General features: G+C 38.8%; 1 protein-coding gene and 2 non-coding genes across 3 annotated transcripts; all 3 read left to right on the top strand.

Annotated features, from left to right (window-relative positions):
- The first annotated feature begins 9,221 nt into the window (after positions 1-9,221).
- On the top strand, positions 9,222-12,254 carry LOC107625598 (NADPH-dependent aldo-keto reductase, chloroplastic). The gene is made up of 7 exons (XM_016328280.3): positions 9,222-9,553; positions 9,656-9,706; positions 9,955-10,031; positions 10,127-10,214; positions 10,539-10,814; positions 10,998-11,243; positions 11,976-12,254. Exons 1-7 carry the CDS (start codon positions 9,431-9,433, stop codon positions 12,060-12,062), a joined length of 948 nt encoding a protein of 315 aa, XP_016183766.1. The 5' UTR covers positions 9,222-9,430; the 3' UTR covers positions 12,063-12,254.
- Positions 12,255-38,090: 25,836 nt separating this feature from the next.
- On the top strand, positions 38,091-38,198 carry LOC148575061 (small nucleolar RNA R71). The gene has a single exon (XR_015906316.1). It is a non-coding gene; the product is annotated as a small nucleolar RNA R71 (small nucleolar RNA).
- A 19,038-nt stretch (positions 38,199-57,236) lies between these two features.
- Positions 57,237-57,344, top strand: LOC148575060 (small nucleolar RNA R71). Its single transcript, XR_015906146.1, has one exon. It is a non-coding gene; the product is annotated as a small nucleolar RNA R71 (small nucleolar RNA).
- The last annotated feature ends 14,745 nt before the right edge of the window (positions 57,345-72,089 follow it).

Genomic DNA, 72,089 nt, shown 5'->3' with positions numbered 1-72,089 from the left:
GACGGGTCCTCGGGCAGTTCTTCTCGACTCGTCGTTCTCACGGCGCGCCTCCTCGTCGCCCCTGTTTGACGCACGCCGCCTTTCGTGTCGGGCGTAGATGATGGGGTCCCGACTCCTTCTTCTGGGGCGTGCCCGCCCCCCAGTGCTCTCCGACTCGTATTCGGGGCTGGGCGTGTGCCTCGGGCGGCTTCTTGAACGGGAACGGGTAGGGCTCCGCTCTGGGGAGCGTTGGTCGCGCTCTCTTTCTGCTAGCCTGCGCTCTAAGTCCTGCATTCTGTGGCGTAGTTCTTGCATTATTCTGGCGTGGTTGTCGCCAGTCCCCCCGAAGGGGCGTCTCTCGTGCGCCTGGGTTGCGTCCCTCGGGGGGGATCTCGGATGTTGTCGGTTTCCCGTCCTGGCGGCATCGCCTCCGGGTACGGCCTCGCGACTTGCCTCCGTTTCGACTAGCACGAAGTCCATGGACGAGTCCCCACAGACGGCGCCAATGTTCGGTATGTCGGTTGATGAACGATTTGGGTTGTGATCCGGGATGATGGTAGGGGCTCGTCAAGTCGTGGACTGCCGGTCAGCGGTGCGCGAGGTCCCGAGCACTTCGCGTGAGAGGGAGGTGCCACCTGCAAAGACACTCCGACGCTCTTGTCAGTAAGGTGTGCAGGTGGAAAGGGTGATAGAGTATGTGACGTACCTCGGGGGGAGAGCTAGTCTCCCCCTTATATACATGTCAGTAGTGGGCCCCTCAAGTGGACAGGCCCATACCCTCAAGGACGCTGTCCCACAGCTGTGTGCAAGCCGTACGGGACGCGTGTCTGGGTCGGGTGGAGGGCGTGTTGCTGGGCCGGAGGGAACTCGGGTCGGGTTGACCCGTGTGAATTTGGGCCAGGTCGTAACACACTTAATAATATTCAATCTAATAAAAAAGATATAATATTATTAAAATAATATAACGTTATGGTGGAGGCAGGAGGAGGACGATAATAAAAGGAAAAAAAAATTGTATGGAGATGAGAGAAGGAAAATCGAGACATATTGATACTAAAATAAATAGATAAAAGGAAAAGATAATGGAAGAAATATTTTTCTATTGTAATATAATTAGAGAACGCAAATGCCAATGACAATTTTTGTGTCTGGTTAGTATTATACTGTTATATAATAGAAAAGTATTTGTATAAACATATAGAATCAAGAACAGGAAAATTAGGACTTACATTAATCTTTAATTTGATAGATTAGAAAATAATCGTGTTACGTTATCAAGATAAAATCTGCCAATATTTACCAATAATTATTGGGCTGGTTTACAAAGTCCACTTATTCAAAAAATTACATCCTAAATTAACTCAGATTAATCTCAAAACTACTTGTTTACTCTTCTTATCCTAATTTACCCCCTTTCTCTTGGTATTACCGTTGAGACACACCCCCACTTCCCCAACTCCACTTTCAGCGCCGCAAAAGACGTTGGATTGCAGTCGTCGCCTGTCGCCTTTGTCAACGGAGTCAACGCCGCCGGGAAACAATATGCCGCCACTAACAAGAACGGTCCCACAGCCGCCCAAGTGACCCCGGCGCCGCTGCATGTTGATGTCGGATGCGCTTTGAAGATGCATCCACACGTAACACCTTCAACGCGACGCCGTTTCGTAGCTCCGCCTCGAGACACGCTGTAGCGGGACTGTTCCAGCCTCATGGAGACAATAGCATTCCCAAAACTCTTTGCCCGCCGCATTGCCAACCCAGCGTCGCTCCCTGTCTCGAGTTCGAGCCCGCCTCACAGTGTCTTCCCTTTGACACTGATGCAACAAAAGGTAAGTGGGTCTTCATGGTTTTCACTAATTGCTGGTGCTAGAGGTCATTTGTGAACAATAAATTGGAGTTGAGATTGAGTCAATAATGGTGCTGTGTCTATTGCATGTTTCATTTAGAAAAATAGAAATTGTGAAGTAACTGTTTTTGTTGTTGATATGGTTCCCAAGTTAACATGATTTAATATGCTGTGATAAACTATATGAAAAAGGAAAAGACACAATATATTAGAAGATTGATTTGTCTTTTTCCAAATATAAAGTAGCATTTTAATACAAACTCCTGTTACTGTCAATTTTACTCAAATGTCAGTAGTGTAGGCTAATTTTTCTAAGTCTAAATAATTTGTAATGAAAATTAGATATATAATTATCATAGTGATGTCACGATTATATGGAAAAAATGCTGTTGTCCTGATCACTAATATGGTTTTTGTTGGACGGATTTTGACTGTCATGTGAAATTTGGAACATATTTGTGGTCCCCCTGTTATATAATAGTGTTGCTATTGTCAACTTTTTTGTTGCTTTTCTCCCATGTTTTGGTTTTATTATTCTCATGTATAATTTAGTGATATATTTAATTTAGTATACAACAGTTTATTTTGTGAAGCATGTGCCTATTAAATTATTCAACAGTAAGTATATCACCTCCTTATGACAGTTTCTTTTAATATGGTATATTTTTTTCTTCTATATCTAGCCATATATGTACTATATTTGATGCATTAGATTGCCACTGTGAGCCTAATCACCTTACTTTAGGGTAATTATCTACCTTGGATGTGTCTTCTGATTACTTCTTAAAATTACAACTTAGCTTGAATTGTATCTAGATATAATACATACACATTTGAAGTTTGGAAAAAATGCATAAGTTAGTGTGTCTTGTGCCTAGTTTTATTATGACACACACAACAGTAGTAACTAGTATTAAATCTTTTTGCTTTTTCGAGTAGCTTGACGGAATAATCAATTCGGTTTATAAATTCCTATTTTTTGTTTTGCTTTGTAAAAATAAGAAAGAATTATAAAAGTAACCTTGCGGTTAATAAATCCTTTGTGCATCAAGTAATAATTCACTTAATAATTAGTTAAAAAAAATTATCTTTAAAAACATATTTGCTTGTTCTTCAATTAATGCTTGTGAGTTGTGATTTCATCGTCAACACATTTGCTGTTTTTTTTTTTTTTTACTTTGCATACCTTATTGTGTGTCGTGCTGAAGTTTCCTATGACACACAGAACAGCAAATTCACTTAAAAATTGATGTATGTCTTGAGCATAATTAGGCTTGTTGAAATGTGGATAAAAGTTTTTTTCCATGCTCAGATTCGATACGTTGCCATTTAAATAATTGCTGTTCTCATTTTTTGTTCAAAAAAATGCCTTAAGATTTATATAAATTTTTTGTAAATAGTTGGTTGCTTCATGGTTCACCGAGCGACAGGTGCAATGTTGCATATTGATGCTATAGTTGTGTGTACTGTGATCACATGCACCTTTTGTGAAATGTGTCTTGGAGTTTTTTTTTTTTTTTGGCGTACTCAGCTCGAATATGTTACTATACATCTAGGTGTTACACAGTTGGTCTTACAAATTCGATTATCCTAATCTGGATTTGTGTGGGTGTTTTTAGTGTTTTTTGCTATTCGTTCCACTTAAAGAGGTACTTATATGTTGGCTTTATTTCTTTCTTTTTTTTTAATTCTAGCTTAGTTGGCTTTGGAGAACACAATAGAAGGTCCTACTTAGGATCATCCTATGTCACAAAAATACATCCATGGGAGATGCCTTGCATGCCCTTGACAGCCGTGCTCGACCTCCTATGCGTCGCAACCAACCAAGGAACAAACGTATGGAGGTTAGGACACCATTCACAGCACCTGATACAAAGAGTATTCTACGACGAGCTGAAGGAAAGCCGAAGAAAAGGACAACCAGAAGGAGATAAACATTGGAAGAAAAAGGCTCCATGTTACATCCGTGTTTACCTTGAGCGGGAATATCCTCACATCCTATGCTATATTTTGTTGGGATTAGATATTTTACTTGTCTTACACAATGTGACTAGTTCTTATGGATTCCTATTCTGTTTACGGGTAGTTACACTTTGAACATTGATGTACTTAGTTGGTTAATTCAACGATAATGTATGTCTTGTAGATAAGAATTCTGTCTTTTGCACATTGGTTTCGGATAATTTTGTGCACAGGCTAAACAACTTCGGCGTTTTGAAGTATTTTTATTGTTAGTGAATAAACCTGTCGAGGTTCCTAGATGTTGTCTCTGGATGTCTCTGCTTTTTTTAGCCATGTATTGTTAGTCATGTATTCTTCGCAGTTGACTAAAAACAGAACTATGGTATGGTGGAAGTGTCTATCTTAGTGGTGTATTGTTGGCAGGTGTCTTTTCTCATATGTGTCTTTTGGGAGAAGTGTCTTTTACCTATGACTCGTTTGATCCGTTGTTTAACTTATGATGTGTCTTTCGAGGAAAGTGACTTACTGTTGTGAGTTCTTCGGATGTGTCTACATATGGATGTGTCTTCTGCAAGAAGTGTCTTCTGGGAGAGGTGTCTTCTACTGCGACTTTTTGGAGGTGTCTATAGATGGATGTGTCTTCTACTAAGTGTCTTTTAGCAGTGACTTTTTTGGAGGTGTCTATAGATGGATGTGTCTTCTACTGGAAGTGTCTTCTGCTGTGACTTTCTGGAGGTGTCCGTAGATGGATGTGTCTTGTACTGGAGGTATCTTTTAGCAGTGATTTTTTAGGAAGTGTCTATATATGGATGTGTCTTCTTCTAGAGGTGTCTTACACGAATGTGTCTCTCGTGTTTTCATGTAATCCCGGAATGTATCTTCCAGGGCTCGCGTCAAATTCCGTCATGTCTTCTTTGGAGTTGCCTAATATGGATGTGTCTTATGTGTTATGTTAGTATTTTATATTATCTTAGATGGAACGATTCAACGAATACTTTATTTGATTCAGTATGAGTTCTACAAAATGCAAAACAAAATGAAATGCAGCTTAAATCAAATAAATTTATTGGCATTTGACCTCCACACCAATAGGACATAACAGTTACGACTATTTTGTGAATCAAATTCAAACTTAACAAACTTGTAACGGTATGAGAATATTAGTGGATACATAAACTCAATAAGTAATGATATATCCTCGGCTTAACAATGTTTATTACATAAAAAACTTGAATACTATGTCAAAGATAAGTGGAAAAAGTTACTAATAAAGAAAGGAATATCTCGGTCTAATTCTATAATCAAAATTCTCCTAAGAATACTGAAATGAGTTTAACAAAGATAAGAAACTGTCATGTTCGTGTACTTCATTCGCTCTCCCAGCAGAACCCCTCACTATATCTGGATTCATTGCTGCATTAAATTCCTAACAATAACAAACATGCATAAATATAAAGTGAATAACAATTTCAACTTTATCCAACTAGTCATGTTAACAAGTGGTTCAAATCTTACGAAATGATAAACACATACCGGCGGTGGATTCTTCTTCTTTCTTTGCATGGATTTCTTGATGGAATTGTCGAGCTCAGACCCAAGCTTCTTCATTCTTGGCCGACCCTTCGTTGAAACCTTTGAAGGACCTCGAATATCAGATGCACCAAGAGCGAAATCCCGCTGTGTCACCATGCTATTTTTGAATTTCGTCTACAGATTCTTTCTCCTGGAATTGATAACCGAGCACATATCAACAAAGAAGATAAACATCGACCATTCGACACTCATAAAAACACTTCCAATAACCACTTATCTTTTGACAATACCTATATTAAACAACCAAAACTAAGCTAATACAAAACATCAATATCCATGATCATAAGCATAAAAAAAATAGAAAAAAAAATTACTCAAAGCTGCAACCATCATCTCAACATGGTGAACAAAAGCATAATAAAACACATCACAAGTAGTAAAAGTAGCATCATTTTATGATTGTTCTAGCATTATTGAACGAAAGAATATCCACACCAATTCTAATTAAACAAACGAAATCACAACCCTTACAACAAAGTGTATCACTACTAATATCTCAACAATAAACACATAAAAAACAAGTTGCAGATAGGCATAGACACATGCGTTACTAACACATAAATTACCTTGTCCACATGTGGTGTATCATCTTCACTCAGAGATGGAACATTAAGGTCGGTGAAATTAGAATGATCACGCACATCATATGCAGTGTCATACGATGCTTCATCGCAAATTGATGGATCCATGGACGAAATGTAATACAATCGCCGTCAAGCAGGGAATTGCGGTGACCGAAAATGGGCTCTCGAGGAAGGGTCTGTGTCACAAATCGAACGACGATTTTAGATTCAAGTTGACGTAAACGACTTGAGGACGGAGAGATTACCGGGGATGGTTGAGGATCAGAGGGTTCCGCGACACCTTCATGCACTGACGTCGTGGTTCTCTTCCACGGGGCTGTTGGTGCACCCAAGTGGGATCCGGAGGAGAGGCGGTCCCCGTCGAATGGTTACGGCGGCGTCCCGGTGACTAGAAATGTTCCACAATGGAAGGAGACATGGTCGGCAATGAGAACTAGGATTAGAATCTCGTGATCGGGTTGGTGTCGCGGGCTACTCTTTCAAAGTTCTATTCACTTCATGCACGGATACAAGTTCCACACTCTTTCTTAATGTTATTCATGGACTCCACTTTAATTCCTAATTAAGCCATTTGAAATTATTTTAAATTTTTTTAATTTGTGTTGGTAATAGTTGGCAGACTCTTCTCTTGGCAACGTATACTTTTCCATTAAAAAAAGGATAATTTTGGCGGAAAGGTTTTTTCTTAATCATTACAATTAGAAAACGTGATTTAGCAATTCTTTGTTATCCAATTAATATTATTTTGTTTGAAAATTAACTTTTTTTTAACTAGAAAAAAGCTAATATATATATATATATATATATATGGTGAATGCTATCATACCTTCTCTAAAGTAACATGTAAGTTACTCTCTCTGATGTGTTATATTTTAATTGGGTATTTATTTTAACTTGAGTTACCTTCTCCACTCTTTCGTCGTCGTTGCGCCTCCCAAGCATCACCGTCTCATTGGTGTTTCATTTTCTTTTCTCAAATCATTCTTCTAGAAAAGGTACTCCAACTCTCTCTAATTGTGTTTACTCCTCTTCACTCCTTCGTTGTCGTCATTACGCCTCCCAAACATCACTGTTTTATTGGATGTCTTATTTTCTCTTCCCAAATCAGTCTCCAAGAAAAAGTACTCAAACTCTCTCTAATTACGTTTACTCCTCCCCATTGTACTCCTTCATCCTCGTCGTTACGCCTCCCAAGCATCACCCGTGTCTTGTTTTCTCTTCCCAAATCATTCTTCCAGAAAAGGTACTCCAATTCTCTCTAATTGCGTTTACTCATCCCCACTCCTTTGTTGTCATTGTTGTGCTTCCTAAATATCACCGTCTTATTCAGTATTCCATTTTCATCTTCTGTCAAGCCGTCACTATCTTCCAAGATTTTATTAACTCTCATAAGATTAAAGTAACTCAGGTTAAAATAAACACCCAATTAAAATATGACACATCAAAGAGGATAACTTACATATTATTTTAGAAAAGGTAGGATAGCATTCATATATATATTAACTGTTTAAATTGTTATTGTATATAGAAAAAAAAAATAAAAAAAAAATAAAATACTGACTAATTATTGGAAAAAAAATGGTTTCCAATCTATAGGGTGAGATTATTACTTCACTATTGGTCTAGTGCCACACCATATTTAGTACGCTATATTTAATGGCTTTTTTTGTATGGTTGTTCTAAAATGTCCTTACATATTTTTTTCATGAATATGTTCCTAATAAACTAATCTAATATTACTTTAATATTATTCAAACTCATTATTTTTAGCATGTTTAGATGGTCATTCTTTAGATATATCATGTATTATGGTGCTTTATTTTTTAATTTATTTTAGAGGATAAAATGTGATTTCTCACCCTTGAATAGTTTTTCTCTTGTATTTTTTCTTAGTCCTATTTATGAAATAAATGGTGAGAGATCACACTTTACCCTCTAAAATGAAGTTCAAAATTTAAAAGATTCAAATCGATTTATACTTACCTTTTATGCATAAGCACAGTTGCATATAATTATTCATGATCTGTACAAAACGGAAAGTAAGCCAACAAGACGAACAAGAAGATGCACAATCACATTAATAAATGTTATTTCATTACTCAATTTCTCAAATTAAAAACAAAATTAAGTACGTAAAGAATATAATTTAAACATTAAGAAGACTCAACATGTGAATAGTTATGTTAAATTAATTTGTATGGAATAAAAATGATAAAATTTATAATAAAAAATTATAAAAATTTAAATAAATAGAAACAAAATAAAAGAAATAAAAGAGATAGAATATATTAACGAATAATAATGTTTTACAATTTTTATAAAAAAAATTAAACAGTAAAAATAATGCATTATAGGAGAAGAAAAAATATTACCGTCTTATCAAATGGAAGAGCAATTAGTTTAAAAATGAGATTTTTTTAAGATATATGACTTTTTACAATAAATAAGTTATAAAATATAAAAATAAATAAAATAAAAAAAGAATGAAATTGTATTTTTTATAATAAATTAAAAAATATTCACAATTATATAATTGATGGTGGACATATAATTATTAGACAATAAATTACAAAAAAAATATTAATAGAAATATTAAATTTGATACTAAAATAAAAATATAAATAATAAACAAAAATTTAAAATTTAAAATTAAAATATTTAACATAAAAAAAAACCTTTAGTAAAAAAAAGACTCAAACACTTAATGTTATAATAAATTAAATCAAATAATATATGTTTAAATTAGTTAAATTAAATAATTAATATAATAAATTAATTATAGTTGTTTGGCTCAATAAAAATAAATTAAATAAATAAAAATATCTTATGCATCTATCATACAAAAATTATAACACTTCTAAAAAGTATTAATAAAAAAACATAAGCCAAAAAATTAATATAAATTAAAATAAAATTAATTTATTTATTTTAATCAAATTAAATAATTAATGTACTTGATTAATTATAGTTAATATAAAAAATAAAATATTAAATAATTTAATATTTATTTTAATCAAATTAATTAATTAATATATTTAAAAAAATAAAATAAAATAAGCTAACAAAATGACGTAATCTCTCGATCCTTATCTAAAAGTCTTGAATTGGAGTCTCACTCATAACTCTAAGATAAATAAATAAATAAATAAAAGATATCTTCAAAAATGTATCATGCATTGACTATCATTAATTCATTATCAAATATGTCATGGGAAGAGTCATACTAGTTATTACTTATTACTACTAAAATTTAAAACGGCCACATTACTATTTAAGACTCTAATCTCTAGTCTCTATCCTTTATCCAATCACTATTTGACGTGTGCGCTAACATCATCTTCTCACTTTTCTAACTCCTAAGGTTCCAAGTTCCTTCTGTATAAACTATAAACAGACTAATAACTAAACACCAAAGCGATTACGCAAGTGATCGTTGAAGAGAATTAATTAATTAATTAAAGAAATTATGGCGGAGGAAATTAGATTCTTCGAGCTGAACACAGGTGCCAAGATACCTTCTGTTGGATTAGGAACTTTTCAGGCTGAAAATCCTGGAGCCTTGGCCAAAGCAGTTACCACCGCTATCAAGGTACACTCACATTTATTTTTCTATTTTTATAAGTAGAAGAGCTAACCCTAGAGGTGGATGATTATTAATTTATGATTATAATTTTTGTGTTTGACATGTCAGGTTGGATACAGACATATCGATTGTGCTTCATCTTACGGCAATCAAGCAGAGGTAATAATCATTAGTTTACTGAATGATTATGAATTTATGATCTTACCTCTTACTTGCATATGTTCTGTTATTTATAGATTTTTGACTTATTCTTAATTTTTGGTTTACATGAAAATTTGCTTATGTTAGCTGGCGAATTTGTTTATCTTTGATAAAGTGAAGTGCTCCATGTGTTTGTTAATGTTTGCTAGTAAACTTTTTGCTTTGAAGATAAAAATAAAATAAAATTGGAATCTTGGTCTCTGTAGATTGGTTCTGCTCTCAAGAAGCTTTTTGATGAAGGTGTTGTAAAGCGTGAAGAAGTATGGATCACCTCAAAACTATGGTATGTATTCTTCTGAGAATGCTGTGATATTTCTCAATGTTAGAGACATTTGGTTACTTAGTAATGTTCACTTGGTTTCTTGACTATAAACCCAGGTGCACAGATCATGATCCTGAAGATGTACCAAAAGCATTAGATAAAACGTTACAAGAGTTGCAACTTGACTATGTAGATCTCTATCTGGTATGTGTTATCTTTTATAGACTTGGAAGATTAGGCACTACTTATTGTTTTTTCAAAAGAAATTGTTTTAGTTATGCTGCTTGGTACATGAGAAATTCTTGGAACATTATGGAGCATACATATATGCCTAAGATGTTCTATGCTACACAACCAAAAAGGTTTCGACTAGAACCCTTTTATAGAAATCATAGTGGTTATTGAATACTTAGTACCATTCTTACAAGAAAATATTACAAAATAGTAGCTTACAGAAGCTCTTACAAGAAAATATTAATTTGCTTAATCGATTTCGTTTTGTTAATTGAATTGATTGGTTATGCATAGATTCACTGGCCAGTCAAAATGAAAAAGGGATCAGTTGGAATCAAGCCTGAATATCTTACGATACCAAACATCCCCAATACATGGAGAGCGATGGAGGCGATGTACGACTCTGGCAAGGCTAGAGCTATCGGGGTGAGTAATTTCTCTTCAAAGAAGCTTCAAGATCTGTTGGATATAGCGCGTGTTCCTCCTGCAGTTAATCAAGTGGAGTTGCATCCGCAATGGCAGCAGCCAAAGTTGCATGAATTCTGTAAATCCAAAGGAATTCACCTATCTGTAAGCAAAACATCCAGTGACCTATTTCAAAATCTAGATGATTCAATAAATGAATTATTGTTTTTTTTTTTTTTATTTGGGAAACATAAAGAAGTTATCCAGAGCTAGTTGAAGATAAATTTGATGCAGCTTCTAATGGGTGTACATATGAACCATTCTGAATTTCTGAATTTCCTTCTCCAGGGATATTCTCCACTAGGTTCTCAATTTAACGGTCACAAGAATAACCTCCTTAAGAATCCTGTGCTTAATGTGGTTGCGGATAAGTTAGGGAAGACACCGGCACAAGTGGCCCTCAGGTGGGGTCTGCAAGCAGGGCATAGTGTACTGCCAAAGAGTGCTAACGACGAGAGGATCAAGAGCAACTTTGATGTCTTTGACTGGTCTATCCCTGACGATCTAATGGCCAAGTTTTCTGAAATTAAGCAGGCAAGTGATAAATTTAATCTACTTTTTTCATAGCTACTTTGGGTTTGGTTCGTTCAACTAGTCCAAGAGTCTTCCATAATTCTTTGGCCACTAACCCTGCAATTTGTTATCATCTAGAGGAAGGTTAACACATTATGTAATAAGATTACTGTTATTTCATATTACCAACCAGAAATGTTGCCATCTTCTAAATTATGGGTAAAGTTATAATGACTTGTTTGGAAGACTACCAATTAGGTTCTACATGGTTAATGTAGATTACCTCTTAGAAGGTAATATGGATTACGTAAAGGTAATGCTACGGTGAAGAGTGAAGTTTTAGTGAATAATGAAGGTTGCTTATGCACATGTTTCTTTATAAATTTAGTAAAAATCTTCCTTCTTTATCTAATTCTAATTTTCACCAAAGAAATTTCCTTACAGTAATATTCAACAAAAGAAAACGGTAATGTATTGACCACTTCAAAGTTTTCTTGGTGAATCTTTTCTTACACTTCTTATCCTATAATATTTAGGCAATTTATTCTTCCTGCTACTCTCAAAAAAAATCTAATAGTTTTTGAGTTTCTCCTGGCACTTATTTTTCTTCTAGCATTTTTGTTGACGCCATAATTCATTTTTTATGCCTGGCACAACAATAAGTATGTTTGTCAGAATGTAAATAATAATAATAAAATAAATAAAGATAAAACGAAGCTTCTTTTAAATAACACTGGTATTTAACTCATGCAGGAGAGGGTTATTGATGGTACTGGATTATTTGTGCATGAAACTTATGGTGCATATAAGACTCCTGCAGAACTCTGGGATGGAGAATAGAGGGGTTTGCAGCATCAAGATGGCAATGGTGATAGTACAAAAGTTATTGTGGAAAATTATTTTCTTCGCCATGTGATATTCTATGCCACACTGTATTATATGTTGGTCTATGCTTGAACATAGGTGTTGTCATTGCCATGGTTTCTCAAGGAAAATAATTTTTAATAAAATAAATGATTGTTGTATTTTAAATTCTGTTAAACTTATTCAAAGAACTAAAATGTATGAATGAGAGAAGAGGTGATTTGAGGAACTCTAATATCCTTATTAGCCAGGAGTTAGAAATTAGATTTAGTTAAAGTTAGTTCATGGGTTAGTAACTCTTAGAAGGCATACAGCCATACATCTTAATTTCTTTTTATCTTTAAATATAGTTGTGAACATAATTCTTTAAAAAAGTCGTTGATATAACGTTTTTTTTTTCTTGAGAAAAGATGAAAGATTGAAGTGGCGTATTGTACCCTCCCCACAACAAATTCAGTAGTAATTGTTTTGTGGCAGTTACTAGAAGTTAGTATCAAACTACCGTTAGCGTTTTCCAAATATTTCACCACAAAAATCATTCTAAGTGCTCAGTAGAACTGCAAACTATTACAAACCATATGATCGGAGCAGGGACGGATCCACTAATGTGGGTGTGGGGATAAGCATCTTTATTACAATTTGAAATTTTATTGAGTAGTATATAATAATAATATTTATTTGCTCCTACTAAATTATTAAATTTAATTTCACAATAATTTTTTATTCAATTTTTGACACTTGATAACCAATTTGAGAATTTTATATTAGATGTTTATTATAATAATCAATTTTCAAATTTAAATAAGATTAGTGTTCTTTCTTAGAAATCAACTTGAAAGAATATTATCTATCCATTTGTGTTTCTTCTTTTAAAATTAGCTTTAGTTTTTTTCATAATAACTATACTAATTGAATTGAATGAACTTTTTCAACTATGAATATCATCAAGAGCTAATTGTATAAAGTTGAGTGTAATGATATATAAAAAAAAAGACATTTTAATTATATTGTCAAGGTTTTAGAATATGAAATATAAAAAATTAAATTTTAAATTACATGTTATTATTTAAATTACTATTTTAGTATTTTAATTTGTAATTAGATATTTTAAAACCTAATCATATTTTACAATAACAAAATATAATTATAACAACAATTATGCTACGTATACATAAAATAATCACTTATACAGAATAAATTTTAAAATATAAATTTTGAAATATAAAATATATATTAAAATAAGTTAAATAATATATGTATTTATACACAAATTTATAGTAGATTATTTGATAACTAATTTTTTATGTAAACGTAATATTTTTATTATAAAAATTATTATAATGTTATATATATTTCGCTCCGACTATCAAAATTTTCTGGATGAATCGGAGTATACATACACAATTGATAATTCTAAGATGGCAAATGTGTTCCTTTGAGAAAGCAAAGGCAATTCTAGTAGTGACTACACTAAACGAAATAAATAAATAGAGCAGGCAGTAGAAGAAAGAGCAAGCAGAATAATCAATTCAATTTAGGATTAGAATAATCAAGGCACTTTAGGCTACAAATTAACAATGACTAGCAACTCAAAATTAAGGCTAGTCACACCAATCCAGATATCTTAAACTGAAATACATGAAAACTACTTTACAAATTAATATAAATACTACTTCAAGATTACAATATTGTGAGAACAAGAAACTAAGATATCTTTATAATCAGATCCAACAAATTGACCAAAAGAATTGTTCCAATGGAAAAAGGCAACATACCTTATTTTAAAGTTTCATAACTCCTCTAGAAATTATTTCACGAAGAAGCTTTTCTGCTTTATCATTTTCATTCCTTTCAAGAAGAGCTCTTATAATTATCTATAAGTTATTATGTCAGGGGAGCAACCTTCTTATCCATTTCTAAAAGCAAGATCATGACTCCATCAAACAAGCCGTTTTTACAAAGCCCACTTATCATAGCAAAATATGTTTTGACATCCAATTGGTAGCTGTTGACGAAAAGATGCTGGAAAAGCTGTTGTGCTGTTTTAAGTTTCCCACCTTTGCACAATCCTTAGATAAGTACGGTACATGTGACTAAATCAGGACGAATCCCTTTGTCAACGAACTTTTTGAAAAAATTCTATGGTCTCTTCAAGATGTTTACTCTTGTGCAACCCATCTAACAAGATCTTGTAACTATTTAAATTAAGGCATTGACCACGGACATACATTGATTCAGAAGATCTTGCACATCAGACCCAGATTTGCATAATCCATCAATAAGAGAGTTAAATGTTAGTATTAGGAACTAAATTTCTTTCTAGCATCTCATTAAAAAAGGCCATGGCTTTATCCACTATTCTCTTCTTACAATATCCATCAATCATGATATTATAACTCTCAAGCCCATTTTCACCTTATCATCAAACAAAGTAGTTGTTTTACTCACTTTCTTGACAAGAAAATCCCCATCTATTAAAGTATTGTAAGTAACAATATCAGGTTTAAGACCTCTTTGCAACATCAAATGAAACACTGTGTGGGCTTATGTGGCATTTCCATCCTTACAAAGTGCATGTTATAAGTATGAAGGTTAGGCTTGATGTTGGTTTGCACCGTTTGATTCAACAGTTTAGTGGTTTCTTCTAGTTGATTCACACAGCATAAACCATGAATTAGAGAGCTGTAACTAATAACATCAGGAGAAATCTCTCGTGCAATCATCTTAAAGAAATATTTTCCTATCTCGTTGAAAAGACCCTCTTTACATAACCCATCAATAACTGTACTATACATTACCACATTAAGCTTGATTGGTTGCCTCTTTAGCTCTTGCATCAACTTAATCGTAACTATTGTATGTCCAATCTTACAAAGACCATTGATTAATTTCTCATTCATAACCTTATCAAGCTGATATCCTTATGCTTTGAGCTCATCATGAAATTTCAAAACTAACTTAACCTTTTTAATAGGAGTAACGAAACCGACAAACTGGACAAAAAAACCGAAAATCGAAATAACCAAAAAATTAAATTTTGCAGTTTTTTATTCGGTTCGATTTGGTTTTTAGTTTTAGTTAAAAAAACATGAATCAAAGGTATATAAATAAAACATTTAAATTTTCCTAACCCTAATGAGCCTACCCAAAGCCCATTCATTCACTTTCACCTCCTCAGCCCCGCAAATTTCAATACCTTGCCCTACCTTAAACTCTCAACTAGGGGTTTTAAAAATCTCCAAGAAGATCTAGGGGTGTTCATGGATCGGATTCGATCCGCATATCTGCGGTATTCATCTGAATCCGATTTGAAAATTGCGGATATGGATCCAATCCCCAAAGCTATCGAATCAGATCGGATCCGATCCGCACACTAATAGGATCGGATTGCGGATTTTGTGTAAGAATCCACATATCCACGTATCCGCAAAAATAAAGAAATAAATAAGTAAATATTCTTTTTATGTTTTATTTCAACTAATAATTATCATATACGTTGTATTATTTTAATTTATTATTTAAGTAAAGTATGTTTAATATTATTTTAAGAGTAAACATATTTAAAAGAATAGAAAAATGAATTTTATTGATATTTTTTTAATAAAAATAACCTTTTAAAAATATTTTGTGTTTTGCGGATATATCCGATATTCAATCCGATCCGATTCGCAAATGTACGGATCGAATCAGATCTAAGCTTAAAAAATGCGGATATTGGATCCGATCTGATGATTTTAGTGCGGATCGGATCGAAATTTTGGCTAGATTCGATCCGCGTTCACCCTACACAGGAAGCGGGGATCTTTGTGGAAACCATCCCTAATGAAACCCAATAGCGAGAAATTTTATCCGAATATGGGGATAAAATTCTTCCGAAACAAATGCGAAAACTCGAGCAGAAATTGTTGTCCTATCCCCACATTTTTTGTAGTTTTCAAATATGTTAAATTACTTAAACATATTTAGTAATTTATTTATTTTTTTCTTTAATTTTTTAGTCATTTCACCTCCCATATATATATATATATATATTGAAAAGTTAAGACCCTAACCTCTCTTCGCACACCCTAGTGCCGCTACCCAGTCACCCTCCCGCCTCACCCCTCCTCGTGACCCTTCTACGTTCTCTCCGTCCTCTCTGCACCCAGCCAGCCACCTCCGAACACCTCCCTCGCCACTGTCCGTTTTACCTTGCCGTCCTACTCACTGCACCATCACCACACCGCGCCGTTCCCCCTCTGCTGCATTGCTGCGACTTTATCTTCTCCCCTTTTTCTTCGACAACGTCGCTGCTCCGTTGAGTCCGTTCAGCTCCTGTGCCGCCGCCGTCCTGCATTGCTATTCCGCGTCTTTGCTATTCTCTTTGCCGGCGTCTCTCACCTCTTCGGCCATTTCTCCCTTATCCCTGGTAAGATTTACTACTCTCTCCTTTTCTGCTTGGATTTTAGCATTTTACTTCATTAATTTGATTTCATACTAATTAATCATTAGTTTCTGATAATGTAATTTTTCATATTTTAAATTCTATTTTTTTCCATGAATTTATTTTTATTTTGATTTTTTTATATTGGTGGCTGTTATTTTTTGTTAATGAATGCAGTTCTGAACTTCTGATTTTTTGATGTTGGTGGTTGTTATTTTTATTAGGTATGATTGTATGATTTCTTATTAAAACAACGTTTAGGAAATGCTGTGATCGATTGTTTTATAACTTTTTTTATGAAAATTACTTGAAAGAATTAAAGTAAAAAAAAAAACTTGAAGAAGCAAGTTACTTTAAAATGAGTTGACTTGTCTATTTGGTTAGTTTGAGTATTAAAAAATAAATTTAACATAATTATTTTATTTAATAGATTACAGTAAAATTATTTCAGTTGTCAATATAATACTTTAAGGTCCTCATCATCAATTGAATGATTAAACTTGTTGAGCTTGAAATTTAAGTATATTATTATCGAATTATGAGAAGTAAATTGGAAAAGAACTACATTTAAAAGATTTTATTTTATAGACTATGATTTGTTATTTTGTAGTTTTGGACTTATAAATTGTAATCTTGAATAATATATGTATGTGTGTTGTAATAATATTTTGTGTTTTTTTTTTTAATTTTTTAATTTTTTCACTGTACTTTCCATATAAATGTTCGATATAAGAAGATGGAGAACAGAGCCCAAGAAACGCAGAGAATGGGGATGGGGACAATTACCCTCCGGGCGGGGATCGTGGCGGGGACGGGGACAAAATATGGTGGCAGGGATGGGAGTAGTCCATTGACATCCCTACTCTCAACCCCTTGTCTTCAACTCTCCTCTGCCATCCTCCAGATTGCAGCAGCTGCGAAGGAGCCTTTCTCGGTTTCTCCCCCTTGTCCCCTCCTTCTCCCTCTCCCTTCCTTTTAGCCGCCTTTCTCGGTTTCTCCTTCTTGTCCCCTCCTTCTCCCTCTCCCCTTCCTCGTAGCCGCTCTCTCTCCGTCGTCTCCCACGCAGTGAAACAGCAGCAGCATGCACTAGCAGCAAATGACTCGTTGTGTTGTCGTCCACGTATCAATAGCCCCATGTCGCCTCCATGCCGCTCAGCACAGCGCACTCCAGCTGCCGTGTCGTCTGTCACGCAGGTTTATTCTTGGTTTTCTTTTTTATTTTTCATTCTCTATCTGCCATTTTTTCCTTTTCCATTTTTGTTATAATTTTTTTGTGATTATTAATTGTTCTTGATTTTAATTTTTTCTTGGTTCACTGCTATTATTAAGTTTAATTTTTCTCCAGTTCTTTTAGCCTCGTCGCCTCCGTCGCAGCATCTCCCTCGTCTCACCATCCTGCATCTCCGTCGTCCTCTCTAATGGAGCCTAAGCCTCAGGTTTGTTTTTTTGTTCTGATTCTATTTTTTTTTAAATTCTGATTTAGTCTTTTTATTGATTCTAATTTGTAATGACACTTGGTTGGCTTGTTCTTGATTCTATGGCTGAGTTGTTAATTCTGATTTTATTTTTTTAACTCTGAACTTTTTGTTCTGCTTTGATTTAGGGTAATTCTGGTTTAGGGTTGATTTTGAACTTTTTATTTATTCAATGTTAATGCCGGAAAGGAGAAGGTGAAAGAGGAAGAATTTGTGGAATTAGTTTGGTTGTATTTCTGATTTAGTTTGGTTATACTGAGTCGGTCTCTTGCTTTTCTTTTTGCTTATTGATATTTTTGAGTCAGGTTGATTATTGTTCGATCTGCTTATGCTATTTTTGCAAAATTGTCAATGATTTTAATTTGTTGTGCTTCTGTTAATGATTCCTGAGGCAGTCGATTACTTGCTAGTGACTTTGTCAAATAGTATGAATGGTTTTTGTTTGAATTAATTAAATAAATCGAATAAACAGAACCAAAATAAATCCATTTCAATTGGTTTGATTTGGTTTGAATGGTCTTGGTAAAAAAACTGAACTAAACTGAACCGCAGTTTTAATAATCAATTGGATCGGATCGGATGACTTTTTTTTCTAAATAACCGAACCAAATTGCACCATACCACGAACACCCCTACCCAATAATACACCATTCTTTCATGAAGTGATGTTAAAGTTATGACATCCAATTCATATCCCATCTTGACAATCTTCCCCAACACAGAAAAAGCATAATCCATATGACTAATATAGCAAAAGCAATTTATCAACATGCCCAAAGTAATCAAGCTAGGAGCTATTTCCCTAAATTCTAACTGTGAAAATAGTGAAATAGCAATGTGATAGTGTTTCTCTCTAATAAGAGATTTAAGAAGCTTACCAATTTCAACATGAGAAGGAGGATGGTGCCGATTGGCGATTGATGAGGCGATTGAAGGAGAAAATAACATAATCAGCATTATGTATATGAGAATAATAAGGGTGAGAATGAGAGAAAAAAGGGAAAAGTGAAAGAAGCAAGTGTTAGCATGAAAGGTTCGCAACAAAGAATATCTCATAATTGCAGAACTCAACATCTTAAAATTAGTCGTCTATGAAGTATGAAGAATGAAAAAGTTTCTTAAATCACTTATTAGGGAAAAATACTAAAACTGCTGTTTTGCTTTTTTCACAATTAGAGTTCAGGAGAATTGCTCCTACCTTGACTTCTCTAAGCATGTTGATCTAATGTTTTTGCCAAATGGGTCATATTGGTTATGCTTTTTCTGTAATGAACAAGATTGTTAAGATGAGATATGAATTGAATGTCATAACTTTAACAAACACTCATGAAAGAACGGTGTATTATTGGCAAGGTTAGGTTTGTTTTGGAATTTCATGATGTGGTTAGAGCACAAGGGTAACATCTGTATACGGTTACGTCTTTATAAGATAGGGCAAACAAGAGCTGCGATTGAACTGCTGGAAAATGAATCCAGTGATAACTCTTCTGAAAATGAATTTGTTTTGTTTGCTAAGAAATTCAGAAAAATGGTGAAGTTGAAGGAACGAAACAAAGGAGGCAGCTCAAGGAAGTCAAAGAGGGATCTCAGTAAAGTAATTTGTTACAACTGTAAAAAAGCTGGGCACTTCAAGTCTGATTGTCCAAAACTGAAGAAGGAGGACAAGCCGAAAAAAGAAAAGAAGAAAGGTCTCATGGCATCTTGGGAGGACTTGGAGAATGACTCTAATGAAGATGATGAAACAGAAACCAAGTCTCAAACGTGTCTCATGGCTGACATAGTTGATGAGGTAATATTTCCTGAACCCTCAACTGAAGACTTTCATCTTAAGATTGATCATCTTTCTAAAAAGATTAAATGTTTCTTAAACGAAAACCAAGATCTTGAGTCTCAAATAGAAATACTAAAAGCTAAAAATGGTTTTCTTAAAGATAAATTAAGGGAAGCCAAAACTGCTGTAGATCTTGTTGAGGAAAATAAGCGGTTGAAAGCTGAACTTAAAAGCTGTGAATATCACCATTCTGTGACTGAAAATCTAAATTATTTTGAGAAAAATGAGTGGCTGCATAAAGAGATAAAAAGACTTAAAGAGGACCTAGCCAGCTTTGCTCAAAGTTCTAAAAATTTAAATCAACTCTTGGCTAGCCAAAAATCTCTTTATGATAAAGCTGGTTTGGGTTTTCACAAATCTAAAACATTCATTGAAAAACCTTCCTTTACCAACATGGCATCCTCTTCAGATGACATAAGGTTTTAAAACCTAACTAGCTTTAAAAAAATAGCAACTCATAAATTTTGTAGATTATGCAATCGGAATGGACATTTTCCTATTCAGTACTTCATAAGTGAAAGGATGATTGGAAATAAAGTTTTCAAAATTATTTGTGATTATAATGGCTTGGGACAAAGGAGATGGTTTAACATCAAAGGATCCAAAAAGATTTGGATACCTAAGGTCACTTAAGCTTATTTTGTAGGTTTGCCTAGCATCCAAAAGAAAGGACAACATGTGGTATATGGATAGTGGGTGCTCTAGGCATATGACCGGAAAGTCAACATTCTTCATCAAGCTTGATGAGTATGATGGAGGCTTTGTTACTTTCGGTGACAACAAAAAAGGTAAAATAGTGGCCATAGGTAAAGTTGGTAAGAACTTCTCTTCCTTTATTAGTGATGTTTTGCTTGTTGATGGATTGAAACATAATTTACTAAGCATTAGCTAACTGTGTGATCTTGGATATTGGGTTATTTTTAGACAATTGGATTGCTTGGTTGTATGTGAAAAATCTAGTGACATTTTGTTTGAGGCTAAAAGGTGCAAAAATATATATGGATTAACTCTAGAGGACTTAAAGGATAAAAAAGTAACCTGTTTTACACCACTTGAATCTGAAAAATGGCTTTTGCATAAGAAATTGGGTCATGCAAGCATGTACCAAATTTCTGAGCTTGTTAAGAAAAATTTGGTTAGAGGAATTTCTAATATTAAATTTGATAAGGATATTACTTATGATGTTTGTCAACTAGGCAAACAAGTAAAATCATCTTTTAAACCAAAAGAAGGAATTTCCACTAAAAGGCCATTAGAAATGTTACACATTGATCTCTTTGGTCTAACTAGAACTCAAAGTTTGGGGCTAAACATTATGGTTTTGTAGTAGTGGATGATTACTCTAGATTTGGTTGGGTTCTTTTCTTAGCTCACAAGAATGATGCATTTCATGCTTTTTCATCTCTTTGTAAAAAGATCCAAAACGAAAAAGATTTAAAAATTGTCCAATTGAGAAGCGATCATGGAAAGGAGTTTGAAAATCAAGATTTTGAAAAATTTTGTGATGAACTTGGAATAGCACATAACTTTTCATGCCCAAGAATACCTCAACAAAATGGGGTTGTTGAAAGAAGGAATAGAAGCTTTCAAGAAATGACTAGGACAATACTTTATGAAAATGATATTCTAAAATTTTTGTGGGTTGAAGCTGTAAATACTTCTTGTTACATTTTGAATAGAACCATCATTCGAAAAGGTTTAAAAGAAAACTCCATATGAGCTTTGGAGAGGAACCCCACCCATTCTTAAGTATTTCCACATTTTTGGATGTAAATGCTTTGTACTCAACAATAAAGAAAATCTTGGAAAATTCGATCCAAAAACTTTTGAAGGAATATTTGTTGGATACTCCACCACTAGCAAAGCATTTAGGATTTACCTCAAAGAACATAGAACAATAGAGCAATCCATACATGTGTCCTTTTGTGATTCTAATTCTATTCCAAGTGCTGTGTTAGATGATGATGCAGGAAGTGAAGCTGATGTGAACCATCAAGCAAGTCAAGAAAAATCCAAAATTGTCCCAAGTGATGAATCTGTCCATCCAGAAATGTCTCATCAAGATGGAGGAGACATTTCAGTTTTGTCTCCTAAACAAGCCAGAGAATCCAAAACAGAGCTGTCCACTAAAATTTGTCAAGGCAGAAACGTTCCTTACAGGCCACGAGAATGGAAGTTTTTGAAGGGTTACCATTATGAATTCATTATTGGGGATCCTTCTCAAGGCATAACCACTAGATCCTCAAGCAAGAAGCAAATGAAACCAAGCAATGTTGCCTTCTTATCCTAATTGGAACCTTTCAATATGAAGCAAGCTCTTGAAGACCCCTCATGGGTCAAATCCATGAAAGAAGAGCTAGCACAATTTGAAAAGAATGAGGTTTGGACCCTTGTACCAAATCCAAATGGTAAAAAGGTAATTGGTACAAAATGGATTTTCAAGAATAAATTGGGTGAGGATGGTAGTGTGGTTCGTAACAAGGCTAGACTAGTGGCCCAATGTTACGATCAAGAGGAATGAATTGATTTTGATGGGTCATTTGCCCCGGTAGTAAGAATGGAAGCAATTAGGTTGTTTCTTGCCTATGTTGCCCACAAGGGCTTTAAAATATTTCAAATGGATGTTAAATGTGCTTTTCTTAATGGTTTTATAGATAGGGAAGTATTTGTGGCTCAACCCCCGGTTTTGAAAGTAAAGAATTTGTAAATCATGTTTTTAAACTCTCTAAAGCTATTTATGGCTGTTCATACCCTGGGTCGAGCTGTCTGACCCGGGATGTTTAGCGACATGGCGACCGACCTCTTCAGGTCCGACTATCCGATCTCTTCTTAAAGAGATCGACCAAATCAACAGGAAAGCTCAATAAAGGGCCCAAATAGAGGAACACGACCCAAATCCAAAGGCAATCCAAGCCTACAGAGATAAAGGCGGTTCCCTTGAAGATAAGCTGACTTCACCCAAAATAAGATAAGATAAGATAAGATAACTAACTTATCTTATCAGAAAGGTCATCCCACACTACTATAAATACACTGGAGCACCCAGGTACAACTCATACTCTGATTCTATAATAAACCTGCTTAATACTCGTGCTAACTTAAGCATCAGAGTCTCTTGCAGGTACCCTCCACCCTCCGGTGACCAAGGATCAGAAGTGCAGCCAGTCCAACAAGTCGGACACAACAGCTCCGGCCGCCACCAGCCAGCCGGACACGTTATCTCTGACCAGTACAGAAGATCTCATCCGAGATCGACCTACAGTTTCAGGTAACCCTCGGAACATTGGCGCCGTTGCCGGGGACCTGGAAGTCATCCCATCACCATGGCGGACGAACAGGATGACGACCACAACTCAGATCTAGAGGACAAAATGCCTCACAAAAACACGGGTGCCACACCAAAGGACACTCCGGAATCTAACGGAGACAAAAACTCATCACACCCGGGAGTAATAGAAGCACTTCAAGATCGCCTAAAGCAACTCGAAAAAGAAAGCCAGTACCAGCAAGAAGTCGGCAAGGATCTACAAAGAGAGGTAAGACGGCGTCGAGAATTAGAAGATAAACTTCTACAACTTGAAGCCAATCTCAAAGCAAAGGCTACCCGGACCACCCCTGAGGACAACTCTAGCAAGGATCAAGATCCATTCACTAGGGAAATCATGAAGACTAAAATCCCTAAAGACTTCAAACTTCCGGATATGACTTTGTATGATGGCACTACAGATCCCAACCATCATCTCAGCAACTTCAGAAGCAGAATGTACCTTACCGACGCCTCAGATGCCGTTCGCTGCAAAGCTTTTCCAACGACTCTCACGAAGACAGCAATTAGATGGTTCGACAACCTACCTCCAAAGTCCATCTCTAACTTTGACGACCTGGCCAAAAAATTCCTGGCCAGATTCTCCATCCAAAAAGACAAGGCTAAGCACGCCCCCATTCTACTAGGTATCAAGCAAGGAGATCGGGAAAGCCTTCACAACTACATGGAAAGATTCAACAAAACATGCCTAGACATACAAAGCTTACTAACAGAGGCTGCCGTCATAGGCCTCATCAACGGCCTACGAGAAGGACCTTTCAGCCAATCGATATCAAAGAAATATCCCACATCCCTAGATGAGGTACAAGAGCGAGCAGAGAAGTACATCAACATGGAAGAAAATTCCCGACTTGGAGAAGCCTCGAAATCCGGATACACCTACCGAGATAAAGATAAAGAATCCAAGAAGAAGGAAGATCGAACAGGCAAAAAAATAAAAAAGTATCATAATTACACCACTCTTTGGGTGTCCCTTGTGGATATTTACAAAGAAGTCTGTAACACAGAAAAGATACCCCCAGCTCGACCACTCAAAGGCAAAAGAGGAGGAGGAAATCGGAACGAATACTGTGAATATCATCAGGTCCGAGGACATTCCACCAATGAGTGCTTCGACTTAAAAAACATCATAGAAAAATTAGTAAGGGAAGGAAAACTAAATCGGTATCTAGCCACCCGAGATGACGAACAAAGAAAAAGACGAAGAGATGAAGATGTCGGACGAGCTGAGCGATCACCTCGTACGCCAGAAAGACATGTCCATATGATACACGGAGGATTTGCAGGAGGTGGAATCTCCAAATCATTCCGCAAAAGATACCTCAAAGAAGTATATCATGTCGAAGGGAAGGAGGAAGCACCCGACATCCCTGCAATCACGTTCACCAAAGAAGACGCATCTGGTATCATCTCCGGACACGACGATCCCATGGTCATCACCATCATACTGGAAAACGCCAATCTCCACCGCACATTAATAGACCAAGGGAGTTCTTCCGACATCTTATTCAAAACTGCCTTCGACAAACTCGGCTTAGAAGAAAAGGAGCTTAGAGCATACCCGAATAGCCTGTTCGGATTGGGAGATACCCCAGTACAACCACTGGGATACGTGTCACTACATACAACCTTCGAAAAAGGGAACCAATCCAAAACACTCAAGATAGATTACATTGTGGTCGACGTGAGTTTAGCCTACAATGCCCTAATAGGTCGGACAACACTAAATCAACTCGGCGCAATAGTCTCGACTCCACATCTATGCATGAAATTCCCAACTACAGAAGGGATAGCTACGATAAAAGCAGACCAAAAGATGGCACGCTGCTGTTATAACAAAAGTATAAACCTCAGAGGTAGAGGAGAAGAGTTCCATACAATTGAGCTTGGTGGAGTTCAGAGACGAGAAGAACTCCGTCCATAGCTCGAAGGAGAAATAGAGAAAATTTAGATCGGAGATACCTCAGACAAAACAACTAATATTGGCACGATCCTGAAGGGAGACGCAAAAGAATTACTAGTACAGTTCTTACGAGATAATGTCAATCTCTTCGCATGGAAAGCTGCAGACATGTCAGGCATAGACCCCAAGCTAATGAGTCACAAGTTGGCGGTCTATCCAGGATCTCGGCCGGTACGGCAGAGACAAAGAAAACTTGGGCCAGAACGATCTCAAGTTGTGGAAGAACAAGTACAAGCACTACTGGAGGCAGGATTCATAGGAGAAGTCAAGTACCCACTATGGCTAGCTAACGTCGTCTTGGTGAAAAAATCAAATGGGAAATGGCGAATGTGCACCGACTACACCGATCTCAACAAAGTCTGCCCAAAAGATCCTTACCCACTCCCAAGTATCGACGCTCTGGTAGATGCTTCATCTGGATATAGATACCTCTCGTTTATGGATGCATATTCCGGATACAACCAAATCCTCATGTATCTACCAGATCAAGAAAAGACCTCGTTTTTAACACCAAAAGCAAATTACTGCTACATAGTGATGCCTTTCGGTCTCAAGAATACGGGAGCTACTTATCAAAGGCTGATGAATAAAGTCTTTTCAGATCACATCGGAAAAGTTATGGAAGTCTACGTAGATGACATGTTAATAAAGACACAAAGCGAAGAGACATTACTGTCCGACCTGGCTCAGGTGTTCAACACTATAAGGAAGCATGGCATGCGACTCAATCCCGCAAAATGCACCTTTGCAGTAGAAGTGGGAAAATTCTTAGGTTTCATGCTCACACAAAGAGGAATTGAAGCAAACCCAGACAAATGCCAGGCCATACTCAACATGAAGAGCCCGACTTGTGTCATCAAGGTACAACAACTCAACGGGAGATTAGCAGCCTTATCCAGATTCTTAGCGGGATCAGTAATAAGATCTCTCCCCTTCTATGCCACTTTAAGAAAAGGAAAGAAGTTCGAATGGACAATGGAATGCGAGCAAGCCTTCCAGGATTTCAAAAATTTCCTGGGACGACCACCTATCCTAACTCGACCACGAGAGAAAGAACCACTCATATTATACCTTGCAGTAGGAAGTCAGGCAGTAGCCTCAGCACTGGTTCGAGAGGATGACAAAGGGCAACAACCTGTATACTTCATTAGTAAAGCGCTGTAGGGATCCGAGCTGAACTACCAAAAAATAGAAAAGTTCGCCTACACTCTCATACTGACATCTCGACGACTTCGCCCGTACTTCTAGGCTCACACCATTAAGGTTCGGACCGACCAGCCCATAAAAGGGATACTACAGAAAACAGATCTAGCGGGCAGAATTTTACAATGGCCAGTCGAGTTATCCGAGTTCGACCTCCAATATGGAGCTCGGACAGGCATCAAATTATAGTACTTGGCCGACTTTATCGCAGAATTCACAGATACCCTGAAAACCCCCACAAAATGGAATCTCTACGTGGACGGTTCTTCGAATAAGACTGGAAGCAGCGCAGGTGTGATAATAGAAAACAACCAAGGAACCCAAGTTGAGCTCTGTTCCGAGGGTTACCTGAAACTGGAGGTCGATCTCGGATGAGATCTTCTGTATTGGTCGGAGAAGGTATGTCCGGCTGGCTGGTGGCGGCCGGAGCTGTTGTGTCCGACTTGTTGGACTTGCTGCACTGCTGATCCTTGGTCACCGGAGGGTGGGGGGTACCTGGGTGCTCTAGTGTATTTATAGTAGTGAGATGTGACCTTCTTTGGATAAGATAAGTTAGTTATCTTATCTTATCTTATCTTTTGTTGAGGTCAACTTATCTTCCGTGGAACCGTCCTTGTCTCTATCGGTTTGGGCTGCCTTTGGATCTGGGTCGTATTCCTTAAGTTGGGCCCTTCTTTGGGCTTTTCCTGTCGCTTTGGCCGAATTCTTCGTAAAGAAGTCGGTCCGCTTGACCTAAAGAGGTCGGTCGCTTTGCTACTGAGCATCCCGGCTCGGTCATCTCGACCCAGGGTATGAACAGTGCCCCTGCTTGAGCTCGGCCTTCTTTTTGAGGTCGAGTTCTTGACTTCGGTCCTTCTCTAGTGAAGCTGGCGATTGGATTTTTGTGTGGCTTAGAATTCACAATTGAAATCTCGTTGTAAAGTATAGTTTCTAAACCAACAATAATCCTTTCATACAAAAATTTGTTTGTCACAAGTAACAAACCCCTAAATTCTATAAACCGAAGTATTTAAACCTCGAGTCGTTCTCCCTAGGAATTGTAATGAAGTGTCTTGTTATCGGTTGTGAGTTATATTTGGGGTTTTGATATGAAGCATGAAAGATAAATGGTAAGAAAGTAAACTAATGGCTAAAAAGGTCTTGGCAAGGGTTGATGGTCAAAGATCTCTATCCTAATCACTAACCACAATATGAGAATTGGCAAGGATTAATCTCATTAAATCATCCTCTAACTAGTAGTAAAGGAAAGTCAAATGAGCTATATCAATCCTAGTCCATAAGTCCTAACTCTCCACTAATTCAATTAGTGAGAACTAGAGTCAATGAATCCCAATCATCAATTACTTGGACATTAGTAACTCAAGAGTTCCTAAGTTACCTTTCCAAGACAAGAACATAAAATTCTACTCTAAAATCCAACCAAGCATTTCATCAAACACTTGGAAGGCATAAAAGGAAAGCATAGTAAAATTGCAAGAAAAGTAAATCTACACTACTCAATTTGCAAGGAATTAAATAACAACAAATCAAATGAACACAATTATTATGATTTACCTTGAATTGAATTGAAAGAGAAAGGAAGGAACAAAAGTAGATCTACAACAAAATGCAAGAACAACATAAAGGAAATTACAACAAAAGGATGGAAGAAGAATGAATGTGACAACAAGGAATTGAGAAGATAGAAGTAGAAGAAGATGAATTAAAATCTAGATCTAAGATTATTGAACTAAACCTAATCCTAATTCTAGAGAGAAGTGAGAGCTTCTCTCTCTAGAAACTAACTCTCACTACTAAACTAAGCTAAAACTAAACTAATGGTAACTAACTTCCAAAGTATGAAAAGTATGCAAAAGTATGTTGATTCACTTTCAATCCTTGGCTTAAATAGCATCATAAATGAGTTGGATTGGGCCCACAAGGCTTTAGAATTCGTTGGCCACATTTTGCTTTAAGTGAACAAGGTGGCAGCAACGGCGCGTGCGCGTACTTTGCGCGTGCGTGCCACCATACGTGTAGCAACTATGGCAAATCTTATATCGTTTCGAAGCCCCGGATGTTAGCTTTCCAACCCAACTGGAACCGCATCATTTGGACCTCTGTAGCTCAAGTTATGGTCGATTAAGTGCGAAGAGGTCGGCTTGACAGCTTTCCGGTTCTTCCATTTCTTCATGAGTTCTCCAACTTTTCATGCTTCTTTCTTCATTCCTTTGATCCAATCTTTGCCTTCTAAATCTGAAATCACTTAGCAAACATATCAAGGCATCTAATGGAATCAAGGAGAATTAAATTTAGCTATTTTAAGACCTAAAAAGCATGTTTTCACTCTTAAGCACAATTAAAGGAGAATATACAAAACCATGCTATTTCATTGAATAAATGTGGGTAAAAGGTGATAAAATCCCCAAAAATCAATACAAAACAAACCATCAAATTGGGGTTTGTCAGAAGCCGAACTTAAGCATTTTCTTGATTCCTTTGTAGAAGCTTTTGAATGTAGAACGTTTTTCCTCTAAAAGCGTGCACTTTTATATCGGCGTTTTGGGAACGTGCGAGGGTTTAATGTTTTCATTAATTTTAACATTAATTGCCCCGTTTCCTTTTGGCTCTTTATTTTGATTTTGAAAACCCAGAAACGGTTTCTCTCCTTCACCCTTTTTGTAACTTCTTTTCTCCGCTCTCTTTGCTCTCTGCAAAATTAAGACTTTTGTTTTTGCTTGATGCTTTTAAGGCTTTGCATGTTCCTTGTTGTTTCTGTTCTGATACCGCTATCTGCATCTGTTCCTTGCTTTATTTGAAGGTTGCTTTTGTCTGGTTCTAAAAAAAGGTTGTATCTTTAATGGTCTCTGTTTGGCGTGCTTGATGTTTGGTGATGGTTTTTGCTGGTTTAGACTGTAAGGCAATGTTTTTGAAGACTTTTGTGTTTTACTTTGATGGAAAATGCTTGCTGTTTGAAGCCTTCTTTTCTTGTTTTGAGAGATGCTGGGGTGCGAGAAGTAGATTTTTACTAGAAACCTTGCTTTAATATTGCCTCCAAAGGATGCCCCAGGACTTTGGTTTGAGTCTTGGTGTTTTCCTTTTCTGTGTGTTCGCCTGTATCGTATTGAGTTGTTTTCTCCCTTGTCCGAGATGTTTTTAGTAATCCCATCTTCTTTTCTTACTTGTAGGATTAGTTGGCCTCATGTCTTCTCGCAATAACATTGTAGAGATGTCTTCCAGAGTTCTCGAGGGGATGTCCGATTGGCTGGACTCCCTTGTCTTGTTGTGTGTTTCTGTTGTGGATGCTGAATTTTGCACAGAGTTGAGGAAGCGCCATAGGATTTGTGATAACAGTGCCCGTGAGGGGGATTATGAGCTTGTTGCCCCTGATTCTGATGAGAGAGTTTGTTTTCCGACTTCCATCGAGGGGGAACGTCCCTTCTTCTATGCTTATGAATACTTCTTCAGCCAATTAAACATTACTTTTCTTTTTACTGCATTTGAAACTGACCTGTTGTGGTCATGTAACATTGCTCCGTCCCACCTTTATCCGAATTCCTGGGGTTTTATCAAAATATTTCAACTGCTTTGCCAAGAGTTAGGCATAACACCTTCTGAAACTCTTTTCCTTTATTTTTTTGTCTTGGCCAAGCCCGGAGGTTCCTCCAAAAAGAAAGCTTCCTGGGTTTCTTTCAGATCGGCCCAGGGGCATAAAGTTTTTGCCATGTATGATGAGTCGTTTAAAGATTTTAAGAACAATTTCTTCCGAGTCCGTGCTGTTGAGGGGGTCCGCCCCTTTTTTCTTGATGAAAATGACGAGCCTGCTTTTCCTCTAGAGTGGCAAAAGAATGTGAGAGTGCCACATTATACATGGGAGATGCTTAATGAGGTTGAGCGGGCCTTTGTAGTTGTTCTTGAAGATTTGTGGGGGAAACCTCCCCATCTAGATATGAAGAGATTCTTGAGTGATCTATCTTTGGTTCGAACTGCTTTGGGTACTGTCTGACTTGTTTTTATACTTGCTTCTGAGCTTTTCTTCTCCTATGTTGTAACTTGTCTTTTGTGGTTGATTTTGTATTTTCAGAGATGTCGAAAAATAACGATTCCATGAAGGCTTACAAGAAGGCGAAGAAGGCAACTGCTGCTCTAAACATCTCGGCCAAGGCGGCCGGAGAGGGATCTTCTCAGGTTCCAGTGAAGCCTCCTGTGTCGAGTTCTCCCGGACCGAGGAAAGCAATTCTTATTCCTCGGGTTCGTCTGGTCGATCCTCCACAATCTTCTGCTGCAGCTTCTGGTGCCCCTCCTAGTAAGAAGCAAAAAACGATTGAGCCTTTCAACCTTGATGCTCCTAACTTTGATGCGGTCGAGTTTGTAGATTAACAAATCGACCCTTATGGTGTCCACCCTATGGATGACGTGTCGCTTCTTCATCATTTTGATTATATAACTCGGAGTAGTATCAAGATGGCACACATGGGAGCGGCCCTATATCGAACTGCTCAAAGTCTTTCTCTCCATGCCACTAAAGCTTTTATGGAGGAGGCCAAACAGGAGTTTGATCGGATGAAAGGCTTGAAGGAGGAGCTTGAAGTGAAGGTGGCCAAGTTGGAAAAAGATTTGGAGAATGAGAAGGCGAGTTCCATCTCTCTGGCGGCTTCTGTGAGGCTGGCCGAGGACACGGCTATGAGACATAAGGATAGTTATGTGACATCTTACCGGGAGGTGTTGCGCCTGCAGGAGGAGTTGGAGAATGCCCGAGCTGATTACTCCGAGCTCCAAAGTCATCTTGTTGGTAGTGTAACTGCTGCTTATGAGAACCTGAAGGAACAAGTTCGGGTTATTGCTCCCGAGGCCGACCTGACCCTCTTCAGCCTAGATAACATTGTCAGGGATGGCAAGATTGTCCCTGATGACGAGGATGATGATGATGTTGAACCTCCCCCTGTGTCCTCTGCCAAGGTGTCAACTCCTGCTGTTCCTGCCGAGGTCGGCCCTCCTGCTTCTGATCCTGACTGCCAGATCTTAAACCGGGATGACGGTACTGTGGATGCTGTTCTTCTCCAGACTCGCCCTCCGTCTCCTCGGAGTGATGCTGCTAAAAAGTCTTCTGACCCTTAGCCCATTTATTCTGGATATTTATGTAGTTGGCCTGGCTTGTGGGCTTTTTAAACTCTTTATGTTTTGTTAACTGCTGATACTTTCTCGTTACTTGCCTAGCAACTTTTTGTTTTGACAAACAAAAGTAACTTTCTAGCTTTTGAGGTAGATTTTGGTGGCCTCTGAAGCTTTATAACTTTGTAGATTATATCATACTTTCGCGCTTAACTTGGTATCTTTTTTGTTTTCTGAGGATGTTGGAACCCTGCCGCTCGTCTGGTACGCGGAATCGTGATTACACTTTAATTATGTAAAGTTCATTGCTCTTTCTTTCCCTGGAAATGGCGCCAAAAAACATGATGCTAAAACCATGGTTCACAACTCCGTGTAACTGACCAGCAAGTGCACTGGGTCGTCCAAGTAATACCTTACGTGAGTAAGGGTCGAATCCCACGGAGATTGTTGGTATGAAGCAAGCTATGGTCACCTTGCAAATCTCAGTTAGGCAGATATAAATTGATAAGGGTGTTTTCGAATAATAAATAATAGAATAGGGATAAAAATACTTATTTAATTCATTGGTAGGAATTTCAGATAAACGAATGGAGATGCTTTCGTTCCTCTGAACCCCTGCTTTCCTGCTATCTTCATCCAATCAGTCTTACTCCTTTCCATGGCTGGCTTTATGTGATACATCACCACTGTCAATGGCTACTTTCGGTCATCTCTCGGGAAAATGATCCAATGCCCTGTCACGGCACGACTAATCGTCTGGAGGCATCACCCTTGTCTATGGCTTCATCTTATCCTCTCAGTGAAAATGGTCAACGCACCCTGTCACGGCACGACTACTCATCTGTCGGTTCTCGATCATGCTGGAATAGGATTTACTATCCTTTTGCGTCTGTCACTAACGCCCCGCAATCGCGAGTTTGGAGCTCGTCACAGTCATTCATTCATTGAATCCTACTCAGAATACCACAGACAAGGTTTAGACTTTCCGGATTCTCTTGAATGCCGCCATCATTCTAGCTTACGCCACGAAGATTCTGATTAAGAGATCTAAGAGATACTCATTCAGTCGAAGGTAGAACGGAAGTGGTTGTCAGACACGCGTTCATAGGGAATGATGATGATTGTCACGTTCATCACATTCAGATTGAAGTACGAATGAATATCTTAGAAGCGAAATAAGATGAATTGAATAGAAAATAGTAGTACTTTGCATTAATCTTTGAGGAACAGCAGAGCTCCACACCTTAATCTATGGAGTGTAGAAACTCTACCGTGAAAATATATAAGTGAAAGGTCCAGGCATGGCCGAGATGGCCAGCCCCCAAAACATGATCAATAGATCAAAAATAATCCAAAGATGGTCAAAAAGACGTCTAATACAATAGTAAAAGGTCCTATTTATAATAAACTAGCTACTAGGGTTTACAGAAGTAAGTAATTGATGCATAAATCTACTTCCGGGGCCCACTTGGTGTATGCTTGGGCTGAGCTTGAGTGTTGCACGTGTAGAGGTCCTTCTTGGAGTTGAACGCCAGCTTTTGTGCCAGTTTGGGCGTTCAACTCTGGTTTTGGCTCCTTTTCTAGCGCTGGACGCCAGATTTGGGCAGAAAGCTGGCGTTGAATGCCAGTTTACATCGTCTATTCTTGGCCAAAGTATAAACTATTATATATTGCTGGAAAGCCCTGGATGTCTACTTTCCAACACAATTGGAAGCGTGCCATTTCGAGTTCTGTAGCTCCAGAAAATCTATTTTGAGTGCAAGGAGGTCAGAATCCAACAGCATCAGCAGTCCTTCTTCAACCTCTGAATCTGATTTCTGCTCAAGTCCCTCAATTTCAGTCAGAAAATACCTGAAATCACAGAAAAATACACAATCTCATAGTAAAGTCCAGAAATGTGAATTTAACATAAAAACTAATGAAAACATCCCTAAAAGTAACTAGATCCTACTAAAAACATACTAAAAACAATGTCAAAAAGCGTATAAATTATCCGCTCATCACAACACCAAACTTAAATTGTTGCTTGTCCCCAAGCAACTGAAAATCAAATAGGATAAAAAAAAAAGAATATACTATAAACTCCAAACTATCAATGAAACATAGCTTCAATCAACTGAGCGGGACTTATAGCTTTTTGCCTCTTGAATAGTTTTGGCATCTCACTTTATCCATTGAGGTTCAGAATGATTAGCATCTATAGGAACTCAGAGTTCAGATAGTGTTATTGATTCTCCTAGTTCAGTATGATGATTCTTGAACACAGCTATTTCATGAGTCTTGGCCGTGGCCCTAAGCACTTTGTTTTCCAGTATTACCACCGGATACATAAATGCCACAGACACATAATTGGGTGAACCTTTTCAGATTGTGACTCAGCTTTGCTAAAGTCCCCAATTAGAGGTGTCCAGGGTTCTTAAGCACACTCTTCTTTTGCTTTGGACCTTGACTTTAACCGCTCAGTCTCAAGTTTTCACTTGACACCTACACGCCACAAGCACATGGTTAGGGACAACTTGGTTTAGCCGCTTAGACCAGGATTTTATTCCTTTAGGCCCTCCTATCCACTGATGCTCAAAGCCTTGGGATCCTTTTTATTTACCGTTGCCTTTTGGTTTTAAGGGTTATTGGCTTTTTGCTCTTGCCTCTTGGTTTTAAGAGATTTGGCTTTTTCTGCTTGCTTTTTCTTTTTCTTTCTATTTTTTTTTCGCCTATTTTTTTTTTCTGCAAGCTTTGTTCTTTGCTGCTTTTTCTTGCTTCAAGAATCATTTTTTTGATTTTTCAGATTATCAAATAACATGTCTCCTAGTTATCATTCTTTCAAGAGCCAACATATTTAACATTCTTAAACAACAACTTCAAAAGACATATGCACTGTTCAAGCATACATTCAGAAAACAAGAAGCATTGTCACCACATTAATATAATTAAGCTAAGTTCAAGGATAAATTCGAAACTCATGTACTTCTTGTTCTTTTGAATTAAAACATTTTTCATTTAAGAGAGGTGATGGATTCATAGGACATTCATAACTTTAAGACAAAGTTACTAACCACTAATGATCATGTAATGAAGACACAAACATAGATAAGCACATAACATAGAAACGAAAAACAGAAGAAACAAGAACAAGGAATGAATCCACCTTAGTGATGGTGGCGTTTCCTTCTTGAGGAACCAATGATGTCCTTGAGCTCTTCTATGTCTCTTCCTTGTCTTTGTTGCTCCTCCCTCATTGCTTTTTGATCTTCTTTTATTTCATGAAGCATGATGGAGTGCTCTTGATGTTCCACCCTTAGTTGTCCCATATTGGAACTCAATTTTCCTAGGGAGGTGTTGATTTGCTCCCAATAGTTTTGTGGAGGAAAGTGCATTTGAGGCATTTCTGGGATCTCATGGTGATGAGCTTCATACGCCTCTTGAGCTCCATGAATGGGCTCTCTTGCTTGCTCCATCTTCTTCTTAGTGATGGACTTGTCCTCTTTAATGAGGATATCTCCCTCTATGTCAATCCCAGCCGAATTGCATAGGTGGCAGATGAGGTGAGGAAAGGCTAACCTTGCCATAGCGGAGGACTTGCCAGCCACCTTGTAGAGTTCTTGAGGTATAATCTCATGAACTTCCACCTCTTCTCCAGTCATGATGCTATGGATCATGATGGCCCGGTCTATAGTAACTTCAGACCGATTACTAGTGGGAATGATTGAGCATTGAATGAACTCCAACCATCCTCTAGCTACAGGCTTGAGGTCCACTCTCCTTAGTTGAACCGGCTTGCCTTTGGAGTCAATCTTCCATTGAGCTCCTTCTACACATATGTCCATAAGGACTTGGTCCAACCTTTGATTAAAGTTGACCCTTCTAGTGTAGGGGCGTTCATCTTCTTGCATCAAGGGCAAGTTAAACGCCAACCTCACATTCTCCGGACTAAAATCTAAGTATTTCCCCCGAACCATTGTAACATAGTTCTTTGGATCCGGGTTTTTTCTTTGATCATGGTTCTTGGTGATCCATGCATTGGCATAGAACTCTTGAACCATTAGGATGCCGACTTGTTGGATGGGATTTGTTAGAACTTCCCAACCTCTTCTTTGAATTTCATGTCGGATCTCCGGATACTCATTTCTTTTGAGTTTGAAAGGGACCTCGGGGATCACCTTCTTCTTGGCCACAACATCATAGAAGTGGTCTTGATGGGCTTTGGAGATGAACCTTTCCATCTCCCATGACTTGGATGTGGAAGCTTTTGTCTTCCCTTTCCCCTTTCTAGAGGATTCTCTGGTTTTAGGTACCATCAATGGTAATGGAAAAACAAAAAGCTTATAATTGGTTTTGAATTTTTGAAGGTAGGTGGAGTTTATGAGGTAGGTTTATGGGGAAGAGTGGATGGATGTGAGTGGTGAAGAGGTGATGGGGAAGAGAGTTTGAGGTGATTGGTGAAGGGTTTTTTTGGGGAAGAGTGTTTATGGGGTTGTGTGAAAGAAAGTGGTGAGAAGAAGTGAGTGGAGGTAGGTGGGGATCCTGTGGGGTCCACAGATCCTGAGTGGATCCTGTGGGGTCCACAGATCCTGAGTGGATCCTCTGGGGTCTACAAATCCTGAGGTGTTCAAGGATTTACATCCCTGCACCCATTAGGCATGTAAAAATGCCTTTGCACACAACTCTGGGCGTTCAGCGCCAGGTTGGTGGCCATTTTGGGCGTTCAACGCCCATTTGTGTGCCATTTCTGGTGTTGAACGCCAGAACCATGCCTGTTCTGGCGTTCAGCTCCCAGAAGCTGCCCATTTTGGGCGTTCAGCGCTAGAACCATGCTCTGTTCTGGCGCTGAACGCCAGACAGATGCTCCTCCAGGGTGTGATTTTTCTTCTGCTGTTTTTGATTCCGTTTTCAATTTTTATATTTATTTTGTGACTCCACATGATCATGAACCTACAAAGACATATAACTAAGAAAGATATAGTTAGATAAATAAAAATTGGGTTGCCTCCCAACAAGCGCTTCTTTAATGTCAATAGCTTGACAGTGGGCTCTCATGGAGCCTCACAGATGTGCAGAGCTTTGTTGAGACTCTCCAACACCAAACTTAGAGTTTGGATATGGGAGTTCAACACCAAACTTAGAGTTTGACTGTGGGGGCTCTGGTTGACTCTGCTTTGAGAGAAGCTTTTTCTGCTTCCTCTCCATGGTTGCAGAGGGAGATCCTTGAGTTTTAAACACAAGGGAGTCCTTATTCCATTGAAGGACTATTTCACCTCTGTCAACATCAATCACAGCTCTTGCTGTGGCCAGGAAAGGTCTTCCTAGGATGATGGATTCATCCTCTTCCTTTCCAGTATCCAGGACTATGAAATCAGCAGGGATGTAAAGGCCTTCAACCTTTACTAACACGTCCTCTACTTGTCCATAAGCCTGTTTTCTTGAACTGTCTGCCATCTCTAATGAGATTTTAGCAGCTTGTACCCCATAGATTCCCAGTTTCTCTATTACAGAGAGGGGCATGAGGTTTATTCCTGAACCAAGGTCACATAGAGCCTTAAAGATCATGGTACCTATGGTACAGGGTATTATGAACTTTCCAGGATCCTGTCTCTTCTGAGGCAATGTCAGTTGATCCAGATCACTTAGTTCATTGATGAACAAGGGAGGTTCAACTTCCCAAGTATCAATGCCAAATAATTTGGCATTCAGCTTCATGATTGCACCAAGAAACTTGGCAGTTTGCTCTTCAGTAACATCCTCATTCTCTTCAGAAGAGGAATACTCATCAGAGCTCATGAAGGGCATAAAGAGGTTCAATGGAATCTCTATGGTCTCTAGATGAGCCTCAGAGTCCTTTGGTTCCTCAGAGGGAAGCTCCTTATTGATCACTGGACGTCCCAGGAGGTCTTCCTCCTTGGGATTTGCGTCTTCCTCTCCCTCTTTGGGTTCGGCCATGGTGCTTATGTCAATGGCCTTGCACTCTCCTTTTGGATTCTCTTCTGTATTGCTTGGGAGAGTACTTGGAGGGATTTCAGTGATCCTTTTACTCAGCTGGCCCACTTGTGCTTCCAAATTTCTAATGGAAGACCTGGTTTCATTCATGAAACTCACAGTGGCCTTAGATAGATCAGAGACTAGATTTGCTAAATTAGAAGCATTTTGTTCAGAGTTCTCTGTCTGTTGCTGAGTGGATGATGGAAAAGGTTTATTATTGTTAAACCTGTTTCTTCCACCATTATTAAAGCCTTGTTGAGGCTTTTGATCCTTCCATGAGAAATTTGGATGATTTCTCCATGATGAGTTATAGGTGTTTCCATAAGGTTCACCTAAGTAATTCACCTCTGCTATTGCAGGGTTCTCAGGATCATAAGCTTCTTCTTCATAAGAAGCCTCTTGAGTACTGTTGGATGCAGCTTGCATTCCATTCAGACTCTGAGAGATCATATTGACTTGCTGAGTCAATATTTTATTCTGAGCCAATATGGCATTCAGAGTATCAACTTCAAGAACTCCCTTCTTCATAGGTGTCCCATTACTCACAGGATTCCTCTCAGAAGTGTACATGAACTGGTTATTAGCAACCATGTCAATGAGTTCTTGAGCTTCTGCAGGCATTTTCTTTAGGTGAATGGATCCACCTGCAGAAGTGTCCAGTGACATCTTTGATAGCTCAGATAGACCATCATAGAATATATCCAGGATGGTCCATTCTAAAAGCATGTCAGAAGGACACTTTTTGGTCAACTGTTTGTATCTTTTCCAAGCTTCATAGAGGGATTCACCTTCTTTCTGTCTGAAGGTTTGAACATCAGCTCTAAGCTTGCTCAGCTTTTGAGGAGGAAAGTACTTGGCTAAGAAAGCCGTGACCAGCTTATCCCAAGAGTTCAGGCTGTCTTTGGGTTGAGAATCAAACCATAATCTAGCTCTGTCTCTTACAGCAAAAGGGAAAAGCATGAGCCTGTAGACTTTAGGATCTACTCCATTAGTCTTAACAGTATCACATATTTGCAAGAATTCAGTTAAGAACTGAAAAGGATCTTCAGATGGAAGTCCATGAAACTTGCAGTTCTGCTGCATTAGAGAAACTAATTGAGGTTTCAGCTCAAAGTTGTTTGCTCCAATGGCAGGAATGGAGATGCTTCTTCCATGTAAATTGGAATTAGGTGCAGTAAAGTCACCAAGCATCTTCCTTACATTATTATTATTTTCGGCTGCCATCTCCTCTTCCTGTTCGAAAATTTCTGAAAGGTTATCTCTGGATTGTTGTATTTTAGCTTCTCTTAGTTTCCTTTTCAGAGTCCTTTCAGGTTCTGGATCTGCTTCAACAAGGATATTCTTGTCCTTACTCCTGCTCATATGACAAAGAAGAGGGCACAGAAAAATAATAATAATAATAGAGATCTTTTATACCACAGTATAGGGATCCCTGTGTGAGTAGAAGAAGAGGGAGATAAAGAATGTAATGTAATGGAAGAAACACAACTGTGAGGAGGGTAGAGATGTGAGATGAGATGTTAGTAGATGAATAAATAAATAGAATAAGATGGGAGAGGGAGAATTTTCGAAAATAATTTTTGAAAAAGGGTTAGTGATTTTCGAAAATGGTTTTTGAAAAATGTTAGTATTTTTCGAAAATTTTTAAAATCAAAAATAAAAATAAGAATAATTAGTTAATTAAAAAGAAATTTTTGAAAAAGAGGGAAGATATTTTCGAAAATTAGAGAGAGAGTTAGTTAGGTGGTTTTGAAAAAGATAAGAAACAAACAAAAAGTTAGTTAGTTAGTTGAAACAAATTTGAAAAGATAAGAAGTTAGGAAGTTAGAAAAGATATTTTGAAATTAGATTTTTGAAAAAGATAAGATAAGAAGATATTTTAGAAATTAGTTTTGAAAAAGATTTGATTTTTAAAATCTCAATTAATGACTTGATTCATAAGAAATCACAAGATATGATTCTAGAACTTAAAGTTTGAATCTTTCTTACAAGCAAGTAACAAACTTGAAATTTTTGAATCAAAACGTTAATTGTTATTGTTATTTTCGAAAATTTGGTATAAAAATAAGAAAAAGATTTTTGAAAATTTTTTTTGGAATTTTCGAAAATAACTAAGAAATTTGAAAAAGATTTGATTTTTGAAAAAGATTTTGAAAAAGATAAGATTTTCAAATTGAAAATTTGATTTGACTTATAAGAAACAACTTGATTTTAAAAAATTTTTGAAAAAGTCAACCTAAATTTTCGAATTTGATGAGAGAAAATGGAAAAGATATTTTTTGATTTTTTGAAATTTTTATGATGAGAGAGAAAAACACTAAAGAGATGCAATGCATGAAATTTTTAGATGAAAACATGCGATGCATGCAAGAATGCTATGAATGTCAAGATGAACACCAAGAACACTATGAATGTCAAGATGAACATCATAGACACAATTTTGAAAAATTTTTAATGCAAAGAAAACATGCAAGACACCAAACTTAGAATTCTTTAATGCTTAGACACTAAGAATTCAAGAATGCATATGATAAACATGAAAAGACACAAAACAAAAAATCATCAAGATCAAACAAGAAGACTTACCAAGAACAACTTGAAGATCATGAAGAACACCATGAATGCATGAGAATTTTCGAAAAATGCAAGATGCACATGCAATTGACACCAAATTTATAACATGACTCAAGACTCAAACAAGAAACAGAAAAATATTTTTGATTTTTATGATTTTCTAATTTTTTTGGTATTTTTCGAAAATTAATTGAAAAAGGAAAATAAGGATTCCAAAATTTTTAATATAAATTCCAGGAATCTTGCATTCTTAATTTAAAGCTTCAGTCCAGGAATTAGACATGACTCACTAGCCAGCCAAGCTTTCAATGAAAGCTCCGGTCCAAAACACTAGACATGGCCAATGGCCAGCCAAGCTTCAGCATGTAATTCAGACATGACATGCCTGACATACCCTACAGTCGTATAACAGCTGATGGTTGGAAGCCTCAGTCCAAAAGAATTTAGACATGGCTTTACAGCCAGCCAGGCTTCACATGCTTCATGAAACACTAGAATTCATTCTTAAAAATTCTGAATAAATTTTATTTTTGAAAACAAAATAAAAAGAAAATTACCTAATATGAGCAACAAGATGAACCGTCAGTTGTCCATACTCGAACAATCCCCGGCAACGGCACCAAAAACTTGGTACGCGGAATCGTGATTACACTTTAATTATGTAAAGTTCATTGCTCTTTCTTTCCCTGGAAATGGCGCCAAAAAACATGATGCCAAAACCACGGTTCACAACTCCGTGTAACTGACCAGCAAGTGCACTGGGTCGTCCAAGTAATACCTTACGTGAGTAAGGGTCGAATCCCACGGAGATTGTTGGTATGAAGCAAGCTATGGTCACCTTGCAAATCTCAGTTAGGCAGATATAAATTGATAAGGGTGTTTTCGAATAATAAATAATAGAATAGGGATAGAAATACTTATGTAATTCATTGGTAGGAATTTCAGATAAGCGAATGGAGATGCTTTCGTTCCTCTGAACCCCTGCTTTCCTGCTATCTTCATCCAATCAGTCTTACTCCTTTCCATGGCTGGCTTTATGTGATACATCACCACTGTCAATGGCTACTTTCGGTCATCTCTCGGGAAAATGATCCAATGCCCTGTCACGGCACGGCTAATCGTCTGGAGGCATCACCCTTGTCAATGGCTTCATCTTATCCTCTCAGTGAAAATGGTCAACGCACCCTGTCACGGCACGGCTATTCATCTGTCGGTTCTCGATCATGCTGGAATAGGATTTACTATCCTTTTGCGTCTGTCACTAACGCCCCGCAATCGCGAGTTTGGAGCTCGTCACAGTCATTCATTCATTAAATCCTACTCGGAATACCACAGACAAGGTTTAGACTTTCCGGATTCTCTTGAATGCCGGCATCATTCTAGCTTACGCCACGAAGATTCTGATTAAGAGATCTAAGAGATACTCATTCAGTCGAAGGTAGAACGGAAGTGGTTGTCAGGCACGCGTTCATAGGGAATGATGATGATTGTCACGTTCATCACATTCAGATTGAAGTACGAATGAATATCTTAGAAGCGAAATAAGATGAATTGAATAGAAAACAGTAGTACTTTGCATTAATCTTTGAGGAACAGTAGAGCTCCACACCTTAATCTATGGAGTGTAGAAACTCTACCGTGAAAATACATAAGTGAAAGGTCCAGGCATGGCCGAGATGGCCAGCCCCCAAAACGTGATCAATAGATCAAAAATAATCCAAAGATGGTCAAAAAGACGTCTAATACAATAGTAAAAGGTCCTATTTATAATAAACTAGTTACTAGGGTTTACAGAAGTAAGTAATTGATGCATAAATCTACTTCCGGGGCCCACTTGGTGTGTGCTTGGGCTGAGCTTGAGTGTTGCACGTGTAGAGGTCCTTCTTGGAGTTGAACGCCAGCTTTTGTGCCAGTTTGGGCGTTCAACTTTGGTTTTGGCTCCTTTTCTGGCGCTGGACGCCAGATTTGGGCAGAAAGCTGGCGTTGAACGCCAGTTTACATCGTCTATTCTTGGCCAAAGTATGGACTATTATATATTGCTGGAAAGCCCTGGATGTCTACTTTTTAACGCAATTGGAAGCGCGCCATTTAGAGTTCTATAGATCCAGAAAATCCATTTTGAGTGCAGAGAGGTCAAAATCCAACAGCATCAGCAGTCCTTCTTCAACCTCTGAATCTGATTTCTGCTCAAGTCCCTCAATTTCAGTCAGAAAATACCTGAAATCACAGAAAAACACACAATCTCATAGTAAAGTCCAGAAATATGAATTTAACATAAAAACTAATGAAAACATCCCTAAAAGTAACTAGATCCTACTAAAAACATACTAAAAATAATGTCAAAAAGCGTATAAATTATCCGCTCATCATCGTCCTCTTCGTATTTGCTTTATTGTTTGTAGCTTGGATCCTTTGAGGTTATGGTTATGTGGGTCCAACTTGGCTTTCGGTTTTCTCGCTCTTGCTTGTATTTCTGACGATCTATAACCGATTTCTTCAAGTTGTTCCTCCAAGTTATTTTGGTAATCCTTTGTCCGGCCTCTCTCAGGGGTTACCTTTGTAACTTGCTTTGTAGTAGGCCGACTTCTTTACGTCGTCCTTTTCTAAGTTATTTTTGTAATCCTCTTTCTTGGATCTTTGTCAGATCTCTTTCAAGGATTACTTTTATAACTTTTTAGTAGTAGGAGTCCGACTTCGTTATGTCGGTCTCTTCTAAGTTATTTTTGTAATCCTCTTTCTTGGATCTTTGTCAGATCTCTTTCAGGGATTACTTTTATAACTTGTTAGTAGTAGGAGTCCAACTTCGTTATGTCGGTCTCTCCTAAGTTATTTTTGTAATCCTCTTTCTTGGATCTTTGTCAGATCTCTTTCAGGGATTACTTTTATAACTTTTTAGTAGTAGGAGTCCGACTTCGTTATGTCGGTCTCTTCTAAGTTATTTTTGTAATCCTCTTTCTTGGATCTTTGCCAGATCTCTTTCAGGGATTACTTTTATAACTTTTTAGTAGTAGGAGTCCGACTTCGTTATGTCGGTCTCTTCTAAGTTATTTTTGTAATCCTCTTTCTTGGATCTTTGTCAGATCTCTTTCAGGGATTACTTTTATAACTTTTTAGTTTTGGGCTAACTTTGTCATGTCGGGCCCTTCTAAGTTAAAGTAATCCTCTTTAATAGGGTTGGTCAGACCTCTTTCCAGGGTTTACTTATAACTTGGGTTGACTTGGTCCGACTTCTTAAAGTCGGCCAGTCTTTAAGTTATTATTTAGCAATCCATAAGACCTCGTCAGGTTCTTTTTCAGATCACTTTCGATAACTTCTTACATTATTCTGTGTTCATCTTTGCCGATTTGTAGAAGGTGGTTGCTATCTTTAGATCGTCTTTTGGGTGAATCGCATTTTCACCTTTATCGGACGATTGTCTTTATCGTGATCGTGCAGTGAAATTGTTATTCACTTTCTGCTGATCTGTTGCTTTATAATCGGACGATGAATGCTTCAGATTAATGCGTCTTGAATACTTGTAGAATATCTAAAATATATATTTTATTCAAAGGAAAGTGCAAATATATACATGTGGAAATTTTTTATCCCTTTATGTCGAATAGTGTTTGAGTCTCAACTTGGTGCCTCATTAAAAAACCTTTTCAGGAAAAAGAGTGCATCCAATAGTGAGATCTTTTACTTTTCTAGCTGTAGTACCTTCTTAGGTTGCAGGCATGCTATGATCTGGGAAGCTCTCGTCCATCGAGTTCGGACAGTCTGTAGTAGCCCTTCCTAAGTACTTTTACAACTCGGTAGGGTCCTTTCCAGTTTGCTGCCAACTTTCCTTCTCCTGGTCGAGTTGTTCCAATATCATTTCGGATTAGGATGAGATCGTTCTCTGTGAAACCTTTCGGCACTACCTTTTGATTATATCTGGAAGCCATTCGACGTTTTAGTGCTTCTTCCCTGATCCGAGCTCTTTCCTGGATTTTAGGTAGTAGGTCGAGTTCTTCCTTCTGAAGTTGAGAGTTGGCCTCTTCATTGTAGTGGACTACTCTGGATGGCCCTTCCTCGATCTCTACTGGGATTATTACCTCCACTCCATATGCTAGTCGAAAGGGTGATTCATTTGTCGTGGAGTGTGGCGTTGTTCGATACGCCCATAGGACTTGTGGAAGTTCTTCGGCCCAAGCTCCCTTTGCATCTTGTAGTCTCCGTTTTAACCCGGCCAATATGACTTTGTTGGCAGCTTCGGACTATCCATTGGCTTGAAGGTGTTCGACGGAGGTGAACTGGTGCTTTATATTCAAGTCGACTACTAGTCTCCTGAAGCCTGCGTCTGTCAATTGAGTGCCATTGTCTGTGGTGATGGAGTATGGAACCCCGAACCTCGTGACAATGTTCCTGTATAGGAATTTCCGGCTTCTTTGAGTGGTGGTGTTGGCTAAGGGCTCTGCCTCAATCCATTTTGTAAAATAGTTTACTCCGACTATGAGGAATTTTACTTGTTTTGATCCCTGGGGAAAGGGTCCGAGAAGATCAAGTCCCCATTTTGCAAATGGCCAAGGCGAGGTTACACTGCTGAGCTCTTCTGGCGGGGCGATGTGGAAGTTGGCATGTTTCTGACATGGTGGACATGTATTTACAAATTCTGTAGCTTCTTTCTGTAGGGTTGGCCAATAAAATCCCGTTCGGAGTACTTTTTTGGCAAGAGCTCGTGCTCCGAGATGGTTGCCGCACATGCCGCCGTGTACTTCTTCTAGCACTTCCTTTGTGTTGTTGGTCGGCACACATTTTAGTAGTGGTATTGAGATCCCTCTTTTGTACAGGATGTTGTTTATAATAGTTTAGTACTGTGCCTCCCTTTTTAATCTCTTTGCCTCTTTTTCCTTTGTGGGGAGTGTCTCTGCTTTGAGGTAGTTAATTATGGGGGTCATCCATCCTTGGTCCTGACTTGTTATGGCTAGGATTTTTTCCTCTTTCGAGATTGACGGGTTCTGTAGCATTTCCTGGATGAGGCTTCTATTGTTGCCCCCTGGTTTGGTGCTGGCTAGTTTTGAGAGTGCGTCAGCTCGGGCGTTTTGTTCGCGGGGTATGTGGCAGATCTTATATTCCCCAAGTTGTCCGAGCTGTTCCTTGGTTTTATCCAAATACTTTTTCATGGTGGGATCTTTGGCTTGATAGCTCCCTGTTATCTGCGAGGTGACTACTTGTGAATCGCTGTAAATGTTGAGTTTTTGAGCTCCAACCTCTGTAGCCAGCTTCAAACCGGCTAATAACGCTTCATATTCCGCCTGGTTGTTTGAGGCCGGGAACCTGAACTTGAGGGAGAGCTCAACTTGGGTTCCTTGGTTGCTTTCTATTATCACACCTGCGCCGCTTCCAGTCTTATTTGAAGAACCGTCCACGTAGAAATTCCATTCTGTGGGGGTTTCCAAGGCATCTGTGAATTCTGCGATAAAGTCGGCCAGATACTATGATTTAATGACCGTCCGAGCTTCATATTGGAGGTAGAATTCTGATAACTCGACTGCCCATTGTAAAATTCTGCCTGCCAAATCTGTTTTCTGCTGTATTCCTTTTATGGGCTGGTTGGTTCGAACCTTAATGGTGTGAGCCTGGAAGTACGGGCGAAGTCGTCGAGATGTTAGAATGAGAGCATAGGCAAACTTTTCTATCTTCTGGTAGTTCAGCTCGGATCCCTGTAGCGCTTTGCTAATGAAGTAGACGGGTTGTTGCCCACTTTCGTCTTCTCTGACTAGTGCTGAGGCTATTGCGCGGCTTCCTACTGCGAGATATAATATGAGCAATTCTCCTTCTCGTGGTCGAGATAAGATAGGCGGCCGTCCTAAAAACTCCTTGAAGTCTTGGAAGGCTTGCTCACATTCTGTCGTCCATTCGAACTGCTTTCCCTTCCTTAAAGTAGCATAGAAGGGGAGAGATCTTATCGCTGCCCCTGCTAAGAATCTGGATAGGGCGGCCAATCTCCTGTTGAGTTGCTGCACTTCTTTGACATAGGTGGGGCTCTTCATGTTGAGTATGGCTTGGCATTTATCCGGGTTTGCTTCAATTCCTCTTTGCGTGAGCATGAAACCTAGGAATTTGCCTGTTTCTACCGCAAAGGTGCATTTTGCAGGATTGAGTCGCATGTCGTGCTTCCTTATAGTGTCGAACACTTGAGTCAGGTCGGACAGTAATGTGTCTTCACTTTGTGTCTTTATCAACATGTCGTCCACATAGACTTCCATGATTTTTTCGATGTGGTCTGAGAAGACTTTGTTCATCAGCCTTTGATAAGTAGCACCTGCATTCTTGAGACCGAAGGGCATCACGATGTAGCAGTAATTTGCTTTTGGTGTTAAAAACGAGGTCTTTTCTTGATCTGGTGGATACATGGGGATTTTGTTGTATCCCGAGTATGCGTCCATAAACGAGAGGTATCTATATCCGGAGGAAGCATCTACCAGAGCGTCGATACTTAGGAGTGGGTAAGAATCTTTTAGGCAGGCTTTGTTGAGATCGGTGTAATCGATACACATTCGCCACTTCCCATTTGATTTTTTCACCAAGACGACGTTGGCTAACCATAGTGGATACTTGACTTCTCTTATGAATCCTGCCTCCAGTAGTGCCTGTACCTGCTCTTCCACAGCTTGGGATTGCTCCGATCCAACTTTTCTTTGTCTCTGCTGCACCGGCCAAGATCCTGGATAGACCGCCAACTTGTGGCACACTAGCTTGGGGTCTATGCATGGCATGTCTGCGGCTTTCCATGCGAATAGATCGACATTATCATGTAAGAATTGTATCAGTAATTCTTTTAAGTCTCCTCTTAGGATTGTTCCGATATTAGTTATTTTGTCCGAGGTGTCTCCGATCTGAACCTTCTCTATCTCGCCTTCTGGCTGCGGACGGAGTTCCTCTCGTCGCTGTACTCTGTCAAGCTCAATTGTATGAAACTCTTCTCCTCTGCCTTTGAGGTTTAGACTTTCATTATAACAGCGGTGCGCCATCTTTTGGTCTACTTTTATTGTAGCTATCCCTTCTGTAGTTGGGAATTTCATGCATAGATGTGGGGTCGAGACTATTGCACCGAGTTGATTGAGTGTTGTCCGACCTATTAGAGCATTGTAGGCTGAACTTACGTCGACCACAATGTAGTCTATTTTGAGGGTCCTGGATTGGTTCCCTTTTTCGAAGGTTGTATGTAGTGATATGTATCCTAATGGTTGTACCAGGGTATCTCCCAATCCGAACAGACTGTTCGGGTATGCCTTAAGCTCCTTGTCTTCTAAACCGAGTTTGTCGAAAGCTGTTTTGAATAAGATGTCGGCGGAGCTTCCTTGATCTATTAGTGTGCGATGGAGATTGGCGTTTGCCAGTATAATGGTAATGACCATGGGGTCGTCGTGTCCCGAGATGATTCCAGATGCGTTCTCTTTAGTGAACGTGATTGCAGGGATGTTGGGTGCTTCCTCCTTTCCTTCGACATGATATACTTCTTTGAGATATCTTTTACGAGATGATTTGGAGATTCCTCCCCCTGCGAATCCGCCATGTATCATGTGGACGTGTCTTTCTGGTGTACAAGGTGACCGCACGGTTCGTCCGATATCTTCGTCCCTTCGTCTCTTTCTTTGATCATCATCTCGGGTTGCTAGAAACCGATCTAGTTTTCCTTCCCTTACCAACTTTTCTATGATGTTCTTTAAATCGAAGCACTCATTGGTGGAGTGACCTCGTACTCGATGGTATTCACAATACTCATTCTGATTTCCTCCCCCTCTTTTGCCTTTGAGTGGCCGAACTGGGGGTATTTTCTCTGTGTGGCATACTTCTACGTCAACTAGGGATACCTTGAGAGGAGTGTAATTGTGGTATTTTTTTATTTTCTCCCCTTGCCGATCTTCTTTCCTTTTGGATTCCTTGTCTTTATCTCGGTAAGGGCCCCCAGATTTGGAGGTTTCTCCCAACCGAGCGTTTTCTTCCATGTTGATGTATTTTTCTGCTCGCTCCTGTACTTCGTCTAAGGAGGTAGGGTACTTCTTTGATATAGATTGGCTAAAAGGTCCCTCTCGTAGGCCGTTGATGAGTCCTATGATGGCGGCCTCTGTTGGTAAGCTTTGTATGTCCATGCATGTTTTGTTGAATCTCTCCATATAGTTGCGGAGGCTCTCCCGATCTCCTTGCTTGATCCCTAGTAAACTGGGGGCGTGCTTGGCCTTATCTTTTTGGATGGAGAATCTGGCTAGGAATTTTTTGGCTAGGTCGTCAAAGTTTGAGATGGACTTGGGAGGTAGGTTGTCGAACCATCTGATTGCTGTCTTCGTGAGAGTTGTTGGAAAGGCTTTACAGCGAACAGCATTTGGGGTGTCAGTGAGGTACATTCTGCTTCTGAAATTGCTGAGATGGTGGTTGGGGTCCGTGGTGCCATCATACAAGGTCATATCTGGGAGTTTGAAGTCTTTTGGAATTTTGGTTTTCATGATTTCCCTGGTGAACGGGTCTTGCTCTTTGCGCGAGTTTTCTTTAGGATTGGTCTGAGGAGCTTTCAACTTGAGATCGGCTTCCAATTGCTGTAGTTTTTCTTCCAATTCCCGACGTCCCCGTACCTCTCTTTGTAGATATCTTCCGATCTCTCGTTGTTGTTGGGTTTCTTTTTCGAGTTGCTTGAAGCGATCCTGAAGCACTTCTATTGCTCCCGAATTTGGTGAGTCTTCGTCCCTGTTGGATTCCGGGGTATCTTTCAGTGTGGTGTCCGTGTTTTTGTGCGGCGTTCTATCTTCTAGATCTGAATCGTGGTCATTGTCATGGTCGTCCGCCATGGTGTTGGGATGACTTCCAGGTTCCTCGGCAACGGCGCCAATGTTCCGAGGGTTACCTAAAACTGGAGGTCGATCTCGGATGTGATCTTCTGTATTGGTCGGAGATGGTGTGTCCGGCTGGCTGGTGGCGGCCGGAGCTGTTGTGTCTGACTTGTTGGACTTGCTGCACTGCTGATCCTTGGTCACCGGAGTTGGGGGTACCTGGGTGCTCCAGTGTATTTATAGTAGTGAGATGTAACCTTCTTTGGATAAGATAAGTTAGTTATCTTATCTTATCTTATCTTTTGTTGAGGTCAGCTTATCTTCCGTGGAACCGCCCTTGTCTCTATCGGCTTGGGCTGCCTTTGGATCTGGGTCGTATTCCTTGAGTTGGGCCCTTCTTTGGGCTTTTCCTGTCGCTTTGGCCGACTTCTTCGTAAAGAAGTCGGTCCGCTTGACCTAAAGAGGTCGGTCGCTTTGCTACTGAGCATCCCGGCTCAGTCATCTCAACCCAGGGTATGAACAGTGCCCCTGCTTGAGCTCGGTCTTCTTTTTGAGGTCGAGTTCTTGACTTCGGTCCTTCTCTAGTGAAGCCGAACTCAAGCATTTTGTTGATTCCTTTGTAGAAGCTTTTGAATGTAGAACGTTTTTCCTCTAAAAGCGCGCGCTTTTATATCGGCACTTTGGGAATGTGCGAGGGTTTAATGTTTTCATTAATTTTAACATTAATTGCCCCGTTTCCTTTTGGCTCTTTATTTTGATTTTGAAAACCCAGAAACGGTTTCTCTCCTTCGCCCTTTTCGTAACTTCTTTTCTCCGCTCTCTTTGCTCTCTGCAAAATTAAGACTTTTGTTTTTGCTTGATGCTTTTAAGGCTTTGCATGTTCCTTGTTGTTTCTGTTCTGATACCGCTATCCGTATCTGTTCCTTGCTTTATTTGAAGGTTGCTTTTGTCTGGTTCTAAAAAAGGTTGTATCTTTAATGGTCTCTGTTTGGCGCGCTTGATGTTTGGGGATGGTTTTTGCTGGTTTAGACTGTAAGGCAATGTATTTGAAGACTTTTGTGTTTTACTCTGATGGAAAATGCTTACTGTTTGAAGCCTTCTTTTCTTGTTTTGAGAGATGCTGGGGTGTGAGAAGTAGATTTTTACTAGAGGATTTTAATACCACTATTAAAATGTGTGCCGACCTCCCACACAAGGGAAGTTTTAGAGGAAGTACACAGTGGCATCTGTGGTAATCATCTCGGAGCATAGGCCCTCACCAAAAAAGTACTCCAGGCGGGATTTTATTGGCCAACTCTACAAAAAGAAGCTACAGAGTTTGTAGAGACATGTCCACCATGCCAGAAACATGCCAACTTTCACATCGCCCCGCCAGAAGAGCTCATCAGCGTAACTTCACCTTGGCCATTTGCAAAATGGGGACTCGACCTTCTCGGACCCTTTCCTCAGGGATCGGGACAAGTTAAATTCCTTATAGTAGGGGTAGATTATTTTACAAAGTGGATCGAGCCAGAACCCCTAGCTAATGCTACTGCTCAAAGAAGTCGAAAATTCCTATATAGAAACATTGTCACAAGGTTTGGGGTCCCATACTCCATCACCACAGACAAGGGTACCCAATTCACAGATGTAGGCTTCAGAAAATTAGCAGCCGATCTGAAGATAAAACACCAGTTCACCTCCGTCGAACATCCCCAATCCAATGGACATGTTGAAGCAGCCAACAAAGTCATATTGGCCGGGTTAAAACAGAGATTACAGGACACAAAGGGAGCTTGGGCTAAGGAACTCCCACAAGTTCTATGGGCATATTGGACAATGCCACACTCCACCACAAAGGAATCACCCTTCCAACTAACCTATGGAGTGGAGGCAATGATCCCGGTAGAAATTGAGGAAGGGTCGCATAGAGTAGTACACTACAATGAAGAAGCCAACTCCCAACTGCAAAGGGAAGAACTCGACCTACTCCCGGAAGTCCAGGAAAGAGCTCGGATTAGGGAAGAAGCGCTAAAGCGACGAATGGCTTCGAGATATAATCAAAGGGTAGTGCCAAGAGGTTTTGCTAAGAATGATCTCATCCTAATCCGAAATGATATTGGAACAACTCGACCCGGAGAAGGAAAACTAGCAGCAAACTGGAAAGGACCCTACCGAGTCATAGAAGTACTTGGAAAGGGCTACTACAGACTGTCCGAACTCGATGGACGAGAGCTTCCCATATCATGGCACGCCTGCAACCTAAGAAGTTACTATAGCTAGAGAAGGTAAAAGATCTCGGATGCACTCTTTTTCCTGAAAAGATTTTTTAATGAGGCACCAAGTCGAGATCCAGAAATTATCCGATTTAAAGGGATGAAAAACTCCCGTCTGTATATATTTGCACTTGCTTTTGAATAAAATATATTTTTAGATATTCTACAAATTCTCAAGACGCATTAATCTGAAGCATTCATCGTCCGATTATAAAGCAACAGATCGGCAGAAAGTGAAAAACAGATTCACTGCACGATTGGTGCACGAAATTGTGATCTCAGGCAACGGCGCCAAAAACTCTGTATGCACGTCTTAATAAATCGTTTTTCATTCACAACTTCGATACAACTAACCAGCAAGTGCACTGGGTCATCCAAGTAATAAAACCTTACGTGAGTAAGGGTCGATCCCACGGAGATTGTCGGTATGAAGCAAGCTACGGTCATCTTGTAGATCTCAGTCAGGTGGATAATAATTGATTATGGAGTTTTCGAAATTTATAATAAATAAATAGAGAATAAAGATAGAAATACTTATGTATATCATTGGTGAGAATTTCAAATAAACATATAGAGATGCTTTCGTCCCTCTGAACTTCTGCTTTCCTGCTGTCTTCATCCAATCAGTCATACTCCTTTCCATGGCTGGCTTTATGTAAGGACATCACCGTTGTCAATGGCTACTTTTCATCCTCTCTGTGAAAATGGTCCGATGCGCTGTCACTGCATGGCTAATCATCTGGAGGCATCACCGTTGTCAATGGCTGCATCTCATCCTCTTGTGAAAATGGTCCAAATGCTCTGTCACAGCACGACTAATCATCTGAGGTTCTCGATCATACTGGAATAGGATTCACCCTCCTTTTGCGTCTGTCACTACGCCCAGCACTCGCGAGTTTGAAGTTCGTCACAGTCATTCAATCCCAGAGTCCTACTCGGAATACCACAAACAAGGTTTAGACTTTTCGGACTCTCATGAATGCCGCCATCAATCTAGCTTATACCACGAAGATTCTGATTAAGAGATCCAAGAGATAATCATTCAATCTAAGGTGGAACGGAAGTGTTTGTCAAGCACGCGTTCGTGGGGGAATAATGATGATTGTCACGTTCATCACATTCATCTTGAAGTGCAAATGAATATCTTAGAAGCAGAATAAGTTGAATTGAATAGAAAAACAGTAGTACTTTGCATTAATTCATGAGGAACAACAGAGCTCCACACCTTAATCTATGGAGTGCAGAAACTCTACCATTTGAAAATACATAAGTGAAAGGTTCAGGCATGGCCAAATGGCCAGCCCCCATGATCTAAGAACCAGACGTCCCAAGATGACTAATACAATAGTAAAAAGTCCTATTTATACTAAACTAGTTACTAGGGTTTACAGAAATAAGTAATTGATGCATAAATCCACTTCCGGAGCCCACTTGGTGTGTGCTTGGGCTGAGCTTGAAGTTTACACGTGGAGAGGTCATTCTTGGAGTTGAACGCCAGTTTGTAACGTATTTCTGGCATTCAACTCTGGCTTGTAACGTGTTTCTGGCGTTTAACTCTAGACAGCAGCATAGAGCTGGCGTTCAACGCCCTTTTACGTCATCTAAACTTGGCCAAAGTATGGACTATTATATATTGGTGGAAAGCCCTGGATGTCTACTTTCCAACGCAATTGGAAGCGCGCTATGTTAAATTCTGTAGCTCCAGAAAATCCACTTTGAGTGCAGGGAGGTCAGAATCCAACAGTATCAGCAGTCCTTCTTCAACCTCTGAATCTGATTTTTGCTCAAGTCCCTCAATTTCAGCCAGAAAATACCTGAAATCACAAAAAAACACACAAACTCATAGTAAAGTCCAGAAATGTGAATTTAACATAAAAACTAATAAAAACATCCCTAAAAGTAACTAGATCCTACTAAAAACATACTAAAAACAATGCCAAAAAGCGTAAAAATTATCCGCTCATCACAACACCAAACTTAAATTATTGCTTGTCCCCAAGCAACTGAAAATCAAATAGGATAAAAAGAAGAGAATATATTATAAATTCCAAACTATCAATAAAACATAGCTCTAATCAGATGAGCGGGACTTGTAGCTTTTTGCCTCTTGAATAGTTTTGGCATCTCACTTTATCCATTGAGGTTCAGAATGATTGGCATCTATAGGAACTCAGAGTTCAGATAGTGTTATTGATTCTCCTAGTTCAGTATGTTGATTCTTGAACACAGCTACTTTATGAGTCTTGGCCGTGGCCCTAAGCACTTTGTTTTCCAGTATTACCACCGGATACATAAATGCCACAGACACATAATTAGGTGAACCTTTTCAGATTGTGACTCAGCTTTGCTAAAGTCCCCAATTAGAGGTGTCCAGGGTTCTTAAGCACACTCTTCTTTTGCTTTGGACCTTGACTTTAACCGCTCAGTCTCAAGTTTTCACTTGACACCTTCACGCCACAAGCACATGGTTAGGGACAGCTTGGTTTAGCCGCTTAGGCCAGGATTTTATTCCTTTAGGCCCTCCTATCCACTGATACTCAAAGCCTTGGGATCCTTTTTATTTACCCTTGCCTTTTGGTTTTAAGGGTTATTGGCTTTTTGCTCTTGCCTTTTGGTTTTAAGAGCTTGTGGCTTTTTCTGCTTGCTTTTGCTCTCTTTTTTTTCGCTATTTTTATTTTTTTTTCTGCAAGCTTTGTTCTTTGCTGCTTTTTCTTGATTCAAGAATCATTTTTTTGATTTTTCAGATTATCAAATAACATGTCTCCTTGTCATCATTCTTTCAAGAGCCAACATATTTAACATTCTTAAACAACAACTTCAAAAGACATATGCACTGTTCAAGCATTCATTCAGAAAACAAAAAGCATTGTCACCACATCAATATAATTAAACTAAGTTCAAGGGTAAATTCGAAACTCATGTACTTCTTGTTCTTTTGAATTAAAACAGTTTTCATTTTAAGAGAGGTGGTGGATTCATAGGACATTCATAACTTTAAGACAAAGTTACTAAATACTAATGATCATGTAATAAGACACAAACATGGATAAGCACTTAACATAAAGAAAACGAAAAACAAAGAATGTAAGAACAAGGAATGAATCCACCTTAGTGATGGTGGTGTTTCCTTCTTGAGGAACCAATGATGTCCTTGAGCTCTTCTATGTCTCTTCCTTGTCTTTGTTGCTCCTCCCTCATTGCTTTTTGATCTTCTCTAATTTCATGAAGGATGATGGACTGCTCTTGATGTTCCACCCTTAATTGTCCCATGTTGGAACTTAATTCTCCTAGGGAGGTGTTGATTTGCTCCCAATAGTTTTGTGGAGGAAAATGCATTTGAGGCATCTCCGGGATCTCATGGTGATGAGCTTCATGCGTCTCTTGAGCTTGAAAGGGACCTCGGGGATCACCTTCTTCTTGGCCACAACATCATAGAAGTGGTCTTGATGAGCTTTGGAGATGAATCTTTCCATCTCCCATGACTCGGAGGTGGAAGCTTTTGTCTTTCCTTTCCCTTTTCTAGAGGATTCTCCGGTCTTGGGTGCCGTCAATGGTAATGGAAAAACAAAAAGCTTATGCTTTTACCACACCAAACTTAGAATATTGCTCGCCCTCGAGAAAGAGAAGAAAGAATAGATGAAGAAGAAGAAGAAAATATGGAGGAGAGGAGGGAGAGGTGTATTCGGCCAAGAAGGGGAAGAGAGGGTTGTGTTGTGTGAAAATGACGAAGAATGGATGGCTTTATATAGGGAAGGGAGGTGGGTTAAGGTTCGGCCATATGGGTGGGTTTGGATGGGCAATTGATTTTGAATTTTGAAGGTAGGTGGGGTTTATGAGGTAGGTTTATGGGGAAGAGTGGATGGATGTGAGTGGTGAACTGGTGATAGGGAAGAGAGATTGAGGTGATTGGTGAAGAGTTTTGGGAAAGAGTGTTTATTGGGAAGAGAGGATGAACATTGAGAAGAGGGAAGAGAGTGAGTAGTGGTAGGTGGGGATCCTGTGGGGTCCACAGATGCTGAGATGATCCTGTGGGGTCCACAGATTCTGAGGTGTCAAGGAATTGCATCCCTGCACCAATTAGGCATGTAAAATGCCTTTGCATGAAATTTTGGCGTTTAAACGCCGAACTGATGCTTGTTCTGGGCGTTCAACGCCCAGATGCAGCATATTTCTGGCGTTGAACGCCAGCCAGATGCTTGTTTCTGGCGTTCAGCGCCAGCTCTTCTTCACTGTGCATTTCTGGCGTCTGAATGCCAGGATGCTGCTTGTTTCTGGCGTTCAACGCCAGAAACATGCTCTGTTCTGGCGTTGAACGCTAGACAGATGCTCCTTACTGGCGTTTAAACGCCAGTAAGATCCTCCTCCAGGGTGTGATTTTTCTTCTGCTGTTTTTGATTCCGTTTTCAATTTTTATATTTATTTTGTAACTCCACATGATCATGAACCTAATAAAACATGAAATAACAATAAAATAAAATTGGAGAAATAAAAATTGGGTTGCCTCCCAACAAGCGCTTCTTTAATGTCAATAGCTTGACAGTGGGTTCTCATGGAGCCTCACAAATGTTCAGAGCATTGTTGAGACTTTCCAACACTAAACTTAGAGTTTGGATATGGGAGTTCAACACCAAACTTAGAGTTTGATTGTGGCCTCCCAACACCAAACTTAAAGTTTGACTGTGGGGGCTCTGGTTGACTCTGTTTTGAGAGAAGCTTACTGTGCCTCTTTTCCATGTTCACAGAAGGATAACCTTGAGTTTGAAACACAAGGGAGTCCTCATTCACTTGAAGGACTAGTTCACCTCTGTCAACATCAATCACAGCTCTTGCTGTGGCTAGGAAGGGTCTTCCAAGGATGATGGATTCATCCTCATCCTTCCCAATATCTAGGATTATGAAATCAGCAGGGATGTAAAGGCCTTCAACCTTTACTAACATGTCCTCTACTTGTCCATAAGCCTCTTTTCTTGAGTTATCTGCCATTTCTAGTGAGATTCTAGCAGCTTGTACCTCAAAGATTCCCAGCTTCTCCATTACAAAGAGTGGCATGAGGTTTATCCCTGACCTAAGGTCACATAGAGCCTTCTCAAAGGTCATGGTGCCTATGGTACAAGGTATTAAAAACTTTCCAGGATCCTGTTTCTTCTGAGACAATCTCAGTTGATCCAATGCATTTAGTTCATTGGTGAACAGGGGAGGTTCATCTCCCCAAGTTTCATTACCAAATAAATTGGCATTCAGTTTCATGATTGTACCAAGGAACTTGGCAACTTGCTCTTCAGTAACATCTTCATTCTCTTCAGAAGAGGAGTACTCTTCAGAGCTCATGAATGGCATAAGGAGGTTCAATGGAATCTCTATGGTCTCTAGATGAGCCTCAGATTCCTTTGGTTCCTCAAAGGGAAACTCCTTATTGATCACTGGACGTCCCAGGAGGTCTTTCTCACTGGGATTCACGTCCTTCTCCTCTTCTTCTGGGTTCGGCCATGATGGTCATTTTAATGGCCTTGCACTCTCCTTTTGGATTTTCTTCTGTATTGCTTGGGAGAGTACTAGGAGGAATTTCAGTGATCCTTTTACTCAGCTGGCCCACTTGTGCTTCCAAATTTCTAATGGAGGACCTTATTTCATTCATGAAACTTACAGTGGCCTTAGATAGATCAGAGACTAAGTTTGCTAAATTAGATGTATTTTGTTCAGAGTTCTCTGTCTGTTGCTGATTGGATGATGGAAAAGGTTTACTATTGTTAAACCTATTTCTTCCACCATTATTAAAGCCTTGTTAAGGCTTTTGTTGATCCTTCCATGAGAGATTTAGGTGATTTCTCCATGAGGGATTATAGGTGTTTCCATATGGTTCACCCATGTAATTCACCTCTGCTATTGCAGGGTTTTCAGGATCATAAGCTTCTTCTTCAGAAGATGCCTCTTGAGTACTGTTGGATGCAGCTTGCATTCCATTCAGACTCTGAGAAATCATATTGACTTGCTGATTCAATATTTTGTTCTGAGCCAATATGGCATTCAGAGTATCAATTTCAAGAACTCCCTTCTTCTGAGGCGTCCCATTACTCACAGGATTCCTCTCAGAAGTGTACATGAACTGGTTATTAGCAACCATGTCAATAAGTTCTTGAGCTTCTGCAGGCATTTTCTTTAGGTGAATGGATCCACCTGCAGAAGTATCCAATGACATCTTAGCTAATTCAGACAGACCATCATAGAATATATCCAGGATGGTCCATTCTGAAAGCATGTCAGAAGGACACTTTTTGGTCAGTTGCTTGTATCTCTCCCAAGCTTCATAAGGGGATTCACCTTCCTTCTGTTTGAAGGTTTGAACATCCACTCTAAGCTTGCTCAGCTTTTGAGGAGGAAAGAACTTGGCTAAGAAAGTCGTGACCAGCTTATCCCAAGAGTTCAGGCTATCTTTGGGTTGAGAGTCCAACTACACTCTAGCTCTGTCTCTTACAGCAAAAGGGAAAAGCATGAGCCTGTAGACTTCAGGATCTACTCCATTAGTCTTAACAGTATCACAGATCTGCAAGAATTCAGTTAAGAACTGAAAAGGATCTTCAGATGGAAGTCCATGAAACTTGCAGTTTTGTTGCATCAGAGAAACTAATTGAGGTTTCAGCTCAAAATTGTTTGCTCCAATGGTAGGGATGGAGATGCTTCTTCCATGTAAATTGGAATTAGGTGCAGTAAAGTCACCAAGCATCCTTCTTGCATTATTATTATTTTTGGCTGCCATCTCCTCTTTCTGTTTGAAAATTTCTGTAAGGTTATCTCTGGATTGTTGTATTTTAGCTTCTTTTAGTTTCCTCTTCAGAGTCCTTTCAGGTTCTGGATCTGCTTCAACAAGAATATTCTTGTCCTTGCTCATACTCATATGAAAAAGAGGGAACAGAAAAATAATAATAATAGGGATCCTTTTTACCCAAGTATAGAGGTTCCCTTATGTGAGTAGAAGAAAAGAAGAAGAGAAAATCTGAACTCAGAGAGAGAGAGGGTTCGGATTTTTGGTGAGTGAGGAAGGGATGTTAGTAGATGAATAAATAAATAGAAGGAGATGAGAGAGAAGGATTTTCGAAAATTATTTTTTTTGAAAAATGGTTAGTGATTTTCGAAAATTAGGAATGAAATCAAGTTAAAATTAAAAATTGAAACAATTAGTTAATTAAAAAGAATTTTTGAAAAAGAGGGCGATATTTTCGAAAATTAGAAAGAGAGAGTTAGTTAGGTAGTTTTGAAAAAGATAAGAAACAAACAAAAAGTTAGTTAGTTAGTTGAAACAAATTTTGAAAATCAATTTTGAAAAGATAAGAAGTTAGAAGGGATATTTTAAACTCAAATTTTGAAAAAGATAAGATTTTTAAAAAGATATGATGGAAAAGATATGATTTTGAAAAAGATAAGATAGAAAGATATTTTTGAAAAGATATGATTGAAATTAATTTTGGAAAATATTTGATTTTTAAAATCACAATTAATGACTTGATTCACAAGAAATCACAAGACATGATTCTAGAACTTAAAGTTTGAATCTTTCTTAACAAGCAAGTAACAAGCTTGAAATTTTTGAATCAAAACATTAATTGATGATGTTATTTTCGAAAATTATGTGGTAAAGATAAGAAAAATGAAAAAGATTTGATTTTTGAAAAAGATTTTGAAAAAGATAAGATTTTTAAATTGAAAATTTGATTTGACTCATAAAAACAACTAGATTTTAAAAATTTTTGAAAAAGTCAAATCTAATTTTCGAAATTTTAAGAGAGAAAAAGGGGAAGATATATATTTTTTTTATTTTTGAAATTTTTTTATGAGAGAGAAAAACATGAAAATGATGCAATGCATGAAAATTTTTAGATCAAAATATGTTATGAATGCAAGAACACTATGAATGTCAAGATGAACACCAAGAACACTTTGAATGTCAAGATGAACACCAAGACATATTTTTGAAAATTTTTATATGCAAAGAAAACATGCATGACACCAAACTTAGAAATCTTTAATGCTTAGGCACTAAGAATTCAAGAATGCATATGAAAAACACCATACAACACAAAACAAGAAAACATCAAGATCAAACAAGAAGACTTACCAAGAACAACCTGAAGATCATGAAGAACACTATGAATGCATGAATTTTTCGAAAATTTTATGCAAACTTTAAAACATGCAATTGACACCAAACTTGAAATTGACTCAAGACTCAAACAAGAAACACAAAATATTTTTTATTTTTATGATTTTAATTTTTTTTCGAAAATTAATTTGAAAAAGAAAAATAAGGATTCCAAAATTTTTAATATGAATTCCAAGAATCGTGTACTCTTAGTCTAAAGCTCCAATCTGAGGGTTAGGCATGGCTTACTAGCCAGCCAAGCTTTAGAAGATATTTATACTTTCCATGTATAGAGCAACTAAGTGTGTGAAGATCAACAAGCTCTTGTGATGATAAGTTGAAACCCCAGTCCAAAAGATTAGACATGGCTTACAGCCAGCCAGGATTCAACAAATCATCATGAAACACTAGAATTCATTCTTAAAAATTCTAAAGAAAAATATTTTTTTGAAAACATTTATTTTAAGATTTTTTTTTTCGAAAACAAAGGAGAAATTTTTGAAAAATTTTTGGAAATAAAACAAAAAGAAAATTACCTAATCTGAGCAACAAGATGAACCGTCAGTTGTCCAAACTCGAACAATCCCCGGCAACGGCGCCAAAAACTTGGTGCACGACATTGTGATCTTAGGCAACGGCGCCAAAAACTCTGTACGCACGTCTTAATAAATCGTTTTTCATTCACAACTTCGATACAACTAACCAGCAAGTGCACTGGGTCGTCCAAGTAATAAAACCTTACGTGAGTAAGGGTCGATCCCACGGAGATTGTCGATATGAAACAAGCTATGGTCATCTTGTAGATCTCAGTCAGGCGGATAATAATTGATTATGGAGTTTTCGAAATTTATAATAAATAAACAGAGAATAAAGATAGAAATACTTATGTATATCATTTGTGAGAATTTCAGATAAACAGATAGAGATGCTTTCGTCCCTCTGAACTTCTGCTTTCCTGCTGTCTTCATCTAATCAGTCCTACTCCTTTCCATGGCTGGCTTTATGTAAGGACATCACCATTGTCAATGGCTACTTTTCATCCTCTCTGTGAAAATGGTCCGATGCGCTGTCACTGCATGGCTAATCATCTGGAGGCATCACCGTTGTCAATGGCTGCATCTCATCCTCTTGTGAAAATGGTCCAAATGCTCTGTCACAGCACGGCTAATCATCTGAGGTTCTCGATCATACTGGAATAGGATTCACCCTCCTTTTGCGTCTGTCACTACGCCTAGCACTCGCGAGTTTGAAGTTCGTCACAGTCATTCAATCCCAGAGTCCTACTCGGAATACCACAGACAAGGTTTAGACTTCCCGGACTCTCATGAATGCCGCCATCAATCTAGCTTATACCACGAAGATTCTGATTAAGAGATCCAAGAGATAATCATTCAATCTAAGGTGGAACGGAAGTGTTTGTCAGGCACGCGTTCGTGGGGGAATAATGATGATTGTCACGTTCATCACATTCATGTTGAAGTGCGAATGAATATCTTAGAAGCGGAATAAGTTGAATTGAATAGAAAAATAGTAGTACTTTGCATTAATTCATGAGGAACAGCAGAGCTCCACACCTTAATCTATGGAGTGCAGAAACTCTACCGTTTGAAAATACATAAGTGAAAGGTTCAGGCATGGCCGAATGGCCAGCCCCCATGATCTAAGAACCAGACGTCCCAAGATGACTAATACAATAGTAAAAAGTCCTATTTATACTAAACTAGTTACTAGGGTTTACAGAAGTAAGTAATTGATGCATAAATCCACTTCTGGAACCCACTTGGTGTGTGCTTGGGCTGAGCTTGAAGTTTACATGTGGAGAGGTCATTCTTGGAGTTGAACGCCAGTTTGTAACGTATTTCTGGCGTTCAACTCTGGCTTGTAACGTGTTTCTGGCGTTTAACTCCAGACAGCAGCGTAGAGCTGGCGTTCAACGCCCTTTTACGTCATCTAAACTTGGCCAAAGTATGGACTATTATATATTGCTAGAAAGCCCTGGATGTCTACTTTCCAACGCAATTGGAAGTGCGCCATTTTAAGTTCTGTAGCTCCAGAAAATCCACTTTGAGTGCAGGGAGGTCAGAATCCAACAGCATCAGTAGTCCTTCTTCAACCTCTGAATATGATTTTTGCTCAAGTCCCTCAATTTCAGCCAGAAAATACCTGAAATCATAGAAAAATATACAAACTCATAGTAAAGTCCAGAAATATGAATTTAACATAAAAACTAATAAAAATATCCCTAAAAGTAACTAGATCCTACTAAAAACATACTAAAAACAATGCCAAAAAGCGTATAAATTATCCGCTCATCAACGATCACGATAAAGACCAATAGAGATGAAAACGCGGTTCATCTAAAGGTTGAACAAACAAAGATAGAAACCATCTTCTACAAATCGGCAAAGATGAACACAGAATAATACAAGTTATCGAAAGTGATCCGGAAAAAGAACCTGACGAGGTCGTATGGATTGCTAAATAATAACTTAAAGACTGGCCGACGTTAAGAAGTCGGACCGAGTCAACCCAAGTTATCAGCAAATCCCTTGAAAGAGGTCTGGCCAACCCTATAAAAGAGGAATTGCTATAACTTAGAAGAGATCGACCTAACAAAGTCGGTCTCTTACAAAATAAGTTATATAAGTAATCCCTGAAAGAGACCTGACAAAGGTCCAAGAAAGAGGATTACAAAATAACTTAGAAGAAATCGACATAAAGAAGTCGGTCTCCTACAACGAACAAGTTATATAAGTAATCCCTGAAAGAGACCTGACAAAGGTCCAAGAAAGATGATTACAAAAATAACTTAGAAGAGAACGACATGAAGAAGTCGACCTCCTACAAACAAGTTATATAAGTAATCCCTGAAAGAGACCTGACAAAGGTCCAAGAAAGAGGATTACAAAAATAACTTAAAAGAGGATGACATGAAGAAGTCGACCTCCTACAAACAAGTTATATAAGTAATCCCTGAAAGAGACCCAACAAGGGTCCAAGAAAGAGGATTACAAAAATAACTTAGAAAGAGGAAGACGTAAAGAAGTCGACCTCCTATGAAAAGTTATAAAAGTAGTCCCTGAAAGAGACCTAACAAAGGTCCAAGAAAGAGGACTACGAAATAACTTAGAAGAGATCGACATGACGAAGTCGGTCCACTACAAAAATAACTTGGAAAAGGACGACGTAAAGAAATCGGTTATGGATAAATACAAGTAAGAGCAAGCAAACCGAAATACGAATTAGATCCACGCATCTACGACCTCCAAGTACAAAGCAGTTCAAAGAGCCCGAGTAGCAAGGCTCCAGTATTCTAAAAACCCAGAAAGGTGCCAAGACAAGTGTAAACAAGCATGCTATAGAATACAATATTATAAAGCTTCAGGGTCAAGCCCAAAAGCTTGAAAGCTACTTGTTTTTTAAAAAAATGAAAGTTGTTAAACAAGCAACCAAAGGGAGTACCAGCAGTCAGCAAAATATTCAACTATACAAAACAAAGAGTTTTAAAGCCCACAAGCCGGGCCAACTACGCAAATATCCAAAGAAAACTCAGCTAAAGATTAGAAGACTTTTTAGCAGCATCAGTCTGGGGTGAAGGAGGGCGAGCCTGGAGAGGTACAGCATCCATGGTACCATCATCCCGGTTCAAGATCTGATAGTCTGGATCAGAAACAGAATGACCAACCTCAACCGGAGGAATTGTAGAAGTGGACACCTTGGTAGAAAGCACAGGGGGAGGATCAACATCATCATCATCTTGGTCGTCGGGGACAATCTTACTATCCCTCACAACATTGTCCAAGCTAAAGAGAGTAAGGTCAACCTCAGGAGCAAGAACTTGAACTTGCTCTTTTAAATTATCATAGGCAGCGTTCACGCTGCCGACAAGGTGACCTTGGAGCTCGGAATAGTCTACTCGGGCAGACTCCAGCTCCTCCCTCAGACGCACCACCTCCCGATAAGATGTAACGTAACTGTCCCTATGCCTCAATGCCGTGTCCTCGGCCAACCGCACAAAAGCCGCCAGAGCAAGGGAACTCGCCTTTTCGTTCTCCAGATCCTTCTCCAACTTGGCTACCTTTACCTCAAGCTCTTCCTTCAGGCCCTTCATCCGGTCGAACTCCTATTTAGCCTCCTCCATAAATTCTTTGGTGGCATGGAGAGGAAGATTCTGAGCAGTTCGGTATAGGGCAGCCCCCATATATGCCATTTTAACACTGTTTCGGGTCATAAAATCCAGATGGCGAAGGATTGATACATCATCCATGGGGAGGGCACCGTAGGGACCGATTTGCTGATCTACGAACTCGATTTCATTAAAATCAGGGGCGTCAAGGTTAAAGGCCTCAATTGTTTTTTGTTTCTTGTTGGGAGGAGCACCAGAAGTAGTGGCAGAAGTTTGTGGAGGATCAGTCAGACGAACTCGAGGAGTGGGAATCACCTTCCTCGGCCTAGGAGAACTCGGCACGGGCGGCTTCACTCGAACTTGAGAAGATCCCTCTCCGGCCTCCTTGGCCGAGATGTTTGAGCAGCAGCAGCCTTCTTTGCCTTCTTGTAGGCCTTCATGGAATCATTGTTTTTCGACATCTCTGAAAATACAGAATCAACCATAATGACGAGTTACAACCTAGGAGAAGAAAAACTAAGAAACAAGTATAGAAACAAGTCAGACAGTACCCAAAGCAGTTCGAACCAAAGATGGATCACTCAAAAATCTTTTTGTATCCAGATGGGGTAGTTCCCCCCACAAATCTTCAAGAACAACTAGAAAAGCCCGCTCAACCTCGTTAAGCATCTCCCATGTATAACGAGGCACTCTCACATTCTTTTGCCACTCTAGAGGAAAAGCATGCTCGTCATTCTCATCAAGAAAAAAGGGGCGGACCTTCTCAACAGCACGGACTCGGAAGAAATAATTCTTAAAATCTTTAAAAGACTCATCGTACATGGCAAAAACTTTGTGCCCCTAGGCCGATCTGAAAGAAACCCAGGAAGCTTTCTTTTTGGAAGAACCTCCAGGCTTGGCCAAGACAAAAAGATAGAGGAAAAGAGTTTGAGAAGGTGTTATGCCTAACTCTTGGCAAAGCAGTTGAAATATCTTGATAAAACCATAGGAATTCGGATGAAGCTGGGATGGAGCAATGTTACATGACCACAACAAGTCGGTCTCGAAAGCAGTAAAAGGAAAAGTGACGTCCAACTGGCTGAAGAAATATTCATAAGCATAGAAGAAGGGACGCTCCCCCTCGACGGAAGTAGGAAAACAAGCCCTCTCATCAGAGTCAGGAGCTACAAGCTCATAATCCCTCTCCTAAGCACTGTTACCACAAATCCTATGACGTTTCCTCAGCTCTACACAAAATTCAGCATCCACGACAGAGACACACATTAGGACGAGGGAGTCTAGCCAATCGGACATCCCCTCGAGAACTTTGGAAGACATCTCTACAACGTTATTGCGAGAAGACATGAGGCTAACTAATCCTACAAAAAGAAAAAAAGACTGGATTACTAAAAAAACATCTCGGAGGAGGGGCAAAGCAACTCGACTAATATGATACAGACGAACAAACAGAAAAGGAAAACCCCAAGACTCAAACCAAAGTCCTGGGGCATCCTTTGAAGGCATTGGCAAAGCAAGGTTTCAGGAAAAATCTACAGCTTACATCCCGGCATTTCCCAAACGAGAAAAGAAGATTTCAAGTAGACAAATGTTTTGAAAAAGGGAAGTAAAAACACAAAAGTCATCTAAGCCACTATCTTTCTACAGTCTATCAGCAAAAAGCATTGTCGACATCAAAAACGCCAAGCAGAAAATCATCAAAGACACAACCTTTTTCAGAATCAAACAAAAACCATCATCGAAAGCACAAACAGAAACGGTGATAACATGCAAAAGCCCTAAAATCATCAAGCAACAGGAAAGGCGAAAAAGTTCATATGAAAGACGAAGAAACTCCCAGAACACACAATACAACAGCAATTAGGCGCAACAAAAACAGAAAGATCCAAACTTTCTCCAAGCAAAATCAAAACTTCGCCACAAAACCAAATCTAAAGCAGCGAAAGAAAAAAGTAATTGCAAAATGGAACTAACCTGGAGAAATGAGAAGCTCCGGAAGAAGTAGAAAGGAAGGAATCGCTGGATCGCTGGAAGATACCGCAACGCAAGAAAAGACAGAGATAGAGAGAACGAAGGAGTTACAAAGAAAAAGGAAGAAGAGAAACCGTTTTTCTGAGGAAGAAAAATTCAAAATAAAGTCAGGAGAAATGGGGCAATTAATACCAATTAATGAAGGTATTAAACCCTCGCACATTCCCTAGAACAAAGCGCTAATACAAAAGCGCGCGTTTTTAGAGGAAAAACGTTCTACATTCAAAAAGCTCTAAGGAATCGACAAAAGTGCTCGAGTTCGGCTTCACTATAAAAAGTTCGAAGTCAAAAAACTCGACCTCAAAGCAGAAGACCGAGCTCAAGCAGGGGCACTATTCATACCCTGGGTCGAGCTGTCCGACCCGGGATGTTTAGCGACATGGCGACCGACCTTTTCAGGTCCGACTATCCGATCTCTTCTTAAAGAGATCGGCCAAATCAACAGGAAAGCCCAATAAAGGGCCTAAATAGAGGAACACGACCCAAATCCAAAGGCAATCCAAGCCTACAGAGATAAAGGCGGTTCCCTTGAAGATAAGCTGACTTCACCCAAAATAAGATAAGATAAGATAAGATAACTAACTTATCTTATCAGAAAGGTCAGCCCACACTACTATAAATACACTGGAGCACCCAGGTATAACTCATACTCTGATTCTACAATAAACCTGCTTAATACCCGTGCTAACTTAAGCATCGGAGTCTCTTGCAGGTACCCTCACCCTCCGGTGACCAAGGATCAGAAGTGCAGCCAGTCCAACAAGTCGGACACAACCGCTCCGGCCGCCACCAGCCAGCTGGACACGTCATCTCCGACCAGTACAGAAGATCTCATCCGAGATCGACCTACAGTTTCAGGTAACCCTCGGAACAATGGCCTTAGGCAAGCTCCAAGAGCTTGGTATGAAAGGCTTAGTGCCTTCTTATTGGAAAATAATTTTCAAATGGGTACCACCAATACTACTTTGTTTATAAAAGAATCTAATGATGATATCTTGCTTGTTCAAATTTATATGGATGACATTGTGTTTGGTTCAGCCAATGAAGTCTTGTGTGAAGAGTTTGAAAAACTTATGACTAGTGAGTTTGAAATGAGTTTAATGGGTGAATTAAGCTTCTTTCTTGGTCTTCAAATTAAACAAACTCCTAGTGGTATTTTTATTCACCAAGTCAAACATGCCAAAGAGTTAATCAAGAAATTTGGCCTTGAAAATTCCAAACCAATGGGAACTCCTATGCATCCAAACATTAAACTTGACAAGGATGAAAATGGAAAAGATGTCGATGAAATGAAGTATAGAGGAATGATAGGATCCCTCATGTATCTTACATCCTCTAGGCCAGATATTGTTCAATGTATGGGTGTGTGCTCAAGGTTTCAATCTCACCCAAAAGAATCCCATCTTTCAGCCGTTAAGAGAATCATTAGATATATTAAAGGTACATGTGATTTTGGCTTGTGGTATCCTAAAACTAATGAATTCTATGCAGTAGGATTTTGTGATGCAGATTATGCGAGAGACCGAGTGGATAGAAGAGGCACTTCCGGAATGTGTTGCTTTCTTTGAAGCTCACTAAACATGTGGTCAAGTAAGAAGCAAGCCACGGTTGCTCTGTCCAGGGCTGAAGCTGAATATATATCCACCGCTGCATGTTGCTCACAATTAATTTGGTTAAAAACTCAATTGGAAGATTACAAATTGAAAATCAAAAGTATACTCCTATTTTGTGATAACATGAGTGCAATAAACATTTCAAAAAATCCTGTACTGCACTCTAGAACCAAGCACATTGAGGTTCGATATCACTTTATTAGGGAATATGTGCAAAAGGTACTATTGATATCCAATTTGTAAAATTTGAAGAGCAACTTGTTGACATCTTCACTAAACCACTGTGTGAAGATAGATTTTGTTCATTAAGAAACAGTTTGGGAATGATGGATTTGAGTTTTGTTGAAAAAATGTGATTTTTATGCCTCTGTTTGTTTTTGTCTCATAGGCAGTAGGGAGACAAATCTGGGCACATGATGAACAAGCCATTAAACAGGGGAGACTGAACTTTGATACCTTGGACTCAAATCCAAATCAACCTCCTTTGAAGTCCATTCCATGATACTGGCGCATTAATTTTATTTTGCATCATGCTTTTCGTAAAATCATTTTTAATTTATTTCCTTTCACATCATATATTCAAAAAAGAAGTTTTTGTCAAATTAAATCTTTTTTCCATATCTTCTCCCTCTTTTCAAGGAAAGGTCTTTTCAGTTATCTATTTTGATTTTTAAAATTTCCTTATCAAAAACTGTTTCTCATTAATGCTGAGGGCCTTAAATGAGTTTTTCTTTCCACTAAGAATTTATTGTGGCATAACCTCTCTCCACCTTCCACCCTCTTCAGCCTCTCTTCAACTTCTCCCTCTCCACTTCACTTCCTTTATCATGAGAAAGAAGCTAGCCACTCGTAGAATCAGCCGAACCCCATTATAAAAAATCCTCCATCTTCTAAGGATCCCTCATCACACACACATATTCATATTCACTCCCACTCATCACCTTCACTTTCTTCTCACTCAACAGATTCCATGGCACGTAAGGGAACCCATGCAAGGGCGACATCAAGGCAGGAAGATGCTTCATCAAAGAGGAACACTAAGGGAAAGAATCAAGTCCCTGAAGAGGAAGAAGAATCACCACTTCCATCTCCACAACCGTCTCCACCACGGCTTTCCACCCCTCATCCCTCTGATTGGTCTCAACGTTCAAAAAGCCCAATCCTTCATGACACCAGAGAACCCTCAAACTTTGACTCTTTGGATTTCAAAAATAAATATGGTAAAATCCATTCCCACTTTGATCGTACCCGTTTTCATATCTTGTGCTGCATTTGAATTTCACTCTCAAGTTTTGGTGAATCTGGAAAATCTTTGTGAAAAAGGAATTGATTTCACTGTATTTTTCGATGATCTCAATTGGGCTCCTCTTTTCAAAATTCAAAAACCATTTTATCCGAACTTGGTTCGAGAATTTTATGCTAACATGATGTTTCATGATGCTGCTTTACACTCATATGTTAAAAAGGTTCACCTCACTTTGAATCGTGACACTATAAGTATTGTTTTGGGATACCAAGACCAAGTAGCTAGGGCTTACATGTCAGGTAAATGGGACAACCAGGTTGGGATTTCCCTCCAAGTGGCTCTTACTCGTGTTTGCAAAATTTTTTTTGCACTTGAAGGCACTAATCTCACGCATAAATCTCTCGGCCCTGTGAGAGCCTTGCTTCACCGTATTATTAATCATGTTCTGACGCCTCAAAGTGGCTCTTATCAAAGGGTTACAGTTTGTGACACTCTTGTACTTTTTGCTATTCTAAATTCTGCATCCATTTCATTTGCATATCTTATGGTGAGCCATATGTGGGACTGTGTCCGCAGCAACAAGAAAGCAAATCTGCCATATGGAATGTTTTTAACAGGCATCTTTGAGTACTTTAATGTGGATTTGAGCAATGAGCCTGTTGAGAATATGGTTTCCACAATTAAAGGAGGAGGGGTTCCTGACTCTGTTAAAAGTAAAAAGGGCAAGAGTTCAATGGCATCAATGTTTTCTGATAGTGAAAGTGAAAGTCTTCCTTCTGAATCTGCTCGGATTTCTGAAATCGTCAAGCGCCAATGAGCACATTGAACTATCCATGTGGCTAAGAGCCCTCACAGTCCAGGCACAACGACGCAATTATCAGGGGCGCGCTCTACCACTGAGCTAATAGCCCATCGTGTGACCGTGTCATAGTGAATTCCTCCTATTTTAACATATATAACCATATACCCATATATATATAATAGGCTGGTAATCTACTATCTAATCTAATATAGTATTTGTAAATTATCTAAATAGAATCTCGAATTTATATTTCTATAGAAGCTGGCCCGCTATGCCAAAAGCGAGAAAAACCCCATCCCTCTCTTTCTTTCTTTTTTTTCCGGGAAGAATCTCTTGGGTGGTGGCGATAAAGAAAAAGATTGGAATGTTGTTTAGCTTGCTTTTGTAAAAAATAAAAATAAAAAACTTTCCAATTTGACCTAACCCGCGGATCTTTTCAATTAATGATGTGCTGAATGAGTTCTCCAATATGTCTAGTATGATGGTCAGGTCATACAAAGAGGCTCGAAAGCAAGCCTATGAAAATGAAAAGGCCTGGACGAAATGCCATGAAAGGGTTAATCTGCTGATTAAGAGATTGGAGAAGGACATGGCTCATTCTAAAAGAGAAGACGATCATCTTGATTCTGAGATGATCGTCTTCTCTTTCAGAATGAGCCATGTCCTTCTCCAAGCTCTTAATCAGCAGATTAACCCTTTCATGGCATTTGGTCCAGGCCTTTTAATTTTCATAGGCTTGCTTTCGAGTCTCTTTGTATGACCTGACCATCATACTAGACAAGTTGGAGAACTCATTCAGAACATCCTTGACAGTTTCAGAAATTCGAGTAGATTCAGAAGGAAGACTTTCACTTTCACTATCAGAAAACATTGATGCCATTGAACTCTTGCCCTTTTTACCTTTAATAGAGTCAGGAACCCCTCCTCCTTTAATTGTGAAAACCATATTCTCAACAGGCTCATTGCTCAAATCCACATTAAAGTACTCAAAGATGCATGTTAAAAAGATTCCATATGGCAGATTTGCTTTCTTGTTGCTGCGGACACAGTCCTACATAAGTCTCACCATAAGATATGCAAATGAAATGGATGTAGAATTTAAAATAGCAAAAAGCACAGAGTGTCACAAACCGTAACCCTTTGATAAGAGCCGCTTTGAGGCATCAGAACGTGATTAATAATAAGGTGAAGCAAGGCTCTCATAGGGCCAAGAGTTTTATGCATGAGATTAGTGCCTTCAAGTGCAAAAAATTTTCGCAAACACGACTAAAAGCCACTTGGAGGGAAATCCCAACCTGGTTGTCCCATTAACCTGACATGTAAGCCCTGGCTCCTTGGTCTTGGTATCCCAAAGAAGCGCTTACAGTGTCACGATTCAAAATGAGGTGAACATTTTTAACATATGAGTGTAAAGCACCATCATGAAACATTATGTTAGCATAAAATTCTCAAACCAAGTTCAGATAAACTGGTTTTTGAATTTTGAAAAGGAGCCCATTTGAGATCATCGAAAAATGCAGTGAAATCAATTTCTTTTTCACAAAAATTTTTCAGATTCACCAAAACTTGAGAGTGAAATTCAAATGCAGCACAAGATATGAAACGGGCAGGATTAAAGTGGAAATGGCTTTTACCATATTTGTTTTTGAAATCCAAAGAGTCCAAGTTTGAGGGTTCTCTGGTGTCATGAAGGATTGGTCTTTTTGAACGTTGAGACCGACCAGAGGGATGAGGGGTGGTAGAGACGGTTGTGGAGATGGAAGTGGTGATTCTTCTTCCTCTTCAGGGACTTGATTCTTTCCCTTAGTGTTCCTCTTAGATGAAGCAGCTTCCTGTCTTGATGTCGCCCTTGCATGGGTTTCCTTACGTGCCATAGAATCTGTTGAGTGAGAAGAAAGTGAAGGTGATGAGTGGGAGTGAATATGAATGTATGTGTGTGTGATGGGGGATCCTTAGAAGATGGAGGATTTTTTACAATGGGGGTTCGGTTGCTTCTACGAGTGGCTAGCTTCTTTCTCATGATGAAGGAAGTGAAGTGGAGAAGGAGAAGTTAAAGAGAGGCCGAAGAGGGTGGAAGGTGGAGAGAGGTTATGCCACAATAAATGCTTAGTGGAAAGAAAAACTCATTTAAGGCCCACAGAATTAATGAAAAACGGTTTTTGATAAGAAAATTTTAAAAATCAAAACAGATAACTGAAAAGACCTTTCCTTGAAAAGAGGGAGAAGATATGGGGAAAAGATTTGATTTGACAAAAACTTCCTTTTTGATGATATAATGTGAAAGGAAATAAATTAAAAATAATTTTATGAAAAGCATCATCCAAAATAAAATTAATGAGCCAGTATCATGGAATGGGCTTCAAAGGAGGTTGATTTGGGCTTGAGTCCAAGGTATCAAAGTTCTGTCTCCCCCTGTTTAATGGCTTGTTCATCATGTGCCTAGATTTGTCTCCCTGCTGCCTACGAGACAAAAACAAACAGAGGCATGAAAATCACATTTTTTTAACAAAACTCAAATCCATCATTCCTAAACTGTTTCTTAATGAACAAAATCTATCTTCACACAGTGGTTTAGTGAAGATGTCAGCAAGTTGCTCTTCAGATTTTACGAATTGGATATCAATAGTATCCTTTTTCACATGTTCCCTAATAAAGTGATATCGAACCTCAATGTGCTTGGTTCTAGAGTGTAGTACATGATTTTTTGAAATGTTTATTGCACTCATGTTATTACAAAACAGGGGTATACTATTGATTTTTAATTTGTAATCTTCCAATTGAGTTTTTAACCAAATTAATTGTGAGCAACATGCAGCAGCGGATATATATTCAGCTTCAACCGTGGACAGAGCAACCGTGGCTTGCTTCTTGCTTGACCACATGTTTAGTGAACTTCCAAGAAAGCAACACAATCGGGAAGTGCTTCTTCTATCCACTCGGCCTCCTGCATAATTTGCATCACAAAACCCTACTTCACAGAATTCATTAGTTTTAGGATATCACAAGCCAAAATCACATGTGCCTTTAATGTATCTAATGATTCTCTTAGTGGCTGAAAGATGGGATTCTTTTGGGTGAGATTGAAACTTTGAGCATACACCCACACTTTGAACAATATCCGGCCTAGAGGATGTAAGATACATGAGGAATCCTA

The sequence above is a fragment of the Arachis ipaensis genome, chromosome B2 (genome assembly GCF_059453495.1).
Source record: "Arachis ipaensis isolate K30076 ecotype BB chromosome B2, ASM5945349v1, whole genome shotgun sequence".
In the NCBI taxonomy this organism is placed as follows: Eukaryota; Viridiplantae; Streptophyta; class Magnoliopsida; order Fabales; family Fabaceae; genus Arachis; species Arachis ipaensis.
This window is presented reverse-complemented; position numbering and strand designations above follow the sequence as displayed.

Coding starts and splice junctions, on each gene's coding strand:
- LOC107625598 (XM_016328280.3), top strand. CDS start 9,431: ATGGCGGAGGAAATTAGATTCTTCGAGCTGAACACAGGTGCCAAGATA. Junction 9,554..9,655: donor CAGTTACCACCGCTATCAAG/GTACACTCACAT, acceptor TTGACATGTCAG/GTTGGATACAGACATATCGA. Junction 10,032..10,126: donor TGGATCACCTCAAAACTATG/GTATGTATTCTT, acceptor CTATAAACCCAG/GTGCACAGATCATGATCCTG.